Genomic DNA, 72,089 nt, shown 5'->3' on the forward strand with positions numbered 1-72,089 from the left:
TCTTCTTCTTCTTCTTCTTCTTCTTCTTCTTCTTCTTCTTCTTCTTCTTCTCCTCCTCCTCTTCCTTCTTCCTTTTCCTCTTCTTGTTCTGTTGTTTTATTTTGTGCTTTATGAGATAGGGCCTCATGTAGCCAATGCTGGCCTCCTTGAAGTTGCTAAGTGGTCAATGTTAATCTTAAAGTCCTGATCCTATTGCCTCCAACCCCCAAGTGCTACCATGCCTGTTTTTTTAACCTTCCTCTCTTTTTCCCTCCCTCCCTCCCTCCCTCCCTCCCTTCTTTTCTTTCCTTTCTTTCTTTCTTTCTTTCTTTCTTTCTTTCTTTCTTTCTTTCTTTCTTTCTTTCTTTCCTTTCTTTCATTGGAGCTCCAACCCAAAGCATCAGTCATCTACTACTGGGCATCCATGTTATTTTTCTAATATAATAATATCTATTTTTTTGTATGATACAGGGTTTTTCTATGTTGTACGGGTTGGTTGTATCCTGCCTCAGCTTCTTGAGTGCTATGGTTATAGGTGTTGGCCATGGCATCCAAATGCCTCATCTCTCTACCATCGTCTCAGGAGTGTGTGCATCATTATTTCTTGGGCTGCCTCTTTCTTTTCAACTTTAAGAACAAGACACAGCAATTCTTGGTAGCATTTTCTATGCATTCAAAATACAAAGAAAACTTTCCTCTGAGATTTCTTTGTCCAACCTCAGAGGACAGACTGTTTAACACTCCTTTTAATGCTTTGTCTTTTGGGGGAACCTCTACCAGGAAACTGCCAATCAACTCATGGAATTTCCAGTCATCCGGGAACAGCTGAACCACTACCGGACTATGGCTGAAAACATTCAAAGTGAACTTGCAGCAACTTTGGTCAAATTTGAATGTGCTCAGTCTGAGGTGAGACACGGTACACATCTCATCGCCCAGAAGTGCATCCTTTAGCCTTTCACAGAGTGAGACGGGTGGCTGAGGGTTAGAGACAGGATAGTAAGCAAGGGATTGTGCCTACTGACAAAGTTTAGACTTACTTTCTCATGTCCTTAGCACCTCCGACTCCATGCTGGCTTTTAGATTTCGGTGAAGTCTGTATAACCTGGAGACACCCGAGGATGATGGGTTAAAGCTGCATGGGCCTTGGGAGACTTGAAGTCTCCTTCAGAATGTCTTCCCTTAATATGGATTGCTTGTACTTCAAAGCTCATAGAAGGAATTCTGAATTCTCTTCATGTGAGAGCTCTGATGGTCTGGGCAAATTCCAAGAACGGCTAGTGTAGTGGCGTTTCAGAGCCTCTCTGGACTCGTTCTGCTCCCGAGGCAGTGGCTGGGGGGGGGGGTCTAGCCTGTGCCATAACTAACAGGGTCACTGAGGGCACCAGGGACCAGAGGAGAGATGAACTTGTACCATGTGTGTGATGCTGCATGCACGCACACTCCCAGTTCCAAAGAACCACATGTGTGTGAAGATGGTCCCACACAAGAGACCAGACATTCTCCGTCAGCAGGATGCAAACACCTTCCAACATTTTGATGCTTCAGAACCCACAGAGGTCCAACAGTTCCCTTTGCGTAATTTCTCTTTGTTGCTGTATTTCCCCCAGGAATCTGAATATTATTATTATTTTTTATTGATATTTATTGAGCTCTATATTTTTTTCTGCTCTCCTCCCTGCCTCTCTCCTCCCCCCTTCAATCCTCCCCTAAGGCCCCCATGATCCCAATTTACTCAGGAGAGCTTGTCTTTTTCTACTTTCTACTTCCCATGTAGATTATATCTATGTAAGTCTCTCTATTATTATTATTATTATTATTTTTTACCACCTACAATTGTTGGTCTAGAAGGCAAACGGGAGAAGTGCAGTGATATCCCGGACATCTGAATTTACTTGAGAAACAGTTGCGGCCGTGAAATCACAGGGTGACTTGGAGGTTCCCCAAATCATTGTATATCAGCACTATATGCAGCAATGATGACAGAGAAAATGGGATCCCACTTTGAAATATTTTATTGCTTTCTGTAATATCCACCACAAATGTTTCCTGAGTAGCATGAAATCGGCCTAAAACATTGCTCAGGTTTTTTTTTTTTTTGGTCTGTGTGCTGGGTATTCAAAGTCTCTCACACTCTATACCATTACTCTTCCATGAGGCTATCATACCAGCCTTCAACTGATTTTTGAAAAAGATAAGACCATGACTATTAGTCAGGAATTTATTCAGTCATAATTTCCAATTTGGTAACGCAGATCCAAATTCAAGAAAGAGGAAATGAAATTGGACTGGTCACGAATAAAAGATGAAAGTTTCAATTACCATTTTGGCTCCTTCAGTGGCACATTGTTAAACCCCTTTGGCCTCTTCCCCCCACTTTCTCTTTATGTTTAGCTTCGAGAGCTCCGCTCCAAGATGCTTTCCAAAGAAGTTTGCTGTCAAGAGCTGAAGGCTGAAATGGAGAGCCACAAAGAAAACAGTGCGAGGAAATCATCTCTCCTCGTCTCCCTGAGAGGCAGGGTGCAGGAGCTCCAAGAGGAATCGGCAGCACTCTCCACTTCTAGAATCAGAACCGAGATGTCTGCACACACCACGATGAAGGAGAACCAGGAACTCATGAAGAAAGTCCTAGAACTGGATGAAAGATTACAGTAAGGAAGTTAGAAGTGACTCCCCGTTTGCTAGTGGCCAGACTGGCTTTAGATCTCAGCCTAAGTCTTGAGTGGACTTTGAATGTTATGCATTATTTTTCCTTGAAACTCAAACTGAAAAAAAAAAAATCAGTCCTCAAATATCTTTGTAGTCTTGGAAACTTTGCTCGAGTTTATATGTTGTCAAGTATTTCAGCAAACACAGCTTGCCTTATGCGTGTTTGAACCGGTTAATAAGAACCGCAAATGCTTATCACATGAATAGCTGCAAGATTTTCTTTAAATAGAGCTTAACTCTAGAGTGGCAGGGAGCCCACAGCAATGTATTTAGCAGATAGCTAAAAAATGCAAGGAAGCCAGACTGCTCTAGACAGCCCTCATTTGATTTGATTGGCATTTTATGCAAGGAACTCATGAAACTCAGGTTTTTCACTCTTGGTTCAGCCAACAGGTCACTATTAAAATGAAATTGGGAACTGCTTGCTCCTAAAATATATTTTAAGATTCTATGTATGATTTTATTTTATTTTTTTAAAGACAAGAGTCTTTCCATGTAATCCTGGCTATTCTGGAATGGTAGACCAGGCTAGCCTCGAACTCAGAGATCTGCCTACCTTTACTTCCCAAGTGTTGGGATTATGTTCTTATGTTTTGGGGACTTTGTGTTGCTATGTAGTCTTGAACTGAAGATTGTTCTGCCTCTGTCCCCGGAATGCTAGGGTTACACTCACGGCATACCATGATCAGTTTTAAACATCATTATTAATGAAGTAGTTGATAATATTTTTATGTATTCCATCTTAAAAGATGAACCGGTGCCTCTAGCCTCTGCCCCTTCCACCTATAACAAAACTTCTTTTTTGTTTGTTTGCTTGATTTTAAGACAGGCTCTCCCTGAATAGCCTGGCTGTTGAGTTCACAATCCTCCTTCCTTTTCCTCCTAAGAGCTTAGATTACAGGAGTTCTTAAAGTATTTTTTGTGAACCCAGGATTTAGTACATAGGTATATTCATTAATTATCTACTAGATAAATGCATAAAATAAATGTCATACTTATTGTAAAACCACCCTTTCAATATAAAAATATCTCAAGAAGAAATTAAAATTACTTAAAACTTTTCTTTATAGAAAATTTTACTAACATTTTAAATAGACTTTCAGATGATTTTGCCCCAATTGCACTATGTAATATAGTACTTTTACTGACTAACACATTATTGATGTTTTAAGAAGTCATTTAGTTTATCACCTTAATGGCCTTTTATATTCCATTTCTAAAGTAGCTTAATTGGGAGCTGGAGAGATGGCTCAGCAGGGAAGAACACTTCCAGCTCTTTCAGGGGTGCAGGTTTGGCAGCTCACAAGCATCTGCTTATACCTCCAGTTCTAGAAGATCCAGCTCCCTCTTTAGGTCTTGATGACTACCAGGCAGGCACACGTGTTGTCCACACACATACAAGTAGGCCAACACGCACGCACATAAAATATAAATAAACAAGTCTTAAAAAGATTAGCTTGCTCAAAACTGGTTCCCTGGCTCTTTCCTATAAATACTTAGTTTCATTAAAAAGTTTCCTACTAAACAATCTGAACAGTGTAGTAGCATTTTAACTGTATTTTATAAATAAAGGCTGCCTGAAGATCTGAGAGTAAAACAGTCCCACCGGTCAGCCTTACAGACCAGATATGGTAACACACACTTTTAATCTCTGTAGTCATAAGGACACACACCTTTATTCCCAGCAGACACAACGATACACACTTTTAATCTTGGTACCCATAATGTCACACATCTTTAATCCAGTAGCCACACTACTTGCTATAGAAACTGGGCAGTGTATGCCTTTAAAGATGGTGGTGCACATCTTTAATCCCAGCCCTAGAGAGGAATATAAGATGGGGGAAGACAGCTCTCAGATGCAGCCTCCTTGTGAGATTCCAGGAGGCAGGATCGCTATTTTGACTGAGGTCAAGATAAGAGCCAGTGGCAGGCTGTTTTGCTTTCTGGATCTTCAGGTTGAACCCCAATTTCTGACCCTGAGTTTTTGTTAATTGTGCTTCAGAACAGGACATCGGCAGATACTCACATTTTTACAGTTATGTGATTATTTCCTTAGGGTAGATTCTTGGAACTTTATTGGATCAGTTGGGAAGCCAATAGCTACGGACATAGTTTCGGGGCCTTTGCAGCAGTGCTATGATGTTGAAATCTTGTGGATAACATGTGGCAGATCTATCAGCGCTATGGCAGGCACTGTGCTTTTCATGCTTTTCGTGCATGCAGAAACTACGGATAGATCAACACTAGTCATTTATTAATGCACTTTAAATATGATATGCTTTTGAGTATGTGCAATTACATGCTTTGTTAATCTTTGAATAGAGTCAAAATTTTTGCGGTAAACACTTAATGTGGGAAAAAGAAAGCAATAATCATGATTATTGTCTAGAATACTGAAAAATGATATCAAATTACTGAGATGATTCTAATTTGCCTTAAGAGTATGTCTGTTTCTTGGTGATCTCTCTCTCTCTGAGCATTTAAAGCATTGGGAACACATTGCTATTTCGACAAACCTTTCGGACACCAAGTATCTGACATTTCCTTGGCTTGTCAATTTCCATATGTTCCTAATATGCTAAAGATTCTCTCTGTGTGGCTGTTAATATTGCTTTTTTTTGCTGGTGCTTGAATATTTTTTCTCCACAGGTAGAGTATCTCCTGCTTCAGATACATGTATGTATGTATGTGTGTATGTATGTATGTATGTATGTATGTTTGTATGTGTATGTATGTATATGTGTCTATCATCTATACTTGACCATGAACATTATAGATCACCCCATAATGTCTAAAAAGAAAATGAAACGCGGTCTTCTAGCATCCGTACAGTGCCGTTCTCCTCCCTTGGAGGCCCTAGCAGAGGCTTCAGGTTTGTGGTTTGTGGACTGTGACCACACACATGGCAGAGGGTCCATGTGTGACTAGTGCTTGCCTTCATGTCTGCAGTTCAGTTGCAAACAGGAGGCAAAGACTCTTCCCCTCCTCTTACGAGGTCCAGACACCGAGACGATCGTTATCTCTGCAGACTGTAGATGTGCTGAAGTCGCTTCGGCATTTCTCATTTCCTGGCAGCGCTTAGCTTCCCATCAGTTGCACTGGGACGCTTTGACGGATTGAAAGTGGTGGTTATTCCCCATGGAGAACTTTAGTTCTGACTTGGTTTGATGAATGTTATCTGCTATAATGTTAAACCTTGATTTATTTGTTATTTTCTTGATAGAAAGTGTTTAAAGGAAAATGAGGAGTCTAAGAAACAAGGCTCAGAGGCTCTCCAGAGACATGAGGAATTTCGGACTGAACTTTGTGACTGCCTGAGTCTAGACAAGAAGCATGACGAAGTATCCGATGAAGATTTAATCTTAAAGGTATTTGTATGCAAGTTAAAGGCGCTATACACACAGCGTCATGTAAATAGAGTTTCCTGTGCCTCAGTCACTCTCAAACAGTCACTTAGAGGTTTACTATTACAAATATTTAATACTTAATTACAAATGCTGGCCAGTAGCTCAGGCTTATTACTAACTCTTACATTTTAAGTTAACCCATATTCTTTATTTATGCCCTGCCACGTGGTGCAAGAGCAGTCCACACTTTTAACCACTGAGCCATCTCTCTACCCTGTATGATATTTTCAATAGAAGTTTTCTTAGGATCTGTAGGCCTCATTAAACCCAAAGCAAGGAGGTCCTATGTTTTAAAACAGAGTGCCTCAGTTGGAGCTGTTGGGCAGGAAATCTTGTACCTACTAAGTATTTCTATGAGAGGCAGAGGAAAAGCCATACTATCAAAGCCATTCTTTTACTTTCCCATGCCTGCATAAACACATGGTAAAAACAAGGAGCAATTTTTAAAAAAAGATTTTAGTTTTAATCATGTGTATGTGTGTATACAGTCAACTTTGTCTATCTGGGAGGAGACCTCAGGTCAAAGGAGGGAACTACTTCAGATATCAAGAGGTGGATAGGGAGAGTGAGGGCTGCTTTCCAGGCACTAGAAAGGGTTTGGTCAGCAAGAGACATAACGCCAACAAAATTGCAAGAATATGAGGCACTGTCTTGAGCTGCGTTCTTTACAACTCCAAAACCTGGACAATGAAGCGCTCCTCACGGCTGAATGTGTTTGAGATGGCGTGTCTCAGGAGGATTATAGGCATCACATGAAGAGATAGGCTCCGCCACAATGACATTAAGAAACATCCCCACCTGTAGAAGGAAGTAAACTACAGGCTATGACAATGGGGCCGAAGATACTTTAGCTATGTTGAGAACGAGTGATGGCAGATGCCTGAAGATAGCACTGCTTGGAGGAGTACACAGGATATGGCGAAGAGGAAGACCCCCCCCCCCCCCCCAAACACTGGATAGACAGCATAAAGGAAGACTGTAGAAGCTTGGGTATGACACAAGCATCTAGGACTGCCCAGAATAGGAACAACTGGAGAGCCGTCATAAATGGGCTGTCCATACATGCTAAAGCATTGCCAGGCCATAAATGAAATAGTGATGATGATGATGATGATGATGATGATGAATTGTGTATGGTGTGTGTGGTGTGTGCACATACCCGTGGAGACCAGAAGAAGGTGTCAGGTGCCCTGCAGCTGAAGTTGTAGGTTGTTGTGAGCTGCTTGATTTGGGTTCTTGGAACTGAACTTGGGTCCTCTGGAAGACTGGTATATATTTTTAGCTACTGATCCATTTCTTCAATATCTCCCATATTTAGACAGGGGCTCACTATGTCTCTCTGGTTGGCCTGGACCTCTCTGTGTAAGCAAGACGGCCCTTGAACTCCAAGAGAAGATCTATCCTCCTCTGCCTCCTGTGTTCAGGGATTTAAGACGTGTGTCACGGTGCCTAGCCAGGAAGCATTCTTAATAATTTCTTTGATATTCGCACACTCATTTCACCAATGTTTAATGAACCAGTATTACATGCTGGGCACTGTTCTGGGGATGTGCCAGTGAACGGCATGAGACTAATTCTATTGTGAGGAAACACCCAGCTTTCATTGTTATGGGGTTGCCAGAGGTGTGGGAAGCTGGCTTAGGCAGACTGGGGCGCCACCCCAGAGGCAGGGACGTAGCCGGATGCTGGGAACTGAGCACGGGAATGTGAGAAAGTGTTTAAGAGCGAGGAACTGAATCGAATTGTGAAATGGCACCCGGCCCAGGGGCTGAGAGATGTGCCCCTTCCATAGGTGGTCAAAACACGAACGCTGACCATGCCATCTGGGGGTTCAAGTCCTCTCATAGGCATTGTCATGGCCCTACAGAGTGGGCTTCTCTATCACCTAGCAGGGCTTACAAATGCTTTCAGTGAACAGTTTTCAATATACAGGCTGGAAAGCAAAATCCCTGTGAACGCTAACCCCCATGGCAACCATTTTTAGCATGCTCCATAGGATGCTTAGGATTACTTAGAATAATATTCGTAAACACAGCTGCTCTGTTTTCTCTGGAATGCACCCCCCCACCAATGCCAGCATCTCGCACACAGTAGTTGCAAATGGATGTGGGCTGAGGACAGCTTTCTGCGCCAGTGACCTTTGCCATCCTTTTAGGCTGTCCTCTCCCCTCCTGCACACCGCATTCGGTGCTCACCGCCCGGCATCCTTGCCTGTGGCCGCCTTTGAGTCATTTTAACTTGACCACCGGGTCTGCGAATAGTGGCCTTTGGAGGCTGCCTCTGAAACTGTGACTGTTTGTACCTGTTGTTTTTATTGTTTTGTTTTTATTGTTTATTGTTTGTAACCTCATTAGGCTATAGATTGTGAGCTCCTGGGAGAAGGCGGCTGGGATAGTCTGTCGTTTCCTTGCTAGCAGAGCTGTAATTTCTTTCTCTCCAGCTTAGAGAGCTGAGCAAGGAGAAGACATTCCTGAAAGGACGAATCGCGACTCTTGAAGAGGCTATAAATGTCCACGAGATGGAGACAAAAGCTAACAGAGAGACCATCATGAGGCTGGCGGCGGAAGTCAGCAGGGAGCAGGAAAGAGCGGCCTCCTGGGCCACGGAGAAAGACAAGCTGAATCAGGTACAGGGAGCTGGAGGTGCCTCTGTGCTATGCTCACAGAGCAGAAATGGGGGAGCAGACGTCCCCGAGTGCCCGGAAATTATGGGCTACTCTTTCGAAGGGCTGCTCTCAGTAGGAGGGGTGGGGGCATCATGGGGTAAGTGATCCAAGTAGAACTTTTGATATTTGAGAGATACTTTTTATACATACTAGTTATGTATTTCTAATTGCAAAAAGGAAATACAAAATGCTTTACGGGATTTGGAGGCAGGATGGCTTACCTTGATTAGATAATAATGATGTTTTTCATATTCAAGTCTTAGATTTTGAACAATAGGTAATAAGTTTAAAAGATGCAAAATTTTAATTGTACAAAAGCTATTAAATGACAATCCCTCCCTCCCCTCCTTCTTCTTAGGCACCCAGTTCTCCTCCAGGGAAGCCTCTTAATGTGCCTTTTTTATTTAACTGTGTGTGTGACTGCATATGCACAGGTGGAGGTCAGAGGTTGATGACGGGGTTAGCAAGGGGTTGTCCTTCTGCACTCGCTCCACCTTATTTTTTGAAAGGGTTTCTTTCTGAACCAGGAGTTCACCAATTGGCCAGACTGGGTGGCCAGAAGGCTCTCAGAGCCCTGTCTTCACCTTTGGGATTATAGTGGGTGTTCTCTCTCTGTTTCCCTCTTCCTTCTTCTCCCTCTTTCTCTCTCATCCCCTCCTCTCCCCTCCACACTAGACTTTTTGCATAGATGTTGGGAATCCAAATGTAAATTCTCTTGTTTATGCAGAAACAATCTGAGCAATCCTAGCTTTTTTAAAAAAAACACATTAAAAATATATCCTACTGGAACTATTCATATTCATATATACATGAATATGCTTTCTGTGTATTATATAGGTATGTTTACTTTTAAATAAAAAGACCATACTCTATACACTGTTCTCAGCAAGGCCATTATGAAGAAGTGCATCAGTTGTGCTGTGATAGAATGCTCTAACAAAGACAGTTTTGGGGAGAAAGGCTTCATTTGTCTTACCAGTCCAGAAGAGATATGACCACGATGGTAGAGAAAGCTTGGCAGCAGGAAGGAGGGGGTGCCTGATGGTCAGGAAGAAGACTGATCATAGTTCATCCACACACAGGAAGCAGAAAGAGAGGAAACAAGAAGTAGGGTCAGCTATAAAACCTCAAGTCTCACCTCCAGTGACTTCCTCCAGGAGGGTTCTACCTCCTGCAGGTTCCAGAACCTCCTGATAAACAGCACCACCAACTGGGGACCAAGTGTTCAAACACATGAACCCATGAGGGGCATTTCTCATTTAAACCACAATAATCCCATATAATTTTTCATGTATCATCTGTCATATAGAACAAAATCCTAGAAGACTTGATGGATCCAAGTATATGGATACAGTAATTTTGAGAGATACCAACCAAAGGGAATGGCTCTTAATTATATTTTTCTTTCTTCCTTTCTCTCTCTCTTTTTTTTACACAATGAATAGCCTGATCTTTTCCAACTAGCCAGAGCTTGTTTGAGCATGAGCGTAAACACCATATGTTTGAGGCTGTATAACCTTTTAAATATGTTTAAAGTTGTATGATGAAGAAACTCGCTATTGGATTAATAATAACCATTCACTTTCAAAAGCTAAAGTGAGCCCTTGCCCTCAGCTAGGGAAAGTGCTGTGGCCCTTGTCCCGGACTGGGACTTTCTGATTAGGTAGTGATTAGTGTCCTAGAGAGGCTCCATGAGGAAGGAAGGCTCAGTGGTCTCCAGGCTAAGAATGACGTGGACTTGGTGAATGAAGGAGGCGTCTTCCTTCCACCGTCCTTACCTTCAACGACGTCAGTGGGTCTGACAGGGGCCCACACTAACGATGGTGATGGCTAATTATTTCCAGTTCTCTTCATGAGAAAATCCTCTTACTGATGGCTTTCATCCACCAGTACTGCAGCACTGGGGCAAAGCAAAGACTGTCATTGTCATCAGCTTTTTGTCTTGAACAGTTTGTGCTGCTAGAAGAAACTGCTCCAGGCTTGGCTGGGGGTCCAGTGTAGTGAGAACATGTGAGTCTAGATGGGCAAGACCTCGGGTTGGATTTCCAGGGCCACAAAAATAGAGGAAAATGAAACTTACAAAAATCCTGAGTGTATGGCTTAAACAAAAGTAAGTTGGAAATGCAAGGTCAGGTGCTGACATGGCTGAGGTCTGCTGAGGTCTTCTATGTTTATAAATGTAGGATTTTTTTTTCTGTGCCTCATATGGCAGGGAAAGAGGGAAGAGGGAGAAAAAGAGGGAGAAGAGGAGAAGGGAGGGAGAGAGAAGTATAGATAGATGGGTAGATAGATAAGACAGATAGATAGATGATAGATAGATAGATAGATAGATTGATTGATAGATAGATAGATAGATAGATGGGTAGATAGATAAGACAGATAGATAGATGATAGATAGATAGATAGATAGATAGATAGATAGATAGATGGGTAGATAGATATCAGTCTAGAATTTGCTATGTGGCTCCAGGTTGGCCTTAATTGCATAGCTATCCTTATGCCTTAGCTTTCTAAAAGCTGGGATTATAGGCATATGCTACTATACCTGGCTCTCATCTCTTTAGTGGGATGATACATTTTTTTCCCTTCTGCAGTTACCTGAGATATCTGTGGGATAACAGTTACAACATTATTTCCTGATTTATTTTGTTTGTAGTACTGAGAATTGAATTGAGGGCCTCATGTACATTAGACAACTGGTCTACCACGAAGCTGTATTCCTATCTTTATTTGTCAGGATGCTAACACCCATCAATCTTGTCTTGATTAAATGTCCCCTCAGAGGTGGCAAAGTGATAATTTATACATTTATAAGTCTTCCTATATCAGCTGCTAGCTTTCTCTTTTTCTCCCTTCCTGCTTCCTTCCCTTCTTCTCTCCCTCTCTCTCTTGCTCTCTTGTTTTCTTAAGTAATCCATAACTCAGAACTAAGCTATGAATGCATGAATGTTGAGCTGTTATAATTTTATAAAAATCTTCCTTTTCATTTTTATACATTAATTTTTATTGTTTTGTTGTCTCACAGTCATTTTTTCTTAATATTCCATGAGTTTGTGTACCTGAAGCTCCTTCAAGATGGCCTTCATGCTCCTGTACCATGTTCAACATGTCCTTACTTTCAGGACGAAGGCACTATCCTAGGCTTGTTTGAAATTTTCAGGGTGCCAGAACTGAGGTTCTCCTTGTCAAGGAACAGTGCTTAGAGACTACTGTGGGACAGTGGTCTTGTACCCTGTAAAGATTTGTCACTTGTATTGGTTTAATAAAATGATGATTGGCCAGTAGCCAGGCAGGAAGTATAGGTGGGCAACCAGAACAGGAGAATTCTGGGAAGAAGAAAGGCTCATTCTACAGTCATCATCCAGACACAGAGGAAGCAAGATAAGAATGCCTCACTGATAAAAGGTACCAAGCCATGTGGCTAACGCAGACAAGAATTATGGGTTAATGTTAGATGTAAGAATTAATCAATAAGAAGCCTGACCTAATAGGCCTACCAGTTTATAATTAATGTAAGCCTCTGTGTGTTTCTTTGGGACTGAATGGCTGCAGGACCAGGTGGGACAGAAACCTCTATCAATAAGAGACCGACCATACTTTATCCTACAGTGGAGCAGATGCGTGCTTACTTCCTATACATTTACCATATCACAGAGGCAGTGCTAATTGCTCACTGGGATTGTGTGATTTCTTCAAGTACCTGTAATTATCCCGTGGCAAGGCTGGGACCATTGAGTGCTCTGCCTCAATCAGTCATGCCCTTTGCATGACAGCCACAGCATCACCCTGTACGTAAGTGTGTTGTCAGGGATTATTTAGTAGCAGAAGCACGATAATAAACAGCCACACCGTCCAATTTTCTTAGTATTAGTTCTTAAGAAGAGTCTCGGACATTAGCAGGAAAGGAGTGAGAAAGCGTGTCATAATACTCCTGAAACAGGAAACCAGAACCCGATTCTTATGTAAGTGTCTTTACTTGGGATTGACTCTGGAAACTTGTGCACTTTGGCTCCAGGTTCTCGCCAACCTCATAAAAATGGCAAAAATAAAAATATGGGCAATAAAAACATGAGGTCTTTAATGAAGTGCTCATTCATAGAACTATTACTCTGATGATTTACTATCAAGAAATACTGTCCAGTGCTTTTCCTGACGCATTAACGGCCTCAGAAAGTCTCCAGACTGCTTTCCAGAGCTCTGGTTTTGAGGTAGGAAACATTTTTATTAGGCAAGTCCAGATGTATGGGAGAGGCTGGAGTAGCCACACAGCTGGGGTGTCGTGTCTACAAAATTTGGCTTTGTCGCTTTGCTTAAAGACTATATTAAGAGCCAAGTGTGATGGTGCATAGTTTTAACCTCAGCATTCAGGAGGCAGAGGCAGGAGGATCTGTGAGTTAGGGACCAGACTGGTCTACATAGTACGATCCTGTTTCTAAGGGAAAAAAAAATCCAGGTGATTGATCATGTGTGGTAAATACATCATTTGGAAATTGTTAGCAGTTATTCTGTGTGTTTGGGTGCTGGGAACGGAAGGGAAGACACTATGCCTGTTAAGCACATGTGCCCCTCAGCTGTACCACAGATGTTGTGGTGTGTTTTGAAATCTGTCAAAGCTTACTACTTTTATGCGTGTTATCTTTAAAAAAAAATCCAACTTCGTTAAAAGTAGTCACTTTACTCACACACGTCATACACACTTTTCTTAGAACCTGGAAGTTAAATAAATGCCCTGCACTACAAATAGCCTCTTTCATATATTCTCGAGTAGAATGAAGAAACTAGGGACTGGGACTGTTTTTGGACCCAGGCATGCCTAGGTTTGAAACGATGACCCACCTGTATTATTTTTCTCATTGTGCTAGATTAAGTAGTGTGGAGAGCAGAGCCTGACATGGTGGGCGAGGAGTTAAGCAGCAGGCTACACTAGCTGTATTCATTGTCTGCGTATCAGGATTTTAACTCCTCTATTAGACAAGCCTCAGGGGACACCTGAGATTGTGTAGCCTGTAGGCAATTTTATGAGAGACTATGTTGATTAGGTTAATTGAGATTGGAAAGCACACTCTAGAAATGGGTGGCACCATTCCCTAGGCTTGGGTCCTGGACTAGAAGAAGGAGTGAGCTAGCTGAGTACGCTGTGCTTGCTATGGGACCAGCTGCTTGAAGCTTCCACTGCGTTGACTTCCTCAACATGGTGGACCACACTCTTAAACTGTGAGTGGAAAAAAAATAAACCTCTCCTTTCTTGAGCTGCTTTTGTCAGGATTGTTTGTTTGTTTTTTTCCAAACAGCGGTTCTTTACGTAGCTCTGGCTGTCCTTTAACTCACTCTGTAGACCAGGTTGGCCTTGAACTCACAGAGATCCACCTGCCTCCTGAGTGGTGGGATTAAAAGTGTGTGCCACAGCTGCCCCGCTATTGCTGGGACTTTGGTTCTAGCTCCAGAATCACTTGCCTATGAAGTCCCTCCCAGGCATGCAACTTTTCCTTTGAATCTCTGGTTTCTTTTAAAATTATCTGTGAAATGGGAAACATGCTTAAGGCTGCATCTTACATTTATTTTTAGTATTAGGTTATAGTTAATATTCCCTTGACATCTGTGGGGGCTCCAATCCAGGATGCCCGTGGACGGCAAAAATGTCATTCCATAAAACATTATAGTTTAGTATGCATATTGTCTCATAGATTTTAGGTGATCTCTAAATTACTTCTAATACTTAATATAAGCAAAATGGCACACGAACTATGGTTTAGCAAGAATTTGTGCGGGAAAGGTCTGCACTTCATTTCCTTCCTGTTTATTTTCGGCCTGTTGTTGGCCGGCTCCATGCGTGTGGAAGCCACAGCTACAGAGAGCACACGGTAAGATTCATGCAGTACTCAGGGTGACTCCAGTACATGATTTATTTTTACTTCTCTTTCTTCATTACTCACTTTTATCTAGAGATTAAAGTAAATATGAGAGTGTTTGAAGAGAAGAGGCAGGCGGAATGGTTCCTGGAAGTGAGAAATGGTCAGACCAAGATCACTGAGGAAGCTAAAGCTATCTGATACCACACGCCATGTTGGAAGAGACTTTCAAGTAATTTTCTATCTAGACCCCAGCTCTCGTAGGAAATATGAATTATTGTTAGTTACTTATTTTGAGATAAGGTCTCACTATGTAGCTAGTTGGGGGCTATGTAGACCAGGCTAGGCTCAAACTCACGGAGATCAACTTACCTCTGCCTCCCAGGCACTGGGGTTAAAGGCGAGTGCCATGCCTGGCATATTTTATTCTTCTAATTCATTAGCTAATTTTGGTAGTTCTGGGCCTTGACCCCAGGGCCTTGTATATTCTAGGCAAGAGCTTTAAAGACTTTAACATTTAATCTTTAACATTTCCCATACGACCTGGTGTCTGGCTCTTCCTCAAGCTTCCCCAGAGCTGGAAAGTCTCTGATGTTCCTGCAGTTCCGGGTGGGGCAGCTCCCCAATAAAAGAGGTTGAGACCAGACAGAGTTTCTCCAATTTATGCACTAATCCTGGTAGTGTTTTATTTCACAGCGTAAACTGAAATAGCTTTTCTTCCCCCTCCCCTCCCTTCCTCTCCCCTCCCTTCCACTCCCTTCCCTTATCCTTCCTTTCCTTTCTTGCTGCTTTGCAGCTCCACAGATTGAGACTATGGCTCATTCATGCAAGGCATGTGACCCTCAGACATACTTTCTTTACTTCGAAAAGAAATTCTTGGAGACCAGATCTTGTTAAATTGCCCAGAGTGGATATAAGTGCATTCCATAGCCCAGGCAAGCCTTGACCCTTCTCAGCCTCCCAAGTAGCTAGGATCTCAGGCCTGTGCTACCAGGCCTAGTTGAAATCCCTTTTATTTATGGCCACATGGTAAATGTTTTGAAGCCATTTCTAGGTCTCTTCCTTTGGCTAGGCAGCCCAAAGGTTTCCCCAATGCTCTTTGCTTGGACCCTTTTAGTGTTGTCTAAGAGGTTGAGGAGTTCTCTCCAGATGAGGAATTAGCATGAAAACAGACAGGAACCAGCTGTTCCTGGGGCTCCAGAGTACAACCAACAGCGGAGCCAAGAAATGATGTATGGAGCAGCGATTGTACTCCCTGCTGCGAAATAGGAAGAATTCAGCCCTCTTACTTTTTCTGCCCCCTCTTTTGACTTCTTAGATTTTATTATATAATTGTATTGACATGGCCATGGTTTACATTAGCTTTTATTATATGAGTGTATCGACATTGTCATGGTTTGCATTCTGACTTTTTATTAAAAGTTATTAGATGGTTTATCTTTAGGGTCATTCTAAAAATTTAAAATTAGAATAGCATTTAAAGATTACCTGATACAATGTTATTTATTTATTTATTTATTTATTTAGTTTATTGTGGCTCTAATCTTAGCCATGCTACAACCAGTGTTATCCTGCTGGAAAGGTCCAGCAGGAACTGTCCGTGGTCCTCCAGGCTCAGGCCGACCAGCCCAGGGCAGTGTTTGCAGTTCTATAGTGCAGCCCAGGAACGTGGTGGCTTCTGGGGCAGAGAAATCCACGGTCAGCCAGTGCTGAGCTTGCTAATAATTTGCTAATAATAATAATTTGCTAAGACTTCCAAACTTCAGCTACTGCTGCCCTTTTCAGTATACACAAAGCCATTGGGACAGCTCGGATTGGGGAAGGTCCACTCACCTGCAGGGAAACGTGGTTCTGCAGCTTCTGCTTCACTGAGCATCTGTTAGAGTAAACCAAACGATCCTCCTGGACTACACTTATGTACTTCGGAGGGGTTGATGGCATGTGGCCACATGCTCTTCTATAATCCTAGCTCTCAAGAGAGAAGAGAGACAGCAGGATCAAGTTAAAGTTAAAGGCTAGCCTGGTCTACATTGTAAGTTCTAGACCAGCTGGAGCTACAAAGAAAGATTTTGTCTCAAGACAAAAACAAGAAAAACAAAGACACAAGAGTAAGCCCTTCTTACAGAGATTTGTTGAAACCAGGATTGTCAGTGTGCATCCTCGTGCCTGGCGTCCTATAGATTTTTTAAGGTGATTTCTTCATGTTCAAGATATTTAATTTTAATTTGTACTCAAATAAAAGAAGTAACGCTGCTTTAAAAAAAAAATCTGTGGTTAGTGCTGTGTCAGCAGACAGTTCTCCTCATTGTTCTGTAAGGTATAGTGTCACTAGGTGATACATAACCGTAATCTAATTGAATAGTTTTGAATATTTGTCATTTCCATACTTAATAATTTAGCTTATACTTTTGTTTTAGGGAATAGAATTGTAGTTTTAAAAGATGTTTGCATATTACATTTTGTTATGGATTATATGAAAAAAATTATACCCAAATTGTCCCTGTTTACACAAGTGTGCCTGCGTGGGGGGAATTGCAGGATTTATTTATTAATCTTAACTGTAGTTGGCAGAATTAAACAACTGACTTTTTAAATTGATATAATTAGTTTAGAATTGGGGAATTAAGGTTCAGTCAGAAGTTCCCACTCGACAAGAACTAATTGTATTTTCAAAAACTAATTTGATCTCAGGCATTATAGAAGTCCATATTGTAGTTAGCAAGTTCATGATAGGAATCAACTGTGCCTGTATGTCATACATGAATGTGTATGTGTGTACCAGTTTTTTTCTTTTGAACCACCAACCAGCTCCCAAATCATGACAAGGAGACTAATTAGTTATGAATGCTTGACCTTAGTTTATGGTTGCTTCTTGCTAGCTTTTTTTCTTTTACTTAAATGAACCTGTTTCTTTTTCTACCTTTAGTCTTGGACTCTTTACCTTTCATTCTTTAGGTCCTGCTCTGTGCCTGCTGGCTGACAGCTGCCTGACTGGTCTAGGCAGCTCCCTCTCTTTCTCCCTCAATCTTTTTCATCCTTCTTTTCTAGATTCTTCCTCTTACTTATTTTCTCTACCCACCAGCCCTGTTCAGCTTTTTAATTAGGCCAATCAGGTGCCTTAGGCAGGCAAGGTGAACCAGCAACACATCTTTTCGTTATTAACAAAGGCAGCAGAAGCAAATGTAACCCATCTTTATACAGTTAAAGTAATATTCCATAGCATAAACTAATGTAACACATCTTTATACAGTTAAAGTAATATTCCATAGCATAAACTAACATAACACATCTTTGCCTAGTCAAAATAATATTCCACAACATATGTGTCTATGTGTGTATATGTCTTGCATGAATGTGTATGTGCTTGTGTGTGCATGTATGCCATGCATGAATATGTATGTGTTTGTGTGTATATGTCTCGCATGAATGTGTATGTGTTTCTGTGTGCATGTATGCCATGCATGAATATGTATGTGTTTGTGTATATATATATATATATATATATATATATATATATATATTTCATGGATGTGTATGTATTTGTGTGTCCATGTATATCATGCATGATTGTATATGTGTTTGTGTGCCTGTGGAGGCTGGTGATTGATGGAGACTCCCTCTTCTGCTCAGTACCTTATTTTTGAGACAGAACTTCTCTGTGAACATGCAGCTCACTGATGAGGTCACACTGGTTGCCCTGCCAACTCTGACGATCTATATATTTTTTCCCCATCCAGCAGACTTCTTGGCTTTTTCATGTGGGGTCTGGGAATTCAAACTCAAGGTTCTTGTGCTTTTGAGACTGGCACTTTACCCACTGAGCCCTCTCTACACAAGCTATTGAAAGACTTTTTTTCCTTCAGATAGATTTTTGCCTTTCATTGAACACTTTCTGTTATTTGTACATGATTTTGTTAAATGTAATGGTGAAGTCATTATTATTCATTTGCTGACTTTAGCCTACTGAGCTTAAAGATTTTATTATATATTATTATTATTATTATTATTGTTATTACAGTCTTAATATTTTTTGAGATAGGATCCCTGCATGTAGTTCTGTCCTGGAACTTCTAATGTAGGCCAGGCTTGCCTTGAACTTACAGAGATCCACATGCTTCTGCTTCCCAAATGCTTGGATTAAAAGCATGTAGTACCACATCCAGTAAGATCTGTTAATTATTACAAAATGTCTTAAGCATTGCCTTCCGCCTAGGGCCTGCCCTTATTTTCAGATGTATCCTCAGTGGAGGTCACTTGTGAGCTTTCTGGGAAAGAAGCTGTTATTTTCTTCTCTCATGTCAGTGTGGCCTGACAGCTGCCACCAGGTCATACCTAGCTATGTTCATGTCACCTCATGTCTCATGCTTCAGGGCATCCTTGAGGTAGCCATGCAACCAGACTCCAGTCCGGCAACTTGCTTCTGGGGACTGGGAAGGTAATTGCATTTGCAGTCCCGAGGACATCTATTGTAGAATAGTGTGGCCCAATCCCAGAGTGATTAACTAGAGCGCCCGCTGGGGAGCGGCTGTCCCCAAGGTCAACTGCTGGCTCCCGCTCCTTTATTTCATAGGGAAACAGCGTAGAGTGCACGGGGACAGATATTTCCAGAAAAAAATACAACCAAGCTACTCTTGTAATTTTAATCAGACATCATGATGGGTGCTTGGATTTACAAAGAGGCAGGGCTTTGGTTTTGGGCAGTGGTTCTCAACCTTACTGATGCTGGAACCCTGTAGTATAGTTTCTCCTGTTGTGGTGACCCTCCCCAACCATAAAATTATTTTGTTGCTACTTCATAACTGTAATTTTGCTACTGTTGCGAACTGTAGCATAAATATCTGATATGCAGGATATCGGATAAGCAACCACTAAAGGCGTCGGGTAACCCACAGGTTGAGAACCACTGTTTTAGGGTATTACTAAGTTGGTAGTAGATAGTAGGTTAGAAACATTTTTAAAAACTGAAGTATTTTAATTAAGTTTGGTGCTCTTTTGGTGTTAGATGATATTTTGATTAATCTACTTCAAAATGTAAGTCCACCATACTCGAGCATCTGAGGTCAGAAGAGGGTGTTGGATCCCCTGGAACTGGAGTTTTAGATGGTTCTGAGATACTGTGTGGGTGCTGGGAATCAAACTGGGGTCCCCTGGAAGGGCAGCTAGTGCTTTTAACCACTGGGCTATCTCTGCAGCCCAAACAACTTTATTTAATAACTTCATGAAGACATGGAGAGACCTTGGAACTAGAACTGTAATGCACACGTAACCCTAAGTCCTTGGAGCCACAGGTACGCGAGGTAAGTGAAGACCTCATCAAATGCAAATATACCCTTTACTGTTTGCATTCTGTAATCTTTCAGGACTTGCTCAGCGCCTTGGATGCCAAAACAGCCCTAGAGAGGGAAGCTAAGCTCTTCCAAGAAAGGCTGCTTGCTGTGCAGCGAGCCTGGGAGGCGTCAAAGCAAGAGCTGAACCAGCTGAGGAAAAGCTGCCAGCAGCTGGACCTGAGCTTGAAGGCCAGCAGGGATGCAGCCGCAGGCTCGCAAAGCCAGATCTCCTCCTTCAGGGAGAAACTCGCAAAGGTCCTTGGCAGCGGATTGGATATGGCTGGGTCCGCGGAGGATGCCATATTGGAGAGGATTCGAGAGCTGCGCGTCCAGGAAGAGAGCAAGAAAAGGGTGAGTAGGCCATGGCCCCTTACAACTTCCTCAGCAGTCACTCAGCAGCCATGTCTTAGAATTAGTTAATTTACAATGGAGCACGTTTGCGCCACGTTTAGATGTACATAGGATGACCTGAGTCACTGATGGAGTTGGCGCTGTTCACGTGGAGCCCTGTTTCTCCTGCGTTTAGCCATGGGGCATGAGCTCTGGCAAGACCCTGAGATCATGGCTTCTGAGATGTTCAATGACTTTTTCTGTTTCTTTTTTTCTTCCTTCTCCATTCACACTGCCTCCATGTGCCTCTGTGTGGTGTGTATGTGTCTGTCTGTGTGTGGTCTGTATGTACCTAGTTGTATGTGCCTGTGTGTGGTGTGTGTGTATCTGTTTGCATGTGTCTCTGTGTTGGCCGAGACTGCTCATTTGTTTCCTGACTGCTCAGACACAAATAGTCACACAGAAATTCTATTAAATATAACACTGTTTGGCCAAGATTCAGCTATGTTTCTAGCCAACTCTTATATCTTGAACTAACCCATTTCTATTAATCTATGTATCAGCACAAAGCTGTGGCTTATTGCTGTACAAGGGAGCGGTTATTGCTGCTTTTTGTCCTGCCTGGCTCCCGGCTGCCCGGCTAGCTTTACCCGAAATAATTACACGGAAACCGTATTCATTTAAACACTGCCTGGCCCATTAGTTCTAATCTCTTATTGGCTGACTCTCACATATTGATCTAACCCATTTCTAATATCTGTATTGCCACTTGACTGTGGCTTACCAGCATGACTCTAACCAGCGTCCATCTCGGAGAGGAGAGCCATGACGTCTGCCTGACTCTGCTTTCTTTCTCCTAGCATTCTGTTAGGTCTACTCCACCTATCTAAATTCTGCCTTATCAAAAAGCCAAGGCAGTTTCTTTATTTGACCAATGAAAGCAACACATAGAAAGAAGATCCTCCTACACCAGCTTATTGGTAAAAATCCAGCATCTGTCTCCTTCGGCAGCTACATGGCATCTCCCTGACTCTGCCTATTCTCTCTCTATATCTCTGTTCAGATTTCCTGCCTGGCTTTAGTCTGCTAAAAAAACTGAAACAGCTTTATTCATTAACCAATGATAATGAAACATATTCATAGTATACAGAGGGGGATCCCACATCACCTCTCTTTTTCTGTCTAATTAAAAGCAAATTTTTAACTTTAACATAGTAAAATTACATATAACAACAGGTTCAAGCAAGAATTACTGTTACAATATTTGGTCTATTTGTATATGGCAAAACCAAAGAAAATATGCTATCATCTATTTTACTTTTGTGAGTCTAAAGTTTCATATCTAATTTATCTCTTATTATAACCAAGGGAAACTATAGCTGTCTGTCTTCAACTCTTCAAAGACCCCAGAAGGATATAATATTGCCTAAGTAAACAGGAAGTGCATTGCAAGCAACTTCTAAAACTCTAGAAACGACAGAGACATCTTGCTGCCTGGACAGTCATCTGAAGTTCTTCTGTACCATCTTCAGCCTATAGGCCCATAGTACCCAGCAGACTTTTCCATGAAGGAGGAAATTTGAAGATCTGTTCTGTCTTGTAATGGCAAAGTTCATCAGCTACTTTCTTCTATGTCCTGCAGAATGTCTGGCAGACTCTTTTATGAAGCAGGAACCCTGAAAGACTATCTCACCTTTAAGCGAGTTCAGCAGTCATTTTTCTGTGGGTCCTGCATGCAGTTCATACAGCATACCATTAAGCACTCCAGGCAAGAGCAGTTTCTTGTTGGAATGGCTAACAAACTCCATAAGGAGCCTCTTTGATGCCCATCATCCTCTTGAAGTAATCAGTACTGCCAGAAGCAGACATATCTGATTATTGAGATAAGCCCAAGTTCTTAAAACCTTTTAAATGCCATAATCTGTAGGTCTTTGGAATGCTGAAGATTATCTATCTAACTGAAATATGTCTCTGTACATCTAGAAAACCTAACTACCATGACTAAAGGTTTGATTATTATAGATGACTATCTATTAACCTGTATTTTAAAATTATATGTTACATTTTAAAATGAGCTCTATAAACATAATACCTTAAACAAGAGTAGAAATATACATAGTGTAGCAAATTGACCTTAAATTTGTATCAATAGTTTAAAGTCTATACCAATGCAAGGTATTCCTTTCTATATCATCTCCCCCCACCTTCTTAGAAAGTTTATGAATTTGTACATAGTTTTCTCCAAACTACTTCCTTATTGTGTGAAATATTTTTAGGGGTTCATGAAGACCTTTCAGGGGCTCTAGTTCCATCAAACCACATCAGTCTGGAAGGAATCCATAGGTTCTCATCTTCTGTGGAAAAAGAAGAACAACCTCTTTTTCAAAGCAACATATCCTTAGATCCAAATCTTTAAGTCAAGATACCTTTATGTTGGTTTAGCTTAGCCACCTGTACAATGAAATTTTTCTCTGTAGTTAGCTTATTCGCAGTCAAAAAGTTCAAAGAAAACACAATAATATACATAATCCTGACTCTGTATATTCCATCTTGAGGTGGCTTATTTTTCTTTACTCCTTTAATCTATGACTATCTGTACTCTTTTATATTACTTTTACTCTTTTATAAAGACTTTGTTTTATTTTTTAAAAAACATTTACTTCTTTCTCTGTCTATATTATTTTTTCTCTCTCTCACAAGCCTGTATATATTTATCCAACACTGTGACCCATTCAGAGGTAGTTTTATTTATTTTTATCTGAATCTGTCTTTATTGCATATTTGTAATCATTTTCTTACCAGGAACACTTTTTAAAATCCTAAGCAGCATGGCTAGGACTAAGGCTGCTTTGCCTTTTGGCCCTGCTCAGTTCAACATGACAGAGGTCCATTCAATACCAGCTCTGTAAGCCATGCTCATTGCTCCAGCTCCAGGGACATAGCAGGTTTATGTCATCATTAAGCAATTTGTAATGCACTGCTCACAGACCCCATTTAGGTGTAGGACCTTCTGAAAGAAACAGAGTTTGTTCTGCCAGCATGAACTAGGAAGCCAGATCTTAAAGAAGCCACACAATTTTTCTGCTGCTAACACTGAGTCAGGATGACTTCTCTTAAAGGAGCTGTGCTTCTACTTGCCATCAGCAAACAGAGTCTATCTGAAAAAAATGAGGCTACCAATAAGCTGTGCTTAACTCTGGTTCTTTTGTATCTAGAATTCCTTTCTAAGCTCTCTCAGTTTTTATGTGGCTGTATTTGTCCTATGTTGGCATGCCATTTGTTGTGGAGACTGCTCATTCATTTCCCAGCTTCTCAGAACCAAATAATCACAACTATTAATTACAACAGTGTTTGGTCAATGATACAGTTATATTTTTAGCTAGCTCTTACATCTTGAATTAACCCATTTCTATTAATCTATGTATTGGCACAAGGTTGTGGCTTACTGTTAAGGATCTGGCATCTGTCTCCTTTGGCAGCTACATGGCATCTCTCTGACTCTGCCTACTCTCTCTATAAATCTCTGTTTGGATTTCCCTCCTAGCTTCACTCCCTAAGCCATTGGCTGTTATTCATTAACCAATGGTAATAAAACATATTCATAGCATACAGAAGGGAATTCAATATCATCTGTGTGTGGTATGTATGTATTATTTGCATGTGTCTGTGTGTGGTATATATATGTTTGAATGTGTCTGTGTGTGGTGTATATATATATCTTTTTGCACGTGTCTATGTATGGTGTGATTGTATCTGTTTGCATGTGTCTGTGTGCAGTGTGTTTGTATCTGATTGCTTGTTTCTGGGACCATGCAGGTGCTTGGACTATGGAGGTTGGAGGTACATATCAGGAGTCTTCCTTTGGGACAGGCTCTCTAGTCAACCCCAGAGTTCAGTGGTATGGTCAGCCTCATTAGACAGCTTGCCCTAGAAAGTCCTGTCTCTGCCTTTCAAGGCTAGAATTACAGGCAAGCCACCCGACCCACAGTCATTGACATTGACTCTTGGTTCTGGAGTCCCGCATTTGGCCCTCTTGCTTACATGGTGAGCACTTTAACCATAGGGCTATCTCCTCAGCCCCAGAGGTTTATTTATTTATTTTTCAGTACTGAAGATGGAACCCAGACTCTCACACTTGGAAGGCAGCTCTATCAGTGGCCTGCCATCCCGGCTTTTTAGATTCTACTTTCTCATCTTATTAGCAACGAGTACAAAGTTCACAGTCTTTGTTCAAAGCTGTAAAACTCTTTGAGTTCATCAAATCTTGTTATTTTGGGGGAGTGAGTGGTGTTTTTGAGGTACAGTTTCATTATATAACCCAGCTGGCTTCCAACCCACAGGAACCCCCCCCCCCCCACTTCCTTTATAAGGTCTCCCGGGGGCAAAAATTGCAGGCCTGTTCCACTGCACTCGCCAGTGTGTTTTCAAATTTAGGGTATTCACGGGCTTGTAAACTAAATATATAACAAAGCCATATATCAACCATGGACAGTTCTCCACAATGGGTGTAGACTGTACCCTATTGCCAGCCACACTCATAGTGCTCCAGGGGAACTTGTGAGCCACTCCAATGGGGGTGAGTGGAGATTAAATAGCCCGAGTCATTGAGGGTTTGCTGTCCCACAGAGTCAGGTCAGGCCAAGTCTTGCTAGGAAATAAGTTACCAGTATTTGCCTCCTAAGATTATTGTTACTAGTGGCAGTCAATGGAACAGTTGTTATATGTTATTAACATGCTGTTTGGAAAAATCAAAACAACAAATGTTAACAGTTACTGCTGCGTCTCCTCCCCTCCGTTCTTCCTTCTGTACCCTGTGCTGAGGCCCAGGAGAGCCATTGAGGGGACCTAGTCAGTAACTAGTCAAAGGGGTCATTCAGGTTCCAGTAGATCTGTGCTTCTTTCTGTCAGCAGTTGTCATCTACAAATCTGCTTAGCGGTGACTTCAGCTCAGACTTGGGATTGTCAACTCCAAAGGATGGTCTGTGCTCTGGTTCATGAGGCTTGAAGGGAAATGGCATCACGCTCGTGCATAGCCTCCCACTATAGCTAGCTCTTAAACTTACTTCACAGGAGACACGTGTGCTTTTCCACCGTCTTTCCATGTTGCTCACTCACAGGCCGGCCGGCGCTGTGTCTTTTGTGTTTCTCTGTCTCCTCTCCTCCTTCTGCTGTCCTGAGTGCCTATGGCTTTATCATCTCCTGCTTTATATCTGACCCTGCTCCTCCTTCATAAGATCCTGCATCTAGGGGAGTTCATGCAATATTATTCTTTCCACCTTCGACTTATTTCACTTTGCAGTGTCCCCTACGTCCATCCATGTTACAGTTAAAAAAAAAAAAGAGTAATAGAGGAGCTGCTATGTGCACTAACCTGTTCCAAGATATTTACTAAATATGGATCTTGGAAGGTTTTTTTTATAGACCTTAAATATACACAATAAATTTTATTTTTAATTCTTTTAAATTTTTGAGTGAATGTGGGGTGTGAATGTGTGTGTCTGTGTGTCTGTGTGCATGTGTCTGTGTGTCTCTGTGTGTATATATGGAGGCTAGAAGTCAACCTTGGGTCAATATTGTTCCTCAGGTACCATTCTTTTTTTTTTTTTTTTTCATTGAAACAGAGTTTTTCACTGGCCTGGCCTGAAAACCACTAGTATGTTTTGCCTGACCAGGAGCCTTGGGGATCTGCTTGTCTCCACCTTACCAGGCCCTGGTTTTGTTATGTAGGTTCTGCTGACTGAATTCAGGTCCTGGTCCTTTCAATGGAAGTGATTTACTGGCTAAGCCCTCTTGCCAGCCCCACAAACGACCTTTGTTTTTTAAAAAGTTAGTTTAGGAAGGCACTTGTAAATTTAAAAATCAACCAATAAATAAGCTTGCTCTACAAGTAATTCTCATGGCCTTCTTAGCCCAGTGCACAGCGTTTTTATAGTTGAACGGCACCCTGTAGCGTATACGTATCACTGAGGGTAAGAGCACCTTTTCCTGTGACTCAGTTTATAAACTGGAAGTCAACTGAGGCACAAAATCATTTCTAGAACTGGGAGGAACTTCAGGAAGATGTCTTGAGCGGTAATACATATGCATTGGTGGCTAATGTTCTCCCACACATTTTATTGCTTTTCATTGTGTTTATCTCTGCTTCCCCTTCCTATTTTAATTCCGTGAAACATGGCCTACAGTTGCCAGCATGATGTGTATGTTTATTTTCTGAAGCAAAGTGGTGTAAATTGGTTAAGCTGGCTATGCTCCCCCCACTCCCCATACAAATGAGAATGATTCAGTCTTTTTAGTGTCTTTCTCGACCTCCCCTACCCTGTGATTTTTCTCAATAGCTGCGCTTCCCATTTCAAAGCCCCAAATCAAGCATGTGGCTGGTATCTTGCGTGACTCATCTTCAAGTAAAATTGGGAGAAAATGGATTTTGCACATTGTCTTAGAAATGTTTTCGAAGAATGGACGCTTTACAGATCGCCGACTCTGTTTGTGGAGGGCTGCTTCTCGCTGCCAGCTGCCATGGCCACAGGCAGCCAGCTGTGGAGTCCCCCATGTGAAGGCCCTGCAGGCTTGGCCCGGCACACTGCCCACTTCCTGTGCCTTCTTACATTGCTTTTCTTGTTTACTCTGTGGCTAGCCATTCTCCCTCTTCTAGAATTGAATTCTCAGTGGAACTGAGGTCACCGCCCCCACTTCTTCACTAAGTCATTTCTGCTTCTCCCTTGAATGTCTGCTCCTGGCAAAATTTAATTTTCTCTTTAAAAAGCTAAGAGCAGGGATTCTTAACTGTGGAACTGTTGATATTTAGACTGCAGAGTCTTTTTTTTTTTTGAGGGTCTTATGAAGCCAGACTAGTCTTGAACTCATGATCTTTTTGTCTCTGCTTCCTGGGTGTGCACCATCACACCTAGCTCTGTATAGGATAATGTATATGTAAATGCATTTGTGTATATATATGTGCGTATGTATGTGCTGTGTATTTGTATTTGTATATATAGGTGTATGTGTATATATATGCATGTGTATATATGTGTGAGTGTATATTTGTGTCTATGTGTGTATATGTATGTGTGTGTGGCAGGTGGTGGTAGTGTCCTGTGTATTGTAGGGTGTTAGCAGTGTCTATGTGTGTATATGTATGTGTGTGTGGCAGGTGGTGGTAGTGTCCTGTGTATTGTAGGGTGTTAGCAGTGTCCTAACCTCTGCCTGTTAGAGCCCAGAGCAACCCTCAGTTCCAATGTGAGACAACCATTGTGTCTCCAGACATAATCAAATGTTTTCCTGACAAGGACAAAGTCATCCCTGTTTGAAACCTTCTGCCTCAGAGGAAAGCCCTGCTGCTGAGTCCCCAGGAACCCAAAAGAACCTTCTGAATGTTATTTAGCCTAGAATTTCAGGAAATATAATAGATGACGAGGAACAAAAAGACATGCAACATTTTTGGATTTTACATTTTGTGGCAAAGTTTTCTACCGTTTGAGGTATTTCCTAATTTACTAATCTGGATGAGGATTGATTATGTGTAGAGATGAGGCGACCTGATCAATTTTCTCCCCATTTCCTGAATTACATACAGAGTCACACAAGCTCATCCACCTTGGTGTAGATATTCTTTCTGCTGGCGTTGCTTACTGCCTCAACTGAAAGTCTCACAGTCTGGAGGCTGTGCGGGTGCTGTGGACATATAGCTTGATGCTCCTGAAGACCCGAGGGAAGTTCCACAGCCCTAGTCCTCCAAATCTCACAGCACCCCTCCCCCCGTCATTTTCCTGCCACTCACTGGAGCAGACATTTCCTGAGATGCACTGGCAGACTTCCACTGCCCTGCCACTGTCAAAATGGCTCTTTAAGGTCACGCCTGGGTGTGATGGAGTCTGAACAGCCAGAGGCTTAGTGCCTCCATCCTTCCTAGTTGTAATTGGTCCCTGCTCTGCACTAACAAAGCACCGCTAACTGGGTGGCATCAGCACAGCTTCCTAGCTCACAGTTCTGGTAGTCAGAATTCTGCCGTCAAGGTATAGTTAGGGCTGTTTCCTGTTTTTGTACATCTCACCTGGCTTCTGATGGTTCAAGGCCCTCCCTGGCTGGTGCATGGGTTTGCCCCACATTTTTTTTTGCAGTATTTTCCTTTTATAAACATCTGATTCTGCATCCAAGTTTCTTTTATAAACTTTTATAAAGACACTGGACAAACTAACTAGATCTCATCCCAACAACCCAATGGTAACACTATATGCAAAGAGCTTATTTCTAAATAAGCTCCATTCTGAGGTCCTTAATAACATCAGCTTACCTTTTCTGCGAATACCAAGTTAACCCGTAACAAAAGTTGGCCTGGACAAAGAGGGAGGGATCAGTGTTAGATAGAGGACATTGTTGGCCCCATGCACTGACGTGGAGGAAGGGGAATGCGGCTGATGTTAAGCTTTGGTGTTAAGCTGCCTGATAACATACTTTATATACTTCCAAATGGAAGATATTATTTGAATAAGTGAAAAAAGTTGTTTATGTCCAAAAGGTCCCCGACCTTAGGTGCCCCAAGAGGCTTTTTCTGGTCACAGAGCTTTGGTGTTGTTTGGTAGAGTCTCAGAGCAAAGGGCCTCTCTGTGTAGATCAACAAATCTCCTTGGGAGGTGAGCTAGCTCTAAGCACATTATGGCTTTACTTACCAAGTCTCTCTTGTTTCTTTTTGGAGGGTAGCCTGCTGAAGTACCTCTTTAACTAACCAAGTTTAGGCATGGGTTTTTTTTTTTTTTTTTTTTGTGATGCTCCCATTCTATAGCCCCTACAACCTTCAGGACATTCAGACAACGCTAAGGAAGAATGGAAGAAAGAAAAGTCTGTTGGTTCTTTAGACTTCTTGGTGTAAAACGCAGCAGGCTTAATGTTTGGGTGGGAACACCCGGGGACTGGTATACAGTGTTCTCAAGAATGGAGTCAGATGGCGCTGTTAGGTTATGTGAGTAAGTTTATGTACATTTAGTTCTGAAAACATTAACAACAATAACACCTGTGTGTTCTGACAGCTAGCAAAGCTTCTGAGCCTCAGCTTTGTGATGGGGTGGACCGGGAAGGACCACAGCTCTTTGTGATGGGGTGGACCGGGAAGGACCACAGCTCTTTGTGATGGGGTGGACCGGGAAGGACCACAGCTCTTTGTGATGGGGGTGGACCAGGAAAGGCCACAGCTCTTTGTGATGGGGTGGACCGGGAAGGGCCACAGCTCTTTGTGATGGGGTGGACCGGGAAGGGCCACAGCTCTTTGTGATGGGGTAGACCGGGAAGGGCCACAGCTCTTTGTGATAGGGTAGACTGGGAAGGACCACAGCTCTTTGCTCTACTCTGAACCCCAGACTCTATGTAACATGAATACGGTGTGTACAGTTTAGCCATCCACTTGTTAGTAGTCTGCAAAGTGGCCTGCATTGGGTTTTCAAGGCTCTTTGGAGCATCCTTGGGTCTACACAGGTGGTGTATAGGCAGGGTTCTCTTGGCTTTGACTCAAATACTTTTGACCCTCATTTGTCTCCTAGATTTCTAGTTGACAAAAGACTATAGCTAAAAAAAAATAGTTTGGGCAATATAACATATGACGATGTCTTTTTTTCTTTTATTATTTTGAGACAGGATCTCATGTAGCTCAGGTTAGCCTTAGACTTAGACTTGCTTTGTAGCCGAGGATGACAGCATCAACACCACCACCCCCCCACGCCACCTGCTCAGTGCTAGGATTATAAGCAGGGCCACCACATCTGGCTAGCAGAGGGAAATTTCTGAAGGTTTAAAACCTCTTTAAGAACATCAGGTTGGTTGACCTCATATATTGGAGGGGGAATAATGATGGCACATAGTGACGGCCACATGGTGCTGAACTCCTATCATGTCCACGGACGATAGTTCTTAGAGCTGACAAGATGAATTGAGGCTTCTCAGAATCTTCTGCTCTGTAATAATATTAAATATCTCCTTGGTGGGGGAGGAGATAATCCCTCAAATATGGTTCTGAGTGTCTTACCATCCAATACTGATGTGTGAAATACCCTCTGAAGTGTAGGATGAACTGTATTGTAGGCATGGTACTCTGAGGGCCAGCAGTCATAGAATGAGATTTTAGTTTGTCCGTCTAGCCTTCTCCAGATGTCTCTCACTTCAGCCCACTCTGGGACATGGAGTTGACTAGCGTCTGTCGTCTATTGAGCTGGATCCACTACCTGTTTGCTGTCTGGTATCAGCAAATCAAAGACAGCTTCAGCCATCAGAAGAAACATCTTTTCTTGTATAGGAATGCTTGGGCTGGGAGTGGGGACATGGAGGCATGGTATCATGTAGACCAGGCTGGCCCGGAACTCCTGACAATCTTGCTTCCATCTTCCAGTGCTGAGAACTTGTTTGTTTTTAATGGTGAATTGTTTCAGAGATTGAACCCAACCTCATAAAGGCTAGGCGCATACTGCTGAGCTCTGTGATGGCTTCTTTTCAAAATCTTTACAAAGTTTATTTATTTTATTATTTAAATGTATGAGTGTTTTGCTGCATGTATGTATATGTACCTTGGCAGTCAGAAGAGGTCATTGTATACCCTGGGAGTGCAGTTTCAGACAATAGTGAGCCACCATATTGGTTCTGGGAATTGAACCCTGGTCCTCTACAAGAGCAGCAAGTGCTCTTAATGACTGAGCCATCGGTCAAGTTTCTCATGATGAATTCGTAATGCAGATCTTGAAATGCTAATCATTTTGAATTACAGAAAATAACAGAGAATGCTGCTCGAAGTCTTCCTAGGTAAAAACAAGGACAGAAAGTTATATACACGGCACAACCTGGGCTATGTCCTTACAATACAAAACAGATACATAAAATAAATAAACAAATTAGCTGAATAAATAATTGTTTGGAGGATCATGGGAGATTCTTTTCCTTAATGACTATTTTGCAGTATACATACAGGTATATATTGAATTGTATTATATTACTTAGAGATGGATGGAAACTCAAGTAAATGTAGACTTTCTTTTCTAATTTATGCTTATTGGTTCTTCACCGATAAGGGTAAGTCAGATCAAATCTTAGGTATAATAGTGTTTAAAGAAAAATGATGGCAGCTTCAGTGTCCCGCATTAAGCGAGTTTATATAAACGACTAAGAAAAAAAGCAAAGCCTGAGTTCTGTTCTTGATTTAAACTCTAAAACAGCTGAGACAACGGAGACGACCAGCGCTGTGGGCCAGCACTGAAGTTCTGTGTAAACATCTACTACTCTTTGCTCTTCCGCCTCCCCAAACAAAACATATTTATTCACCGGCGTTTTAGCCCAATTTTATTGAGCTCAGCATTTTCCAAAAAAAAAACTGAATTTAGTAAAGTCAAGGTGGGTGGTCTGGAAGTGTACTTTAAGTCTGAGATTAAACTTTTGCTCTTTGTTTTTGGGGACAGGATGATCAAGACAAAGGCGAGGCCATGATGGGGACACCCACTGAAAACAGTTTACCTGAGCTAATGGGAGCTACTAACTCCAATCAGACAGGGAAGGAAATAGCATAGGTCCAAACTAGTCCCTCTCAATGTGGGTGACAGTTGTATGGCTGGGTCAGACTGAGGGGCCACTGGCAGTGGCACCAGGATTTATCCCTACTGCTTGTACTGGCTTTTTTGGAACCCATTCTCTTTGGATAGATACCTTGCTCAGCCTAGATGTAGTAGGGAGGGCCTTGGACCTTCCCCAAAGCAATGTACCTTACCCTCTCTGAGGAGTGGATGGGGGTGGAGTGGGTGGGGGTAGATGAAGGGAATGGGAGGAGGGGAGGGAGTGGGAACTGGGATTGGTATGTAAAAATTTTAATAATAATTTTTCTAAAAAAGGACAAAGGTGAGGGATTCCTGGGAAGGATATAAGTACTGGGAGAATTTCTGGTGTCACCAGATTAAAAAGAATTTGACCTTTCAGATGCTAAAATGATAATTTGTATATAATTGCACCACTGAAGTCTAGGGCATATATAACCATATTCAGTCAAAGGCTAAATAAAGGAAAAAGTCTGTCTGCATCGGAATTCTCAGGGCACCTTCAGGCTGTGTCTCATGACAAATTCACCACACAGTCTTTAATCACTTAAGTGTGGTAAGAGAATCTCTGGGGAAATGGCATCTTTGTGGCTCTTGAAATTACTTTTTATCTGAGTCTTTTTCCTTCCATCTTAGCTTCGAAATCTCTAAATTAATAACAAATTTTGAGGTGAGAAAGTATTATCTGTAAATATGTGTTGACTAAACTTGTTGAAGGAATTATAGAAAAATTATAGAAAAATGAAAAACATCCACCATTATCGGTTCATTTCAAACAGGAAAGCAGCTACAGATGACCTACTTTATTTAAATTGAACTTTTACAAGGAATCTGCAAGTGGGTGTCACAGTGGTTATGCTTTTTGGTCCGAGTGGCGGATCTGAACACTTTGTTGCATCCAAACATGGCTTAGCCTTCTTCTCTGTCTTTGTTTCCAGATGGTCTCCCAGCTTGAAGTCCAGATATCAGAGCTTGTTGCACAGTTGGGAAACGAAACTGAGCTTCACCGGAAAGCCCTACAGAGAGCCCAGGAGGCAGAAAGCAAGGTAGAGGCACTTCAGGGTCAGCTGCATCACCTGGAGGGAGAGCTGCTTTCTGGAGATGTCTTGAGAGACAACTTGAATCTTGAGAAACAAAAGGTAATAATGGGATGGCATATCCGTGGTGCGGGCATCTGCCGTGGGTTAACTCTGTACCTGAGAACATTCTGAACATTGCAGTGTTTAGACTGGTCATGCCTTGAGTTACAAACAAATTTCCAAGGAATAGTAAGCCTCTTTCTATTGTTTAGGGTTCCCTTGATAGTCAGTCCAGTTAAAGTCAGTATATATTTATTGTATGGCCACTCTTTATGAGGTTGGGAGGTTTGGGGTAGCTGAAGTATGGGTGATTTATAGTTTCTATTATTAAAGGCTTAGCACTTAATAGAGGAGGTGGGCATTAAGATGCCCTGCTGTACCCTAGACTATATACATTATAGTTGTCAAGTGTATTAATAAAGTATTGTAGACATTTCTGGGCAATGAGGAGATTTTTAGAAGAGAGGAGATAATTCAATTGATCTTTGAAGGATACATAGGATTATTGTGGGGGAATGGGCAGATGCTGTAGAAACAGCATAAACAGTTAAAACAAAGGCATGAAGTCTTGTAAATGCTATACTCAGAAAATGCAGAGTGGGTAACCATATATGGTGGAATGTGGCATTCTTAGTGGGGCCAATGAAGATCCTTTGGACCTGAAGTTCCTTTTCCTCTATAGAATATAAAGCATCATTAATGGCCGTGAAGCTCAGACCTACCGGTGTTTTTGTCAGTGGTAGGTCGCATGTATGAGGGTGGTCCTATATGACCATGGCTGGGCTGTTTTGTATTGGCAGAGCTGTGCTTACCACACACAAAAACCTGGGTCGTATACTCAGCAGCTCAGAAGTTCAAAATGATAAACTCATGGGTGGTGGGTGATGTGCCTGTCTGTGCTGTCCCCACGATGATCTGATGCTGCAGAACCTGGATCCTTCGTTAAGCAACACGCGCCTGGTGGAGCTGAGATCTCACAAAAGAACCACTCAGAAGGGAGGGAACCAGTAGGGTAGCAGGAGACAAGCGTCCACCCCAGGGACCTGGGCATGGGGAGGGCAGCGTGACTTGGAGGTAGTTTTGCAGAATGGTGAGGAAGTGAGCTCGCTTGCCTCGTGCCGAGTGTGGCTGGAAGGGAAGGGGTGCAGAGTCATGCAAAGCAGGGTCGAAGAAAGGCTTTGTGGGTAATAGTGTGGAGGCGAGAACTTATGAGCTACAAAGGTCCATGAGAGAGAGGGCAGGAACAGAAAAGGAGGCACATAGGATCAAGACTATAGGGACAAAATTTGTCACGAGAGATAGTCTTTGGCTGAGAAAAGTGTATTCTGGAAACTCGCTCTTTATCATTTTTCTGAACTTAAAAGAAATTGAGGATATGCCATGGCTACATTAGGGATCAGAAATGCAGAGACGCCTAAGAGATGTCTGTGGAAGCCAGCGCACACGAGATGGGTGGATTAGAGACTGGTCCACCTGGTGCTCTGACGGAGATGGATGTGGGATGTGTCAGGAACTTGGAGGCAGGAATGACAGCTTGTTTCTTATTCCCATATATGGGGACATGATCCTCCTCTTCCTTTTCTTCTTTCTCCTCCTCTTCCTCTTCATTCTCTTCATCTCCTTCCCCTTTTTCTTCTTCTTCTGGCAAGGATTGAATTTCACTCTGTAGCTCAGGTTGGCCTTGAACTCCATATCCCAAGCTGGCCTGGACTCACTCTTTGGTGCAGGCTGGTCCGGAACTTGTAGCAATTTTCTCGCCTCTATCCTAAGTGCTAGAATTACAAATGTGAACCACCAGGACCCATCTCCATGTAGGTTGATTTCTCTTCCCTTCTTTCCAGACAAGTGTTATCGTTAGTCTTCATTAAAATTCTGCCAAAATAGTTCTCAGTTATGAAAGCAGATTGCATAAGCTAATTATGTCCACAGTGAGTGAGTTTTCCACAGATACAAGTAGTAAAATGGCCATGTAAAACTGAAAGTAGAGTTGCAGAGAGGTTAATTGCTATATAAAATCTAGACTAGTGCAATATAGGGTAGAATGCCTGGTCTCTAACTCACGCTGACCTGTGATTCGAAGGAATAAAATACATGGAATCCCATTTTTCCCCCTACAAAGCTGAACATTTTTAAGCCAGTTGGGCATGCCTGTATTACTAGGGTGCTGAGGCACAGGACAGTGAGACTGAGATAGCCTGGGCTACATAGTAAGTTCAAAGCCAGCCTAGGGTACATGGTGATAGCCTACCTTAAAATTTAAAAAAAACAAAATAAAAACAACAAAACAAAAAACAAAATATAGGAAAAAGGAATAAAACAACTTGCCATCAACCACAATCTTAAAAAGAGAAAGATTTATTTTAGTTTTAATTATGTGTATCTGTGTGGGTCTGAGTGTAGGTTTGTGCACATGAGTGTAGGTGCCCAAGGAGGCCAGAAGAGGGCATTAGATCCCCTGGAGCTGGAGTTAGAAGCAACGGTGAGTCACTAAAGGGTACTGGGAAACAAACTTGGATACCCTGCAAGGACCGTGCATGCTATCAACTGCTGAGCCGTTCCCCCAGCTCCTTGACTGTAATTATACAGAACAGCTAACGTCCGTGAGAGAGGCGCTTCCTCTGTTGGGCCTTGGTTGGGTCCCATTTGAATCCCTTCTTGCCTGCATGTTCTGGCATGCAGACTAATTGGGCCACACAATCTTTTAAAAAAAATTTTAAATTTTAGATATTAAACCTCTTTGAATGCATAATTGGTAAAGATCTTTTCCTGTTCTGTAGCCTGCCAATTTGTTCAAATGCCCTCGTCCTTTGTCATACAGAAACCTTTGAGTTTCATGAGATCCCATTTACTAATTGTTCTTAGTGCCTCTGTTTTACCCACAAAGTCTTTTCCTGTGCTAAGGAGTTCATTCCAGTTCCTCACTTTCTTTTCTCTCAGATTCTGTGCTTCTGGTGTTACAATGAGGTCTTTTATCTATTTGCAGTTGAGTTTTATGCAGGGTGATAAGTATCAGCCTGCATCCTTCTACATGCAACTATCAGTTTGACCAGCATCAGTAGGTATAGATGCTGTCTTTTATCCGGTGTGTATTTCTGAAGTCTTTGTCAAAAATTAGGTGTTCATAGGTATGTGGTCTTCAACTCAATTCCATTGATCAACATACCTATTTTTATGCCAATACCTCGTGGTTTTTGTGCCTACAGCTCGGTAGTACTACTTGAGATCAGGGATGGTGACAACTTCAACAGTTCTTTTTTCATTCAGGATTGTCATTCAGGATTGTCATTCAGGATTGTTTCAGCTATCCTGGTTTCTTTGTGTTTCCATATCGAAAACTGTCCTTTCCAGTTCTGCGAGGAATTGTGTTAGAATTCCGATGGGGATTGCATTGAATCTGTAGATTGCTTTCAGTAGGATGGCCATTTTTCATATATTAATCCTACCAATCTATGCGGGTAAGTCTGCTTCCTCCACTTAAAATACAAGCAATAGCAGCTAGGTCACGTTCAAGCACATAGCAGAGATGAAAGAAGATCCCAAAGGGAAAGCACGGGAGCAGGAGGAACTGGTGGCATGAGAATGTGGATATGAAGCTGTCTGTGCGGTCAAAGCGTGCTGAATGATGCTACAGTGATAGTTATTGTAGGTTATAATGACGATAATTAATTTGTATTTATCTGTATGCTACTTAACAAAATGGGAAAATCTACGCTTGCAGATAATTCCATCCTGATGACTAAAATATAGATAGGTCAGGCCTTGAGCTGACCCACTTGGATGGCTGGAAATGATACTCTTTTCAGCATCTAATTGTCTGGAAGTGCCAGATGCTGAGAAGGTACCGCCATGAGAAGGCATTGTCGGAGACAGAAGCCCAGTCCCGCAGTTAGCACAGAGCAAGTTCACTGACGGATTGATCCACTCACCTAACACACACTCAGCATTCTGTCCGAATACACTCAGAGAAACAACAACAGCAAATGAAGGAAGACCTTTAAGCATTGTGCAAGTTTAGTTGGTTAAACTGTGAACCGTGTGGGCTGGAGAGATTCTAGGGTTAAGAGCTCTTGCTGCTCTCATACAGGCCCCAGGCAGCAGCCACCCAAGTGGTAACTCACAGATGCATGTCTGTAACTCCAGTCTAGCGGATCCGATGCACTCTTTTACCCGCCTAAGGCACGGCCTGCGTGTGGTGCACATCATTCGTACATGAGGGCAGAAATAAATAAAAATAAGTTATTATAAGAATGCAAACTATGGCATCTTCCATACAGTTATGCTTTAGAGTGTTGGTTACCTAATCATGTTATATTAAACACTTTAAAGAGCATTTTCTAATGCCCCCTCCCCATGTGTATGCATGCACATGTGTGTGTATGAGTGTGTGAGTGTGTATGAGTGTGTGTGTGAGTGTGTATATGAGTGTGTGTGAGTGTGTGTATGAGTATGTGAGTGTGTGGGTATGAGTGTGTATGAGTATGTATGAGTGTAAGCATGTGTATGAGTGTGTATGAGTGTGTAAGTGTGTGTGTGTGAGTAGGCCAAAGGTTGAAAACTCACATCTTCCTCAGTTGCACTTCACCTTATTTAGTGAGCTACGGTCTCTCACTGAACATGAAGCTTACTAATTTGGCTACACTGGCTGCCCAATGAACCCCAAGGCCTCCTCTTGTCTCTGCTCACTTCATGTTGGATTTACAGGCATATTCAGGGCCTGACTTTATAAAAAATATATGTTTTGCAGTTCAAACTCCTGTCACCGTGGTTGGACTGCAATCCCTTTATCAACTGAGGCATCTTTCCAGTCCCATTAAAGCTTTTTAACTACCCCCCCCCAACTATTGTTCAACTTTAGTGTATATGTGGAGAACTTTGGTTTTGGGGTGGTCACTGAGTGCTGGGACAGCTTGGGAGGGCCAAGGTTGCAGGGGCTTTATGTCAAGGCACACAGTAAGATCCCAGGGTGGAATTAGGAACATAGCCCATTTGTTGTATGGCAGGACTTAGAGGTGTGTTTGATATTAAGCTGACATCAAGGTTCCTAGCCAGGACAGTGCAGAGAGTTTGCACAGGAAGATGGCAGAGAATTGGTAAGGTGGTTCAAACATTCATTAGAATTTCGGCTCTGGGAAGATATAAAGAGACCCGCTTGTGTGAGAGAGGACTCTGTGAGCCCGCACCCTAACCCACACCTCCCATGTTCATTCTTGTTTCTGGGTCTAGTATCTGAAGTTTCTGGATCAGCTTTCAGAGAAAATGAAATTGGGCCAGATAGTTGCTGACCTTGGCTTTGACATGCGTCTGGATGTAGTTTTAGCTCGCGCAGAGCAGCTAGTCCGCCTTGAAAGTAATGCTGTCATTGAAAACAAGACCATTGCTCACAACTTACGGAGAAAGGTAGGCAAAGTTGCGCTTCATAGTACTGAGAAAAGAAACTTCTGGAAAGCCTAAGTGTTAAAGTGACTTTATTACACTGTGATCAGCAGTGTGTTTAGAAAGCATATTATTAAAAAATATGTATTTAGAAGTCGAGTTTTAATTCAAAGTTTTGAAAACCTAATTCATGGGTCTATTATCTGGCTCTCGTGAGCCTTGGAATTGCCCATTCTCATGGTGGTCTTTATATCCATGACTCAAAACAGCAACTAGAACCATTTGTCTGTGTTCCATGCTGAAGGTTGGAGGGGAGAAGAGGGAAGCCAAAGACTCAAGTGATGGCTTGTAAAGAAGATTCTGGAAGATGCTAACTGAACTTATGTTTATACCACAGCCAAACCTGGCTGCAAGAAAGACTTGCAGACAGAGCCCCCAAATCTCCCAGTTTCTTCCCCTTTGAGCAAGGAGGGAAGCTGGGGGCACCGAGCGGTTCTGTGTGTGCCAGCTCTATTGAGCTAGACAGTACAGAGAGAAGGGCTCGCGTTTCTCCAATTGAAGGCAGAGTTGGGAATGGTTTACAGCAAGTGAGAGAACGGACGAGTGAAAGGGAGAAAGCATAATTATCAGCTGTATAATTATCAGCACCAGAGAAGGAAGAAAGGACGCGCAGATGTGTCCTTGTACTACTTTTCAGGATAAATGTTTCGTGTAGCGGCTATACAGTGAGTCACATCTGGATCCTTGGATTCTGCCAGACTGTGAAATCTTGGAATAATCACATACCTCTCTGTTTCTTCATATTAAGACAGGAATGACATACACCTCACAGGAGCGTTAATTTTAATAAGAGAAATTTTGAATTCCTGTCTCATGGAATAAATTTGGTTCTCAGCATCTGCCCCAGTTCACCCTAGTTCTGGGGAAATATATATATATCCTGATAACCATCATCAGGGATGTCAAATGTACCAAAATTCTTTCTTCACTTCTCCTTGGAGAATTGATTTCCTGGCTTAATGCCCAATGCTATTCTTTCTTAAGAATTATACCATCATTGAAATTACTGGTGTATTGAGTTTATCAGTGGACTTTTGCATCAGGGTGCAATTTGACCCGACGAAGCTCAAGAAAGGGAATTGGGGGCAGCCCAGATGGTTCGCTGGGTGGAAGTGCTTGCTACCAAACAATCTGAGTTTGATCCCTCAGATAGGAAGAGAGGATGGATTCCCACAGGGTTCTCTATAGCCTCCACACCCTGCACACACGGTGTGGTATGCCTGTGCTCTCCTACCATACACACGATAAATAAAAATGTGCTAAAAAATTGGATAGGCCCACACCTTTGAAGCATAGTCAATGCTTATTGGATTCCGTGGGAATGAAATAGGAGTGATGATGGTGATGGTGATGATGGTGATGATGATGATGATGATGATGATGATGGTGATGATGGTGATGATGGTGATGATGGTGATGATGAAATAGTGACAGACAGCTTGAGGCTGAGAAAGGTGGCGTTGGGTCATGGCGGGGAGCAGGATAGACGTCAAGTGAGGTGGTTGGGCTGAGGTTTCAATAAGATCAAAATGCATTGTACACATATATGAAATTTTCAAAGAATAAATAAAGCCATTATTCAGCATGTTAAAAGGGATTTGATTAGAGAAATATCTGGCAGGATTGTTAAAGGGTGGTCCAGGTGTGGACACAGCTGTCCCTGATAAGAAATGCAAAGTAGTTTAAGTTCTTCCACCTCTTATCACTTAGGGGATCATGAGGGCTCACATGGCAGTCTTCAGCCCTGGGCATCGTGGGGGGAGGGGTGGGGGGGCGGATAGGGCATCGGTATTCAACAGTTCTTGCCTCCTCCTCCCGGGGTTTGTGACTAGTGACAGAACTGCCTGGATTTACTATCTGCCCAGTGAAGTGACAGGCAGAGCCCAGGAGACTCTCTCCTCTGGTAGTCATTTTCTACCACCCACTCTAATTGCCTTCATCAATCTGATTGCCAACAGGCAGTGATGTTCAAGAGCTTCCTCCTAGCCTGGGTGGAGGAGCTCATAGCCTAACACAAAGAGTTCAAAGAAGCGAAATCTTCATGAAGTCTGTTTCTGAGATTTGGAAGTTTGTAAACAATTTCCTTAAATGTCTCCTGGGCACATCTTCTGTGAGAATGTATCAACCCTCCTTGTAGGAGCTACTCAGCCTGGTGCTGAGGGGCTCAGATCATCTCGGGAAGTTTTCAGTCTGATGCCGGACCTCTTGTTCCAGTAAACGCTAGTGCAGCAATAGTGGCCACTGAGCGGTGGAGAGGATTTTGTCTGTCTTATTACATCCTACTTATTCTGCTCTTGATAAGCCTATTTTATTAGTCTTAGAAGTAATTTTACATTTTTATTATGAGGCACAGAATATTGGACGAAGCAGCTGTGGAGAAGCTGACTTTTGTCATATTTTCTGGGGCTCCTTTGTCCCCTTCTTTGTAGCTACAGAATTAATTCTTGGAAAAAATATGAATAAAAAAATTCAATCAGGGAAAGGAACCCAGTGACCTTTTTTTTGATGTTTTGCAAATGAGTCTCATTGACGTGCAGATAAAAATCGACATTATCTGAGTAATTCATTTGTATTTACTGAGTGTTCAATTATTTTGTCAAAAAAAAAATCCGTTTGTATCAAACCAGCTAAAGACTCAGAAAGAAAGACTGGAGAGCAAAGAAGTGCATATGAACCTCCTTCGACAGAAAATTGCCCAGCTGCAGCAGGAGAAGCAGGCACGCACAGCCTTGGCTGAGGAGAGGGATGAGGCCCAGCTCTCCCTCAGGAAACTGGAGAAGAAGGTGGAGAGGCTGCAGAGGGAGCTGAGCGCGTGCCAGGAATACAACACTGAGCTCAAAGCCAAATTGGCTGACACCAATGAACTCAAGGCAAGTGTGTGGCTCCTTTCTCTGTCCCTTTCTGTCAATGCACCTCAAAGTATACGCTAAGGAATGACATCTTTGAATCAGGCATGGCGGTGCATGGCTCCAATACCAGCACTTGAAAGGTAGAAGCAGGTAGACCAGAACTCCAAAGTCTCTCTTGGTTATATAGAGAATTGAAGGCCAGCTTGGGTTATGGAAGACCTCAAATAAAAGGGGTCAAAAAGGTGGGGCTGGTGATATGGGTTCAGTGTGTAATCTCCTCCTGTAAGTGGTCTGATAAATGTATGTATGGGATTCCTGGGGAAATTCTCGTTTCGTTGGGGTCTGCTATTTTAACTGAAAGACGGAGAGACAAGTGTCTATGTAGAGTGCCTGCCTTTCCAGTAGGCCAGCTACAGAAGTCTTGGTGAGAGAAGAGTTTGTTTTGGGGGAGATGAGGAAATAGAGGCTCTCTTTACTGAGGGTCAGAATATTGTCTTAGGGTTGCTATTGCTGTGTTGAGACACCATGACCTGGGGAGGGAAGGATTTATTTAGCTTACATTTCTATCACAGCCCATCGTTAAAGGAAGTCAGGGCAGAAACCTGGAGGCAGGAACTGATGCAGAGGCCATGGAGATGTGCTGCTTATTGGCTTGCTCCTCATGGTTTGCTCAGTCCGTTTTCTTGTGGCACCCAGGGCTGCCAGCCCAGGGATGGTCCCACCCACAGTGAGCTGGACCCTTCTCCACCAATCACTAATTAAGAAAATGTCCCACAGGCTCGCCTACAGTCTGATTATGAAAGTGTTTTCTTAATTGCGGTTTCATCCTCTCTGATGACTTTAGCTTGTCTCAAGTTGACATAAAACTAGCTGGTACAAAACTATATTGTAGAAAAGGCTCATAGACAGGGGCGATGGACTTGTCCTGTTGTACGTCATATCTGACAAAGTTCAGTTCTGGAATTTTGCTTAGCAATTTCCCTCTTGTTCAGAGGAGGTTTATTATTTATTTATTTATTTATTTATTTATTTATTTATTTGGCTTATACGTAGGACTTCATTTGATTGGAAGACATCTACCCATATTAGCCAGAACAATCTGTCCTGAAATATTTTGAGTCTCAATTTTAACTGTAGCATCTTGCTGGGCGGTGGTGGCTCACACCTTTAATCCCAGCACTCGGGAAGCAGAGGCACGAGGATCTCTGTGAGTTCAAGGCCAGCCTGGTCTAGAGAGAGAGAGTTCTAGGACAGCCCGGACTGTTACATAGAGGAAACCCTGTCTTGAAAAAAGACAAAAAAATAATTGTGACATCTTAGAGGCTGAGGCAGGAGGATTATGCATTTGAGGACATCATTGACTGTATAGTGGGAGTCTGTGTAGGCAAAGCAAAGTGAAACAGAAACAAAAAGTATCTACCTATTTTTACTCAAACATCGTCCAGGAAATATCTAGAACACTATCTTACCAAATATCCGGACGTCATGACCCAGTCAAATAATATTAACCATTGTAATTCTGTTTGATGGGTGACTAGTAATCCATTGCGTGGATGTACCACCTTCTGTTCGTCTCTTAACTGGACACCCGAGATCTTTCCACGTGGGGCTGTTACAAATGAAGCTGCTATGCACGTTGTGTTCCAGTTCTCATGTGCATCCCCATGTCCGTGGCACACTGAGGCCGAAGACCTGGACTCCAGGTTATCTGGATATCTCCTTGAAAGATCCATGCATTAGGTTCTTTTGAGCTCTAGACCAAGAAACAGCAAAACCCTTTCCAGACCAAATGTTAAATTTTAAACCGATGAAAATTATCTTGGCGTGAAAACCTAAGTATTATGGAAATGTTTTCGAAAGAGAACGATTTTTGCGTAGCTCTCCCTTCTTGTGTTAAATTTAGAATAATTTTATGATATCGCTTACTTAAGACTACATAAATTGGTCAATTGCATTACATTTTTACCACTATGAAACCAAAACCAATTTAGAAATCAAAGGATAAAGACTCAAACTAAGACATTAATGATATTAATTCAGTATAACTGGTGATGCTATTCAACTAAAATCACCATTAACAAGAATGTGTAGTGCCGCCTGCAACTTTTGAGTTTGCTCTGACTTTGGGTTCTCCCTGTATGATGGAGTGGGTTCTACCACGTGCTTCATTTTACTAGGGCGATCCCCCTATACACATGGTGATATAGTTTGACCTTAAGTTTGCAGGAATGTATATATGACTTATGTATGTATTTGTATTATTCTTTTCTTATTAACCTGGGGTTATTAAAATAGTGTTACAGTTTGGCACAAATACCACTCTATAAGCAAATGCAGGCACTGAAATCTTGTGGAACAATTCTAGGGATGTGGAAGAGGTTATGTGTAACCTCTCTATAACCAGATGCTTCACACCCTGCCTTACATGTTTGGACCTCAGGAAATTCCTCAGCACTCACTCTCTCTCTCTCTCTCTCTCTCTGTGTGTGTGTGTGTGTGTGTGTGTGTGTAAGGGAGTGGGCATGCCACATTCAGAAGGCCCTCTCAGTGGCCATCAGAAGCCTGGCTTATTCTGATTTCATATGGAGCATTCTAGCCAATGCCTTTATTGTCTTTCCTCCCCAGTTCCAGGGAGTTGCTGGGGCTCTGGCCTCATGCCGGTCGCTAGCCAGGAGGAAGGCGTGAAAGCCCATCTGCTGGCTATTCTCTGGGAAGGATATAACAGCTCTATGTCTCCATTGGCCAGAACTTAGCCTCCTGACCTTGGTTAAATGAGGTCAGTCTGAGGAATAGGTCTTAATTCTGGTCAGAGAGAAAGAACAGACCAGCTGTCTGGTGGAGAGCCTTAGCTGCGGCCTCTAGCATGTGGCCAAACCCTTGTAAGAGCCCTGACTCAAAATCAGGTCCCAAACCCAGGGGCGAGCCATTGGTGTCTCCTTTGTGGTCTCCCAGAAAGCATCAGAGCAGACTACAACCATCAGCCATAGGCAAAGCTTTCTTCTCTTTCTGACTTTCTCCATATATCCCCCATATGGAAGCTACTCCCCATGTTCCTTCCCTAGGGACATGGTTCCTACCCTGCCAGTGTAGCCCTTACTATACTGTCTCCTCTTCCTGGAGACAGCTGTTTGACAGTGCCTCCCCCCCCCCCCCCCCCGTCTCCTGGATTGCTTTTCTCACTGTGCACAGTAAACAGGGCCTGCGAAGGTAGACTGTTTGCTTTTTGAATTGAGGGTAACTTTGCTGCCAGCTCCCCAAGTGTGGGCTGCTAGGGAAGGGGAGGGAGGAGAGACGGCACAGCGGGATATCTCCCTCCCTCACAGAGCTGTGTCTCTGTGGACACAGCATCTATTTTGGCCACCAGGACACCTTAGAACAGCGGCTCTCAACCTGTGGGTCATGATCCCCAAGGGGTCAAATGCTAAGAAGATAGGAAAACACAGATATTTACACTCTGATTTATAACAGTAGCAAAATTACAGTTAGAATTAGCAATGAAAGTAACTTCATGGTTGGAGGATCAGCACAACATGAGGGACTGTATTAAGGGGCCACAGCATTAGGAAGGTTGAGAACCACTGATACAGAACATCACAGCCCCAATTCATGGAGGGACTTATGCTCTCTGCTTGATGCCCATCAGAGGTTTGCAGTGCCTTTACAGCTGCACTAGGGGACTTAGAGCCTAGGGTCAGCCAACACCTAGGAATTCAGATTTAATCACCTTTCCTGCCCGGGCTTCTGACACTTACGTAGAAGAGAGAATTGCCCACCAGATTACACAGTTCCTTCCTGGGAAGCAGACAGCACACGGTGTTTACCACGATTGGCACCCTGGGAACCTTTCCCTTCCTAGCTGGACTCCTGATGATACATCCATCTTTTTTATGACCGGTTCTGTCCTGCTGGAGGAAAATTAGAGGCCAGTTGCTTGCTGAACTCTGGGCTGCTCTGAGAGGATCCCTCAGGGGGATTAAGAAACCAACTTAGTCCCACCCCACTCCCAGGAATCTGTTGGTTTGATTTTAGAGTCTCCGTCATACTTGCTGGCTCCCAGCTCTGTCCTGGTTGACCTGACTTGGCGTTCCCTTCCTTAGAACCCCAGCAGTCCTCAGTGTAAGGAGAGGTGGTGTCCCCAGTGAATGTGTGTGGCTGACAAGGACACAGCCGTCTCAAAGACCCTAATGCCTCAGCCCGTGGGAGTGGTAAGGCCTTCCCTGGTGGGGCTCAGAGAGACGGGAAAGTCTCTCTGTGGTCTGAGTGTGAATGTTGACAGAGGGTGTGGAAAATGTCCTCTGTAGCTTTCTCCCCTGGAGGTTCTCCTTAGAGACCGCTCCTCCTGAGATTAGGAACACAGGCCTCCCTGTTCAGTGGTACATGAGAACCCGGCTCCTTGTTTATCTGTATGTAATAACCCGCCTCCGGGTTCAGCTGGATGCAGTAACCATAAACACGCCAAGCGTCTGGGTGCTGTGGCTTCTCCATTGGAGAGTCCTGACCTAGATGCACACTCCTGTGTCGGTCATTTCTTCACGCCCTGGCTACCCCAACAGGGGTTCTGGGACCTGAGCTAGGCAAGGGCATGGCAGCTCTCGGCTGTGCAAAGCCTCTGATTGTTCAGAGTCCTCTCCTCTTCCTTCTCATTAGGACTGTCTACAGTCACTTCTGGTCTCTAAGCTGTGACCTGTCACCTTTGGTAGACATTTCACCATGTTTTCTCAGTACGAACAGAAAGCTGAATGGATCCATTCCAGTAATGCAAGGCTTCATACTCAAAATCCCAACCCCAGCCGCTTTGTGGTTGAGCATAGCTTTTCTCTGGAATGATGATGTGGCGTGAATGTTAAGAATCTCTGTTTAAATGGGTAATGCTTTCTTTCTTTCATTTGTTTGTTTGCTTTGTTTTTATTTGTTTTTTTTTTTTCAAGGCAGGGTTTCTCTGTGTAGCCTTGACTGTTCTGGAACTCACTCTGTAGGCTGGCCACAAACTCAGATATCCACTTGCCTCTGCCTCTCGAGTGCTGGGATTAAAGGCTTGTGTCACCACCACTGGAAGGGTAATACACACCCCCACCCCCACCCCCACATATATATATATTGGTTTTTTTGAGACAAGGTTTCTCTGTAGCTTTGGAGCCTGTCCTGGAACTAGTTCTGGCCTTGAACTCAGAAAGATCCGCCTGCCTCTGCCTCCTGGGATTAAAGGCGTGTACCACCACCACCCTGCAGTTTGGTAGGTTTTAATGCATGTAATTTACACAACTGGAAAAATGTTTGATAGTCTATACAATGTGTTATTGAAGTAGTATGTTTAGGTTCTTTATAAATAAATATATATTTATTCCATTTTTGGTGGGATCTTTGATCAATATAATTCCTTCCTGTCCTTTGGCATTGAAACTGATTTGGGGTGTGTGTGCAGGTGTGCACATGTGTGTATGTTTGAGTATCTGGTGACATGAGATATTGGGCCTAGATCCTCATGCATGTTAACCAAGTGCTCTAGCACTGAGATATATTCAAAGCTCTTTTAAACCCTTTTTGTCATGGGACAGGGTCTTGCTAAATTGTCTACGCTGGCCTTAAACTCAATCCGTAGACCAGACAGGCCTCAAAGTTGGCAATTCTCCTGCCTCAGTTTCTCAAATGAATGGCGTTACAGATCTATATCTCTAGGACCAGTAAAAAATTTCAAATATATAGAACAAGTGCCAAGGATAGTATAATGGATATTCTTTTACCCTTCATATAAATTGGTAATATTTGCTTAATTGCTATATTTTTTGCAAAAGAGAATGAGAGAGATTTAATTTCTGAATCATGGGAAGGAATGTTACATACATCTTGACATATCACCCCTTAATACTTCCCCAAGTATTAAGACATTCTCACTACAATGGACTCAGCACACTCAGGAATCATCATTGAGACACTATTTGGGCACACTAGATTGGGCAGGAAATCTCCCAATGACAACGTGGGATCCCTGTGTGGTCACCAAAGTCAAGCCCTGCGACCTGTGCATTCCCCATCTTAAGTATATGCTCTGCCATTTCACTCACCCCTTTCACTATGCTGCCCCCGCCCCCCGGAGTAGTTGGCATTTTATTTCCTGTATATTCCAAGAGCCACAGAAGGAGTTTCTCTGCCCTCTGGGCTGCAAGTTCACAGCTGCTGTCAGAGTCCCACGAGAGTTTGTATCACCCACAGAGCCAGTGCAGTGGCTATGAAGTCAACCATGTCTGCCATTCAGCTACAAGTGAGGCAGTTTTTAAACAACAGAAATATAGCTCTCAGATTTCTAGAGGCTGGGACGCCCAAGGGCAAGGTTTATCTTGTTTCCTGGTTCATATAAGACTCCTCTTAGCTATGTCCTCATACGGTGTAAGGGGCAGAAAGTGCCACTTGTTTTCCAGAGCATACAGTGCCTGGTTTGGTGTGGGAGGGTCTCTGTTTTGTGTTGATTTCATTGGTTAATAAAGAAACCACCTTGGCCATTTGATAGGCCAGCCCTTAGGTGGGTGGAGTAGACAGAACAGAATGCTGGGAGGAAGAGGGAAGTGAGGCAATCGCCATGCCTCTCCTCTCTGGGTAAGACGCCATGGATCCAGCCACCAGGTCAGACATGCTGAATCTTTCCCGGTAAGCCACCACCTTGTGGTGCTACACACATTAATAGAAATAGGTTAATCAAGATGTGAGAGTTAGCCAATAAGAGGCTGAAACTAATGGGCCAGGCAGTATTTAAATGAATACAATTTGTGTGTTGTTATTTTGGAGCATAAGCTAGCCAGGCGGCTGGGAGCTGGGCAGCAGGAACACAGCCCGCTGCTCCTCACTACACTGGTTTCTGTTTGTTATAAGAGTATCTCAGTCACTGTTCTGCTGTGTCAAGAGGCACCATGACCAAGGCAATGCTTATAAAAGGAAGCATTTAATTGGGGGCTGGCTTATAGTTTCAGAGATTTAGTCCATTATCATCATGGTGGGGAACATGGTGCCATGCAGACAGGTGTTAGAACTGTTTCTGAGACCTTTACATCCTGATCTGGAGGGAAGGAGGGAGGGAGGGAGGGAGGGAGGGAGGGGGAGAGAGAGAGAGAGAGAGAGAGAGAGAGAGAGAGAGAGAGAGAGAGAGAGAGAGAGAATGAACGAACCTGGGTTTGGATTGGGCTTTTGAAACCTCAAAGCCTACCCTCAGTGACACACTTCTTTCAATAAGGCCACACCTCCTAATCCTTCCAATTCTATCAAAGAGTTCTACTTCCTGGTGACTGAGCATTCAGATATATGAGCCTAGGGGGCCTTCCTTATTCAGACTACCACAGGTATTTATTCCCCCTGAAATGTACCTTATCACTTCTTAGAGTCCCCACTTCTTCATAATATGTGCTTTGGGGTTAGTTAGGAAATTTAGAGGGCACAGGCATTCAAACCACAGCAAAAGCAATCTGGCTTTTTAAGAAGCTGTGACACTGGCTTTTAGTTTGTGATTTTATCAGCAGGCATTGGATGTGGACTTCTTTTAGACTAGCAGCATAGGGGATGTTTGTCTTGCTAGACATTCAAGGGCATCTCACATAGTCACATTTCCTCCAAATCATGTCTTGCAATAGTTTCTAACCCTCTTCTTGTTTTCTTATGAGATTCTGTGAAACTTAGACCAGGTTACCCCATGCCAGCCATCAGCCACTTACTGACAGTGAAGAGGAACCGGAAGGCCAGCACCAGGTGAAGATGCTAGCTTCCACGCATATTATTGTCCCTCTCTTTCCTTTCTGACCTGTGGCTCAGTTCAGTCTTTCTCTATGAGTCACCTCTTCACCCGAGTGTCAGGGTTTTTGTCCCTGTGACCGATTGCCTGAAGCAATCAACACGAAGATGGGGAGACGTATTTCAGCTCACAGTTTAGAGGTTTAGCTCATAGCTTCTTAGTTCTGTGCGTGTCTGTAGAGCATCGTGCTGCTGGGAGCTCGCAGAGGAGCCTGCAAAGGAGGGATTTCTCTACCTTGTGGTGGATACTGAGGGGACTGGGAAGAGGGGTCTGGGGAAGAAGTTGAACACTGAAAAGCATGTGACCAATTTCCTGTATCACTTAAAGCCTTCTGGAACCTTCCAGAGGAGGGCCACCATCTTAGAATATGCATTTCTATGTTTTCTATCAGTATGTTTACAAACAGTATTTAACTTCAGAATATGTTTAGCATACACGAAGAAACTCTGCACCCGTAAGTTGTAACTCCCCGTTCTCCTTTCCCGCTAGTCTCAGACCTTCTCTGTCTTCCTTCTCCCTCTGGCTCTTCCTGATGAAGAGAATTGTATGGTTCTTGGTACTGGCTTCATTCTCCTGTCACGATGCCTTTGGGGTTCATCCGTGCTATAGCGTGTCGTGGTACTCCATTCTTGTTTGCTGCTCTGTGACACATCTCAATGTCTGCCTCTGCTACCTTTTTCCTGTCCATCAGCTGATGGGCATTTGGGTGGTCCCCACTTTTGGTGCTTATGAACAATGCCTCTACGAGCTTGTATACAACTTTTTGAGTGGGCATATGGTTTTACTTCTGTCTGGCTTATAACTAGGAGTGAAATTGGTGGATCACATAGTTGGCATTTTCAAAACTACCTTCCCTATTACTTATACCATCTTATATTTCATCTAGCAGTATATGAGTGTTCTAAAATCCACTAGTTCCTTGCTAACTTTTGTAATTGTCATCTTAATTTTAGCCAAGTTAGTGGACATTGTCTTGTAGCTTATTTGTACTTATTCATTTGGATTTTTTTTTATTTTTATTTTTTGAAGTAAGCTCTTATATAGTCTAGACTGATCTAAACTCACTGTGTGGGCAAGGCTGGCCCTGAACGCCTGATCTTACTGCCTCCACTTCTCAAGCGCTGGAATTGAAAGTGTATACCACTGTCTTAGTTTCCTGTCTGTTGCAGTGATGAAGTACTCCAACTAAAAGCAGCTTAGAGCACAAAGGGTTATTTTTATCTTCCATTTCCAGGTTGCAATTCATCTTTGCAAGAGCCCCACTTCTCTGTTCAATCTGTGAGGACAATGCTGAGCTTCGGAGATGATGAGGTTTTTCCAGTACACAGCACAGACCACCTGATCCCAGCTTTTTCCTCATGGCTGTCTGTCCGTCTGTCTTTTCTACATTCCCTCACTGCCCCCGTTGGGTCTGTCCTTGGAGCTGTGCTTGACCTAGTGCTTGGCTTCCTTGAATTCTTTAGTAAGGAGCCACAAACTCACAGTGCAAACACCTCCCGTTCCAGGAGCCTCAGTCAGGGCTTTAAGGCCCTGGGGCGAGTCTTGAGTAGGGGACTATCACTGCCCTCTGTCTGCACAGGATTCGGTGACATCCTTTGCCTCATGTTCATTGATGGTGTCTGGAGACTCTGCTGAATAACTGCGGATGGAAACTTCCCTTACAGCCACGAGGGAGGCTTGCTGACAGACTCCCCCATGACACCATTAGAAGAGCGGGCATTTGGCCACTGCTATGGTTTATCTGCGAGGCACAGGGACCCACTGGTTAGCATAGAAAGTCTGGCTTGCTCACAGGTTTTATTTTAGCGATCTCACTCCAGAACCATGCTGTCTGCAGTTTTATTGGGTTGATTTCCCAAATAAGGGTACTCTGCTTTATCGTTTAGTAAGCTGCAGGGACTGAGGTCACACTTGTCCAGTTTATGCTGTTCTGCAAGGTCTCTGTAGTTGCTTGGGATGAAGTCCATTCTTTATTCATAAAAAAAGTTAAGCGAGTTCCATTGACTTCCGAGTTATGTTTGTATCCAGATCTCCTAAAGAAGAACGAGGGAAATGATCCTGATTCTCTTGATTCCTTAGATTAAAACTTTGGAACAGACCAAAGCCATCGAAGACTTAACTAAATCCCGAGATGATCTGGAGAAGCTGAAGGAGAAAGCAGAGAAAAATCTCATGTCGGTCAAGTCCGAGCTGGATGCTACAGAGGAGGAGGCGAAAGAGCACAGGGAAAGGGCCAGGGCCATGATAGAGGTGGCTGTCATTGAACTGGAGAGGCTGAAGAAGTCTCTGGAAGAAACTGAGAGGAGAGAACAGCAGGTAGATAAAAATCAGCTGGTGGGATCCTCTCCAGGCCATGACAGGATGCTGTAAGAGCAACAGAAGTCACACACTTAGCGATATGGATGGCTTTGGGAATGGGTGTGCCATCCTGTCCAGGGCCACGCTCAGCTCCCATGTGACAATCTAATTTCAGTATATATGCTGCCGGGAAGAGCATTATTCATACATTTCTCCCAACACAATTTGTAAAGATTTCTATATCATTTCAACAGATCCACCCACTCGGCAGTGTCTGTTTTGGCAGGCCCATAATCATCATGAGTTTCTTGGCCTAGAAAGGCAATTCCTACTTGCATGACATAGACCATAAGAAAGAAAAAGAAACGAATGTGCTTATCAAAGCAACCGAAAGCCAGTGCGAAGCCAGCTTCTGGTGGCTGGGAGATGTTTTAAATTGTGTTTGATAATTGCCTCTGGAGATTCCGCAGCGCACATGGGTTAGTGTTAAGCAGGGCTAGGAAGTCAGAGAGAAGCATTGTTTTCCACAGAGAGCAGTTGCAGGGAAACAGCCTCCGGTCTCAGACAGTGGCACCCAGACTTCATGGTTGACCAAGTGCAGATGTAGGCCATAAAAAAGTCCACATCAGCTGGCTGGCTACGAGGAGGAGCATTTTATCTCCTGAGCACATCAGGTCAGACATAAAGAACTCTGTCCCGGGCAGTCTGACCCTTACTGCCTTTGACGAGCATGTCACTTTCTGAAGCTGAAAAGGGCAGAGAATGGACTCTGTTCCTAGGGTTTTTTTTTTTTTCTTCCTTTCTCTCCGCTCTGATTTGGCTCCTGTGTCAGGCAGAGCTGGGAAGAGCCTGACTACACGAGCAAGTATTCTCAGGAGGGAAACATCTCAGGAATTGTGAGTTTTGGCCACGTTCAAAAGGGTGGGAAAGCTGGAGAGAAACTTTTGCATTGGAGAGGCGAGGCTGGTGCCTCGTTCTATTTAGGTGCCTCAACAAAGCATGGGAAGCAAGCAGCTCATATGCAGGGCAGTTATTTCTCTTAGGTCTAAGGCTGGAGAGTCATGGTCAGGGCACCAGCAGAGTGGGTACCAGGTTTATAAATGGTGTCTTCACGAACCCTCAAATGGGAAAAGTTCTCTGGGGCTTCATGGATAAGGGCACCAATTCTCTCTTGGAAACTTCACCACGGTGATCTTATCTAAGTTAACTAACTCACAAGGCTCCACCTTCCGGTACCATTCCACTGAGGATTATGCTTTAATATACACTTAGTGGGTGGGGTGTGCAAATAAAGGAAGCTTTCGTCTCCCATGCTGGACCATCCTCAGGAAGGAAGTTGGGGATAAATGTTTGGATGGTGTTCTGATGACACTCCATCAGCACGTTGGATCTCATCCTTTCTGAAATGGAGGATATTTAGTGAGGGCCTGTCTCAATGACACCCCTCTTTTGCCTGTCTTAGTGTAGGGCCACAGAAGCCGCCCCAGAAGGATGTGAAGAGAGGTGATGCCCACTCTAACCATTGCCAGTGGACCCTAGTAATCCGAGATCAGCCAGTGTTAGAACCACACGTCGAGACAGCAGTCTTTGCGAGGTAGTTTAAGAAGGACTGAGAAGCCCCGCGGTGTTCACCAGCTCATTCTTTCTCTTTGAATTTCATAAGTTCATTGCCCAGTTAACATCCCAGTGCAGAAATACTTGTCATCCACCCACAGGCTCACGCCAACATCGGTATAGCGCTATGTATGCCGTTATCGGTTCACTCGTCCCGGATGTCAGAGTAGACGCAGGGATGGTTGTTTCCAGAGGTTCTTGACTCAGCAGCAGATACACACATGACCATTTGACTCACAGGGGCTTATGAACTTGCTGAAGTCTGGGGAGCCCGCAGGGATTTTAGAAGCCATTTAGCAGGCAAGCCTGCTTATTCATCATTTAGGCCAGAGGATAATTGGCCTACCTCATGCAACCTGGGTTTTCCTCTTTTGCTGCTGTTGTTGCATTTGGCCTGGCAACGGGGATGTGTTTTCCCTTCCCAGCTAATGTCTCTCTGCTTGATGTTTGCAGCTGGTGGACTTCAGGGAGGAGGTTTCCCAGACGCTGGGCTTAAACTTGACCTCTCTCGCACTCCCCGACTATGAGATCATCAAATGTCTGGAAAGACTGGTCCATTCACACCGTCATCACTTTGTTACCTGTGCCTGCCTCACAGACACGACGGCCGAGCATGACTGCTGCTCGCATTGCCACTTAGCCCTTCGACACTGATCTCCTGCCTGAGAGACGGGGCGTACATCTCAAGTTGTGGAATAAAAAGCTTCCTCAATATTTTTGAAATTTGGCCAGTGTGCGACAATTATATACTCTGATGACATAGTGAGAATATATCATGGGTTGAAAGTGGTCTCCAAAGGTGCTGTCCCTAGGGCCAGAGAGATGGCTCAGCAGGTGAAGGCAGTTGCTACCAAGCCTGACAACCTGAGTTCAATCCCTGGAACCCACACGGTAGAAGGAGGCAGTTGGCTCCTGCAAGTTGTGCTCTGCCCCATACATATGCTCTGTTATATAAGTGAACACACATGCACACACACACACATACACACACATGCACACATACATACACACACATGCACACACCAGCACACACACAAAAGCACAAAAGTTAAAATGTCCCAGTCCTAGATTAATATTCAGCACTAAAACCACCTGTTACTCCATTAGCTAGTTAATCAAGACCCACAGGAATACCCTAGATTCTTGCCTAGATTGGGGCATACCAGCAGAGTTTGGAAGGGTTGACCTTCTGACCTAGAACATCACTAATGGCTTTACCTCTTAAGGTAACCCTTTGCAGAAGTCTTCTGAGAAATATCCTTTAAAATTATTTTATTTTTAGTTCTGTGTTTGCGTGTGTAGGTGTGTGTGTGTGTGTGCGCGTGCGCAGGTGCCAGCAGAGACCATAAGAAGGAGTTGAATCCCTTGGTACCGGATAACAGGCAGTTGTAAAGCACTTGGTGTGGGTGCTAGGAACTGAACTCAGGTTTTCTACAAGAATAGCACGTACTGTTAATAACTGAGCCACCTCTCAGCCCCATAAACTTTATTTATCCTTATATCTATAACTATCTAGTCTAAATACATACAATTTGACACACAATAATTGTACCTGTTTATAGATTTCTGGGTGACGTTCCGATCCATGCATACAGTGTATGGCCATGAGATCAGGGTACCACAGTGAAGTCTTAATGTACTTACTTACATGCTTTTCAGGGCCAAGACAGTTGTACTAACCTAGGGCTCTACATGGTTAGTATGGGAATCAGGACGTACAAGGCAGAGGCTGTGTCTCGTACACTCTGCACTCTCAGGTTCTGCCCAGTTTTGAGGCTGATAGGAATGGCTGGCACGAAGGAAGGAAGGAAGGAAGGAAGGAAGGAAGGAAGGAAGGAAGGAAGGAAGGGAGAGAGGAAGGAAGGAAGACAGGCCACCCTACAGTCAGGAGGAGATGTCTAAAAGCAGCAGCTAATCACTCATAACTCACCTAGGTCTGAGGGCTGACAAGAAGAATGGTTGCTTTTATTGCTGCTCCCAGGCTATGAATGGTGGTTTTGAGAGTTTGAACAGGGCTGCACTTTTCAGTTTCTCTTTCCTTGGGGTAGAGTTTCTCACTGACCCAGGAGACAGTCCGGCAGTCACCCAGGTCCGCCATTCACCATCTGCCAGCCTCCTGTCTCTCCAGGAAGAGTTATAACCACCTGCCCAGTCCCACCCAGACTCTGGCAGATCCATCTGGGATCCGAACTCAGGTCCCCATGCTTGCACAGCACGCTTACCCATGGAGCTGTCTCTCCAGTGTCATCTTGTATCTTTATCTGTGTCAGTAGAGTAAGCAAACAGAAACTCCTAGAGACATATACAGCTAAACGTTAAGTCTGAGCCGTGAGCAAGGCATAAACTGATTCCAGACAATCAGGGATAATGGAGACCTATCGACCAGTTGCAAAGCTAGGAATGAGATTGGATACTGGTTTGAATGGGAAGAAAACATAAACATATTCTTGCAACATCCATGTAAATGGCTCCTCCAATACATTTTTAAAGTTACACTGCTTCCCTCAGGCATGGTGGTGTATACATGTGATCTCAGCCACTAGGAGGCTGAGCAAAGAAGTTTGACATTAAGTTTGATGCCATTCTGGACCACAGAGAGAGTCTCAGACCAGCCTGGACTATAGAATGAAACCCTATCTCAAACCAAGCTAACAAGCAGCCAACTGGCTGAGTATCCAACTATCCAACCCTCCTGCAACTCCAAACAAAACAAATGACCATATTAGGTTGGCTTTAGCTCAAGCAGTCACCTCCTCGTGCCAGACTTTTATCTGCCTAAAGTGATAAATGTGTTATTTTCCCTTTGATTGGTCACTGGTTACATGTCAGGGGTCATAGACGACACTAGAAATAACCCATATTGGCTGCCACTGTACTTTGTCATGTGAAACTGCATTTCATATATCCAAATGTTATGGACTGTGTAAATAACAAATTCTTGATACATTTTAAATAATTCAATATATTTGAATATACACCATAGAGGCATTCAGTGGAAAGTATATGTGGGATAAGCATAAATAAATTCTGGGCCTGCAGATAGTTCATGGACACAGTAACTGTTATTTGGACAAGCTGAATATGTGTTACTAAAGGCATTTCCTTCACGTTAAAATGCCCATTGTTTGCTTGCCTTCCCTGTGTGCATTTATTCCAGAGTTGGCTTCCCATTTTCATGCTGTTTTGTTTCTCTATAATATCCATGTATATTTTATATTACCCAATAAAATGCATTAGATTAATGTGATTTTTAGATAAGGTCTTAAAATATTTAATACTAACTCGTCTAACAAGTACACTCACGGGGAATTGCTATTGAGGTTATTGTTCTGGTCACTGAGACATCTAAATGTTTTCAGAAAATATCTCACAAAAAACTGTTAGCTTGGATCCATCTAAATTTCCAGTCTACTCTCCTAGCCTTCTGAGGAACAGTGGCCAGTGATCTAGATCAGGTGGCGATGGGCTGAGGGGCTGTTGAGGACATCCATGATGCTGATGCTGTGAACACAGCATGCGGAAGAAGCTTCTAAGTTCTATTGGGGTAACATTTTTATGGTGACTAACCTTTCACCTGGAAGGCCTCTTCTAGTTTGTATAGTAGGGTTTAACCTTATGACGGGGCAATAATGTCCATACTCGATACCAGAGACTAGCAAATAGAAAGCCCAGTGTTACAAATGGGTTACCTCTTCAGAAGTGGGGTCTGATGGACCCCAGAATATTACAGGCTATCACCAATACTTTTGGTTACTCTCCAGAACTTGATGGTAAGATCCTATTGATGAAGACACCACATACTTGAGTCATAGGATATGGAGACATCAAGGTGGTACTCAACTTGATCCTTCATCCCTACTGACTAGCATTCGTAATACTGGAAGATGCTATGCACACCACCAGAGGAGAAAAGTAATCTGTTATCTTATTCAACTGTGAACCCTGTGAGCCACAATAATGGCCAGTCTGGCAAGACACGCCCACTGGTGCGATAGTGACAAGAAAGTCATGGAAGCAACCAAGCACTTTCTGATTGGATTTCCTCTTGGCAAGATTTATTTCTTAAAAAAAAAATCACTGTATCACCCCTTTTTTTGGTCTAAAATAAAAAGGTTATAAGTAATTTAAGAAAAACTATATATAATCAATATAACTATATATATATATATATATATATATATATATATACACACAATATATATATACAGGCAATAAGTACGTGAACAATTTCCAATCCATTTGCATTTGACAAATTCAGAGAAAATACATGCCTCTGTGCAAGATGAAAACTATGTGGCACTGATATCAGGGACTATGGCCTGAGTCCTAGGGTAGGAGCTACTACTATTGCCTGGTAAATGAACATGATTTATTATTATAGACTAGCGTGTCTCTCAACTGTTAACAGGAAGGCTTCTTTTTGCAGTAGATGGAGATTGAGAGAGAGACCCCGAAATGATTCAATGCAGAGAGCAAGAGACTGTGGATTGCTCAGGCCTTAATGGTGCATCAGTACCACACCCCCTTCGCTCAAGGCTCAGGGATCATTGATAGATCATAGATAGATTCTCAGAGCTAGAATCAGTTAATGACTACAAGGAAATAGTGTTTTCCAGACATAACAGGGCAATTGCACATACCAGTTCACAAAAGCCGAGAGAGCATGCACAAAATCCTGCACAAGCCCAAACTAGACAGAATCCCCGCATAGAAAAGGGAGTAAAGGTGTAATGTCTGACCCCTCACTAAGGAGCTGTTGACAACTGATACCCATTGAAAGAGGAGAATCCGCTTTCTTGGAGTGTGGGCCCCAGTAGGCTGACCACATTCCAGTGGAAGGCCAGATATTCATGACTATATATTCACATGGCCCGCACTGGTCAGAACATTAAAATCTGTACCCTTCTTCCCTTAGCCCAGCCCTTCACCCATCCTCTTGAATAGCCGTTCTTTACCTCTGGGTTTCCCTGGTCCTCCATGCCTTGTCAATCTCCACTCCGACTGCAGCCAGCCTACATCTTACGATTCATTTTGTCAGTCATTCTCTCTCTAACATTGTTGACTTCTTATTCCCTTGTTCTTCCGTCCTCCACTTTGAGTTAATCCCAGCTACCAGTGTTTCTGCTGATTTATCTGCCCCACTGAATGTGGCTGGAGAAAATCACATAAAAGCGTAGCTAAGTGGCATCCCAAATCCACAGACAGCCCTTGATCTCTGCAGAGCCCTCAGTGCTAACTGGTCACCCTACACTGTTTTCACAGTGGGATCTCACTGCCATTTTCTGAAACAACTATTGAAAATATTCTCTTTCTCACCGCCTTTATCCCATCTCTCCCTTCTTCATTCTCGGGGGATAATATCCTCTGATTTCACTCAGAAAATGGAAGCCATTACAGGAACCACCCTGGCTACCACATCCTAGTAACACTTTCTGTGTGTACACGGACACACATCTTCTTCCCTCTTTAGCTTAGTTCCACTGCCTACCAGGGCACTCACGTCCTTAGCCACCCATCCCCACCCGCTGATTGATTCTATTGCAAATGATTCCATCCTCACCTCTGTTCATAGCTTATTCCCATCATATTTAAACATATCCAGCTTTCTCCCCTCTTAAAACACATTGCCCTTTTCCCTCGGGGCCCTTTCTCCCTTCTCTTTGTATATTTAAGCCCCTTGAAGGTAACATTTATATTTTGCCTTTCCAGCTTCAACTCACCTCATCCCATCATGACCCTGCCAACTGACGCTCCACCCATCCAGCATGGGCATCACGGCTGCCAATTTTTTTTTTGCTTCTAAAATGCGCAACTCACTTGAACTTTGTAAAACATTTCCCACCGTCTGCCTTCTCCTTTGTAGAAGGAAGGGCGAGCTGCGTCCCGCCACCCAGCTAGCTTTACCCAAAATAATTACACGGAAACTATATTCTTTTAAATACTGCCTGGCCCATTAATTTCAGCCTCTTACTCACATCTTGATTAACCCATATTTAGTAATCCGTGTAGCACCACGAGGTGATTGCTTACCAGGAGAGATCTTAACCTGCGTCCATCTCTGAGAGGAGAGGCAGGGCGACTGCATATGGCGACTGCCTGAAGCGTCTCCCCAACTCTGCTTTCTTTCTCCCACAATTCTGTTCTGTCTACTCTGCCTACCTAATTTTCTGTCTCTTAAAGGGCCAAGGCAGTTTCTTTATTAATTAACCAATGAAAGTAACATAGACAAATAACTCTCCTCCATCATTTCCCTGGGTGGCGGGACACAGCCCGCCATTTCCATCTACAGATTGGCGCTCCAACGTGATGGACTAAATCCACTTAAAAACCTGAGAGGGCTTTAAATAAAGGAGAGACAGACTTTAACACAGCTTTTTGCTGTTTGCTGGCATGCCACAGAGAAATTTCTCTGACTCAGCCGCTGTAACAGGAAAAAACCTGTGCGGTTTTAAAAATGCAGCTTCCTGCGCTGTGCCACCAGCGTGAACTCTGGCTTTAAAGCATTTCAATGGCTTTTATGGGACTGGATATTTGTGTTTCTGCTTGGGATCGGAAGGAGAGTGCGCTGAGACCGGGCCAATGGCTCAGAGCTCCCCGCCTGCACCTGGGAAGATGACAGAATCAGGCTTAGGCAGGTGGAAGAGCATGGCGGATTCCTGCCGCCATACAGAGAGATGTTTTCAGACTGCTGAAAACATCTGACTGTTGTCAGATTTGGCTGTAACTTGGATGAAAAGAGTTTCTGTGCTGCATGCTCAGTGTCAGAGTTAAAGTGCTGAGTGTGGCTCCAATGTGGACTGCTGTGTGCCTGGAACTGTGTGCAGCTCAGGGGCACCAAATGACTGAGGCAGGAGCGGCTCTGGCTCTGCTCCACCATGCTGAACTGTGCTGATCTCAGGCAGGATCTATTGTAATTACCATGATAACAGCGCAGTTAAGGTTTAGACTAGGCAGGACACAGGCGGTACCATATTACCTCTACATGGCGCAACTTAAGTTTTAAAGAAGTGCTTAACATTTTAAGAAATGCTCCTGGATAGTAAAAAATTACAGATTCACAATAGGACAGATTCAGACATAAAAGACGTTTAAATGGGTCACAATGTTGGATGAATGTACATAGGCTTGAGAGAGAGAAGAAAAAATATAGAGAATAAAGTTAATGCCTTTAAAAAAAAGGGTAAAGAGACAGAATAAAGTAAACTGATAGAGTAAATATAAGCCATGTAAACATGGAAAATTCACAGAGAGTCTGGATTCTTTGTATTATTGTGTTTTCTTTAAAGTTTTTGACTGTAAAGGAGCTAAGTACAGAGAGACATTTCATCGTATGGGCTGCTAAGCTGATGAACCTGCATATATGTTCTAAAGGTATCTTGACTTCAGAATTTGGATCTAAGGATATCATACTCTGGAAAAGAGTTTCTTCTTTTGTTTTCACAGAGGATGACACCCTGTGGATTGCTTTTATCCCAATATGGTATGATAGACCATGCCCTCCTGAAAGGTTGCTGAGAACATCCTCAAAAAATTACTTCACTCAACTGCCGACTGAGATGAACCTAGCAGACAGGTTATACCATGAAAGACCTAAATAACAGCGTCCCATTCAGCAGGAAGCAGTTTGGAGAGAAATAACTGTGCCCACATTCCCAAATATTGTTTATAAATGTTCTTTTACATTTAAAGGGGGATATGATATAGATATGAATAATTTGCATTGGTATAGATTTTAAGGTCAATTTTGTTATATGTTATGTATTTCTGATCTTGATTAAGCTATTTTGATTGTGTAGTTCATTTTAAAAACTGTAATGTATAATTAGGAAATATAGGCTGTTACTGGATAATCATCGATAATAGTAAAGCTTATAGTTATGTTAGTTAGATTTTCTAGATATATAGAGATATATTTCAGTTAGATAGACATTCTTCATATCTTTCAAAGACTGCAGAATATGGCATTTAATGTTTTATTTTTTTATTTTTTTTATTTTTTTTATTTTTTTTTTCTCATGGTTTATTTTTTTTTATATTTAAAAATTTCCATCTCCTTCCCTCCTCCTCCCCCCTCCCTCCCCTCCTTCTCCCCTTTCTCTCCCCTCCTTCTCCCCCTTCCCTCCCCTCCCCTCCACCCATACCTCCCCTCCCTCCCTCTCAAGGCCAAGGAGCCATCAGGGTTCCCCACTCTATGCTAAGACCAAGGTCCTCCCAACTCCCCCCAGGTCCAGGAAGGTGATCGACCAAGCTGAGAAGGCTCCCACAGAGCCCGTCCATGAAGAACAATCAGAGCCCAGAGCCATTGTCCTTTGCTTCTCAGTCAGCCCCCGCTGTTGGCCACACTCAGAGAGACGGGTTTGGTCGCATGATCCATCAGTCCCATTCCAACTGGAGTTGGTGATCTCCCATTAGTTCTGTCCCACCGTCTCCATGAGTGAACGCACCCCTCTCGTTCCTGACTTTCTCCCTCATGTTCTCGCTCCTTCAGCTCCTCATCGGGACCTTGGGAGCTCAGTCCAGTGCTCCAATGTGGGGCTCAGTCACCTTCCCCATCTGTCGCCAGCTGGAGGTTCCCTCACGGTCCTGACTTTCTTTCTCATGTTCTCTCTCCTTCTGCTCCTCATCAGGACCTTGGGAGCTCAGTCCGGTGCTCCAAGGTGGGGCTCTGTCATTTTCTTCATCTATCGTCAGGTGGAGGTTCTATGGTGATATGCAAGAAATTCATCAGTATGGCTATAGGAACTGGCCTTTTCAGGCTCCCTCTCCTCAGCTGCCCAAGGAACTAACTGGGGGCGTCTCCCTGGAAACCTGGGAACCCCTCTAGGGTCAAGTCTCTTGACAACCCTCAGGTAGCTCCTTAAATTCAGATATATGCTTCACTGCTCTCATATCCACCCTTCCTATATCCCAAGCACCCCATTCCTCCGAGCTCCCCCCGCTCTCCCCTTCACATTTTTCTCTCCCCATCTTCCCTTGGCCCAGTCTTGCCCAACCCTCAAGTTCCCAATTTTGCCTGGCGATCGTGTCTACTTCCAATATCCAGGAGGATTACTATATCTTTTTTGGGAGTTCACCTTCTTATTATCTTCTCAAGGATCCCAAACTTATAGGCTCGATGTCCTATAATCATGGCTAGAAACCGAATATGAGTGAGTACATCCCATGTTCATCTTTATGGGTCTGGGTTACCTCACTCAGAATAGTGTTTTCTATTTCCATCCATTTGCCTGCAAAATTCAAGATGTCATTGTTTTTTACCGCTGAGTAGTATTCTAGCATGTATATATTCCACAGTTTCTTCATCCATTCTTCCACTGAAGGGCATCTAGGCTGTCTCCAGGATCTGGCTATTACAAATAATGCTGCTATGAACATAGATGAGCATATGCTTTTGTTGTATGATTGGGCATCTCTTGGGTAGATTCCCAAGAGTGGAATTGCTGGGTCCTGGGGTAGGTTGATCCCGAATTTCCTGAGAAACCGCCACACTGCTTTCCAAAGTGGTTGCACAAGTTTGCATTCCCACCAGCAATGGGTGAGTGTGCCCCTTACCCCACAACCTCTCCAGCAAAGGTTATTATTGGTGTTTTGGATTTTAGCCAATCTGACAGGTGTGAGATGATATCTCAAAGTTGTTTTGATTTGCATTTCCCTGATAGCTAGGGAGGTTGAGCATGACCTTAAGTGTCTTTTGGCCATTCGAACTTCTTCTGTTGAGAATTCTCTGTTCAGTTCATCGCCCCATTTTTTAATTGGGTTAATTGGCATTTTACCGTCTAGTCTCTTGAGTTCCTTATATATTTTAGAGATCAGACCTTTGTCAGTTGCAGGGTTGGTGAAGATCTTTTCCCAGTCAGTAGGCTGCCTTTGTGTCTTAGTGACAATGTCCTTTGCTTTACAGAAGCTGCTCAACTTCAGGAGGTCCCATTTATTCAATGTTGCCCTTAAAGTCTGTGCAGCTGGGGTTATGCATAGGAAACGGTTCCCTGTGCCCATTTGTTGTAGAGTACTTCCCACTTTCTCCTCTATCAATCTCAATGTGTTCAAATTAATATTGAGGTCTTTAATCCATTTGGACTTGAGTTTTGTGCATGGTGATAGATATGGATCTACTTTCATTCTTCTACAGGTTGACATCCAGTTATGCCAGCACCATTTGTTGAAGATGCCCTCTTTTTTCCATTGTGTACTTTTGGCTCCTTTATCAAAAATCAGGTGTTCATAGGTTTGTGGTTTAAGATCCGGGTCTTCTATACGATTCCATTGGTCAACTTCTCTGTTCTTATGCCAATACCAAGCCGTTTTCAATACTGTAGCTCTGTAATAGAGTTTGAAGTCAGGGATGGTAATGCCTCCAGAAGTACCTTTATTGTATAAGATTTTTTTGGCTATCCTGGGTTTCTTGTTTTTCCATATAAAGTTGATTATTGTCTTCTCAATCTCTGTGAAGAATTTTAATGGGACCTTGATTGGGATTGCATTGAATCTATAGATTGCTTTTGGTAGAATTGCCATTTTTACTATGTTGATCCTCCCAATCCACGAGCAGGGGAGATCCTTCCATTTTCTGGTATCCTCTTCAATTTCTTTCTTCAAAGACTTAAAGTTCTTGTCATATAAATCCTTCACTTCCTTGGTTAGCGATACTCCCAGATATCTTATGCTATTTGTGGCTATTGTGAAAGGTGATACTTCTCTGATTTCCCTCTCTGCTTCCTTATCCTTTGTGTATAGGAGGGCGACTGATTTTTTGGAGTTGATCTTGTATCCTGCCACGTTACTGAAGGAGTTTATCAGCTGTAGGAGTTCTTTGGTGGAGTTTTTGGGGTCGCTTATGTATACTATCATATCATCTGCAAATAATGAAAGTTTAACTTCTTCCTTTCCAAATTGGATCCCCTTGATTCCCTTATGTTGTCTTATTGCTATTGCTAGAACTTCAAGCACTATATTGAAGAGATAAGGAGAGAGTGGACAGCCTTGTCGTGTTCCTGAATTTAGTGGGATAGCCTTGAGTTTCTCTCCGTTTAATTTGATGTTAGCTGTCGGTTTGCTGTAAATAGCTTTTATTATATTTAGGAATGACCCTTGTATCCCTAATCTCTCCAAGACCTTTATCATAAAAGGGTGCTGAATTTTGTCAAATGCTTTTTCAGCATCTAATGAGATGACCATATGGTTTTTTTCCTTCAGTTTGTTTATATGATGGATTACATTAATAGATTTTCGTATGTTGAACCAGCCCTGCATCTCTGGGATGAAGCCTACTTGATCGTAATGGATAATTTTTCTAATGTGTTCTTGGATTCGGTTTGCCAGTATTTTATTGAGAATTTTTGCGTCCATGTTCATGAGTGAGATTGGCCTGTAATTCTCTTTCTTGGTTGAGTCTTTGTGTGGTTTAGGTATCAGGGTAACTGTAGCTTCATAGAAGGAATTTGGCAGTGACTCTTGTGTTTCTATATTATGAAATACCTTAAGGAGTATAGGTATTAGGTCTTCTTGGAAGTTCTGGTAGAATTCCGCATTGAAACCATCTGGTCCTGGGCTCTTTTTGGTAGGGAGGTTTCTGATAACAGTTTCTAATTCTTCGCGACTAACAGGACGATTTAGAGCATTTACCTGGTCCTGGTTTAACTTTGGTATATGGTATTTATCTAAAAAACTGTCCATTTCTTTTACATTTTCCAATTTTGTGGCATACAGGCTTTTGTAGTAAGATCTAATGATTTTCTGAATTTCCTCTGTGTCTGTGGTTATGTCCCCCTTTTCATTTCTGATCTTGTTAATTTGCGTGTTCTCCCTCTGCCGTTTGCTTAGATTGGCTAAGGGTTTGTCAATCTTGTTGATTTTCTCCAAGAACCAGCTTCTTGTTTCATTGATTCTTTGGATTGTTTTCTGTGTTTCTATTTTGTTGATTTCTGCCCTCAGTTTGATTATTTCCAGTCTTCTACTTCTCCTAGGTGAGTCTGCTTCTTTTTTTTCCAGAGCTTTCAGGTGTGCTGTTAAGTCACCAATGAGTGCTTTCTCCGTTTTCTTTAAGTGGGCACTTAGTGCTATGAACTTTCCTCTTAGCACTGCTTTCATTGTGTCCCATAGGTTTGAGTATGTTGTGTCTTTGTTTTCATTAAATTCAAGAAAGACTTTAATTTCTTTCTTTATTTCTTCCTTGACCCAGGTGTGTGTCAGTAGTTGACTGTTCAGTTTCCATGAGTTTGTGGGCCTTCTGGGGGTAGCATTGTTGTTGAATTCTAATTTTAATCCATGGTGATCCGATAAGACACAGGTGGTTACTAATATTTTTTTGTAACTGTGGAAGTTTGCTTTGTTACCAAGTATATGGTCAATTTTCGAAAAGGTTCCATGAGCCGCAGAGAAGAAGGTATATTCTTTCCTATTTGGGTGGAATGTTCTATAGATGTCTGTTAAGTCCATTTGGTTCATTACCTCCATTAAGTCTTTCAATTCTCTGTTAGGTTTCTGTCTGATTGACCTGTCCATTGGTGAGAGAGGAGTGTTGAAGTCTCCAACTATTAGTGTGTGTGGTTTGATGGCTGCCTTGAGTTCTAGAAGTGTTTCTTTTACATAAGTGGGAGCTTTTATATTAGGGGCATAGATATTCAGGATTGAGACTTCATTCTGAAGGATTTTTCCTGTTATGAGTATAAAGTGTCCCTTTCCATCTCTTCTGATTGATTTTAGTTTGAAGTCAACTTTGTTGGAAATTAGTATGGCCACACCCGCTTGTTTCTTAGGGCCATTTGCTTGATAAACCTTTTCCCAACCCTTTACTCTGAGTAGGTGCCTGTCTTTGTGGTTGAGGTGTGTTTCTTGTAAACAGCAAAATGTTGGATTCTGTTTTCGTATCCAGTCTCTTAGCCTGTGCCTTTTTATAGGTGAATTGAGTCCATTGATATTAAGTGATATTAATGACCAGTGGTTGTTAACTTCAGTCATTTTTAGTAGTAGAGTTTGTGTGTTTCCCTTCTTCTAGTTGTGCTGGTGAAGGGTCGCTAGATGCCTGAGTTATTGTCGGCGTTGTTGGACTCCTTGGTTTGTGATTTTCCTTCTATTACTTTCTGCAAGGCTGGGTTTGTGGCTGCGTATTGTTTAAATCTGTTTTTGTCCTGGAATATCTTGTTTTCTCCATCAATGGTGAATGCAAGCTTTGCTGGGTATAATAGTCTAGGCTTGCATCCATGTTCCCTAAGTGTCTGTAGCACATCTATCCAAGCTCTTCTGGCTTTCATGGTTTCCATTGAGAAATCAGGTGTAATTCTGATAGGTTTCCCTTTATATGTTACTTGACCTTTTTCCTTTGCAGCTCTTAATATCTGTTCTTTATTCTGTATGTTTTGTGTTTTGATTATTATATGGCGTGGGGATGCTTTCTTTTGATCCAGTCTATTTGGTGTTCTGTAGGCTTCTTGTACCTTCATAGGAACATCCTTCTTTAGGTTGGGGAAGTTTTCTTCTATAATTTTGTTGAATATGTTTTCTGGGCCTTTGAGTTGTAATTCTTCTCCTTCTTCTACCCCAATTATTCTTAGGTTTGGTCTTTTCATGGTGTCCCAGATTTCCTGAATGTTTTGTGTTAAGAATTTGTTAGATTTGTTTAGTTCTTTAATCTGTGAGTTTATTTCTTCTATAGTATCTTCAGAGTCCGAGATTCTTTCTTCCATCTCTTGTATTCGGTTGGAAATACTTGTCTCTGAAGTTTCTGTTCGTTTACTCAGAGTTTCCATTTCCAGTCGTCCCTCAGATTGTGTTTTCTTCAATACCTCCATTTCATTTATCAGGTCTTGTACTGTTTCCCTTACCTGTTTGATTGCTTTTTCTTGTTTTTCTTGTTTTTCTTGGGTATCTTTGAGAGATTTATTTATTTCGTCTACCTTTTTGTTTGTCATCTCCATTTCTTTATGGCAGTTTTTTACCTCCTGTTTAAGGTCCTCTATTATTTTTATAAAGTACTGTTTAATGTCGGTTTCTTCTATATCTTCTGGGGTAGGGTGTTCAATTCTTGTTGTTTCGGGATGTCTGGCTTGTGGTGATGTCATGTTGCCTTTCATGTTGTTGGAGGAGCTCCTGCATTGGCGCCTGCCCATCTCTTCCCCAAAGAACGATGGATCCTCCTGCAGACTTTCAGGTCCCCTTGCAGGCCAAGCAGCTCTCAGACAAAGGCCTACCTTGCTCCGGGCAGTCAAATGAAGGAGGGGACCTCCCACCGGCCTGGGTGCACTCAATTCCAGGTCCCCAGAGCCCAAACAGGCTGAGCTGTGGGATTTTGTGGCCCCAAAGACCCAAAGAACGATGGATCCTCCTGCAGATTTTCAGGTCCCCTTGCAGGCCAAGCAGCTCTCGGACAAAGGCCTACCTTGCTCCGGGCAGTCAAATGAAGGAGGGGACCTCCCACCGGCCTGGGTGCACTCAATTCCAGGTCCCCAGAGCCCAAACAGGCTGAGCTGTGGGATTTTGTGGCCCCAAAGACGGGAGGATGAGGCAGGGGGAGGGGGGGAGGATTCTGGGTGCAAGCTGGGAAGGGACAGGGAGAGAGAGGCAGTATCCGGGGAGAATAACCCCTGCAGGAAGAGCAGGAAGTGTGCTGGTGGCAGTTGGGGTTGTGGAGAGTCGGTGGTCCCTCTCCGGGCAGCTGCCGCGGTTCGGGCACTCACTCCTCACTCACCCCAAAGAACGATGGATCCTCCTGCAGATTTTCAGGTCCCCTTGCAGGCCAAGCAGCTCTCGGACAAAGGCCTACCTTGCTCCGGGCAGTCAAATGAAGGAGGGGACCTCCCACCGGCCTGGGTGCACTCAATTCCAGGTCCCCAGAGCCCAAACAGGCTGAGCTGTGGGATTTTGTGGCCCCAAAGACGGGAGGATGAGGCAGGGGGAGGGGGGGAGGATTCTGGGTGCGAGCTGGGAAGGGACAGGAAGAGAGAGGCAGTATCCGGGGAGAATAACCCCTGCAGGAAGAGCAGGAAGTGTGCTGGTGGCAGGGGGAGTTGTGGAGAGTCGGTGGTCCCTCACCGGGCAGCTGCCGCGGTTCGGGCACTCACTCCTCACTCACCCCAAAGAACGATGGATCCTCCTGCAGACTTTCAGGTCCCCTTGCAGGCCAAGCAGCTCTCAGACAAAGGCCTACCTTGCTCCGGGCAGTCAAATGAAGGAGGGGACCTCCCACCGGCCTGGGTGCACTCAATTCCAGGTCCCCAGAGCCCAAACAGGCTGAGCTGTGGGATTTTGTGGCCCCAAAGACGGGAGGATGAGGAAGGGGGAGGGGGGGAGGATTCTGGGTGCAAGCTGGGAAGGGACAGGGAGAGAGAGGCAGTATCCGGGGAGAATAACCCCTGCAGGAAGAGCAGGAAGTGTGCTGGTGGCAGTTGGGGTTGTGGAGAGTCGGTGGTCCCTCTCCGGGCAGCTGCCGCGGTTCGGGCACTCACTCCTCACTCACCCCAAAGAACGATGGATCCTCCTGCAGATTTTCAGGTCCCCTTGCAGGCCAAGCAGCTCTCGGACAAAGGCCTACCTTGCTCCGGGCAGTCAAATGAAGGAGGGGACCTCCCACCGGCCTGGGTGCACTCAATTCCAGGTCCCCAGAGCCCAAACAGGCTGAGCTGTGGGATTTTGTGGCCCCAAAGACGGGAGGATGAGGCAGGGGGAGGGGGGGAGGATTCTGGGTGCGAGCTGGGAAGGGACAGGAAGAGAGAGGCAGTATCCGGGGAGAATAACCCCTGCAGGAAGAGCAGGAAGTGTGCTGGTGGCAGGGGGAGTTGTGGAGAGTCGGTGGTCCCTCACCGGGCAGCTGCCGCGGTTCGGGCACTCACTCCTCACTCACCCCAAAGAACGATGGATCCTCCTGCAGACTTTCAGGTCCCCTTGCAGGCCAAGCAGCTCTCAGACAAAGGCCTACCTTGCTCCGGGCAGTCAAATGAAGGAGGGGACCTCCCACCGGCCTGGGTGCACTCAATTCCAGGTCCCCAGAGCCCAAACAGGCTGAGCTGTGGGATTTTGTGGCCCCAAAGACGGGAGGATGAGGAAGGGGGAGGGGGGGAGGATTCTGGGTGCAAGCTGGGAAGGGACAGGGAGAGAGAGGCAGTATCCGGGGAGAATAACCCCTGCAGGAAGAGCAGGAAGTGTGCTGGTGGCAGTTGGGGTTGTGGAGAGTCGGTGGTCCCTCTCCGGGCAGCTGCCGCGGTTCGGGCACTCACTCCTCACTCACCCCAAAGAACGATGGATCCTCCTGCAGATTTTCAGGTCCCCTTGCAGGCCAAGCAGCTCTCGGACAAATGCCTACCTTGCTCCGGGCAGTCAAATGAAGGAGGGGACCTCCCACCGGCCTGGGTGCACTCAATTCCAGGTCCCCAGAGCCCAAACAGGCTGAGCTGTGGGATTTTGTGGCCCCAAAGACGGGAGGATGAGGCAGGGGGAGGGGGGGGAGGATTCTGGGTGCGAGCTGGGAAGGGACAGGAAGAGAGAGGCAGTATCCGGGGAGAATAACCCCTGCAGGAAGAGCAGGAAGTGTGCTGGTGGCAGGGGGAGTTGTGGAGAGTCGGTGGTCCCTCACCGGGCAGCTGCCGCGGTTCGGGCACTCACTCCTCACTCACCCCAAAGAACGATGGATCCTCCTGCAGACTTTCAGGTCCCCTTGCAGGCCAAGCAGCTCTCAGACAAAGGCCTACCTTGCTCCGGGCAGTCAAATGAAGGAGGGGACCTCCCACCGGCCTGGGTGCACTCAATTCCAGGTCCCCAGAGCCCAAACAGGCTGAGCTGTGGGATTTTGTGGCCCCAAAGACGGGAGGATGAGGAAGGGGGAGGGGGGGAGGATTCTGGGTGCAAGCTGGGAAGGGACAGGGAGAGAGAGGCAGTATCCGGGGAGAATAACCCCTGCAGGAAGAGCAGGAAGTGTGCTGGTGGCAGTTGGGGTTGTGGAGAGTCGGTGGTCCCTCTCCGGGCAGCTGCCGCGGTTCGGGCACTCACTCCTCACTCACCCCAAAGAACGATGGATCCTCCTGCAGATTTTCAGGTCCCCTTGCAGGCCAAGCAGCTCTCGGACAAAGGCCTACCTTGCTCCGGGCAGTCAAATGAAGGAGGGGACCTCCCACCGGCCTGGGTGCACTCAATTCCAGGTCCCCAGAGCCCAAACAGGCTGAGCTGTGGGATTTTGTGGCCCCAAAGACGGGAGGATGAGGCAGGGGGAGGGGGGGAGGATTCTGGGTGCGAGCTGGGAAGGGACAGGAAGAGAGAGGCAGTATCCGGGGAGAATAACCCCTGCAGGAAGAGCAGGAAGTGTGCTGGTGGCAGGGGGAGTTGTGGAGAGTCGGTGGTCCCTCACCGGGCAGCTGCCGCGGTTCGGGGCACTCACTCCTCACTCACCCCAAAGAACGATGGATCCTCCTGCAGACTTTCAGGTCCCCTTGCAGGCCAAGCAGCTCTCAGACAAAGGCCTACCTTGCTCCGGGCAGTCAAATGAAGGAGGGGACCTCCCACCGGCCTGGGTGCACTCAATTCCAGGTCCCCAGAGCCCAAACAGGCTGAGCTGTGGGATTTTGTGGCCCCAAAGACGGGAGGATGAGGAAGGGGGAGGGGGGGAGGATTCTGGGTGCAAGCTGGGAAGGGACAGGGAGAGAGAGGCAGTATCCGGGGAGAATAACCCCTGCAGGAAGAGCAGGAAGTGTGCTGGTGGCAGTTGGGGTTGTGGAGAGTCGGTGGTCCCTCTCCGGGCAGCTGCCGCGGTTCGGGCACTCACTCCTCACTCACCCCAAAGAACGATGGATCCTCCTGCAGATTTTCAGGTCCCCTTGCAGGCCAAGCAGCTCTCAGACAAAGGCCTACCTTGCTCCGGGCAGTCAAATGAAGGAGGGGACCTCCCACCGGCCTGGGTGCACTCAATTCCAGGTCCCCAGAGCCCAAACAGGCTGAGCTGTGGGATTTTGTGGCCCCAAAGACGGGAGGATGAGGCAGGGGGAGGGGGGGAGGATTCTGGGTGCAAGCTGGGAAGGGACAGGAAGAGAGAGGCAGTATCCGGGGAGAATAACCCCTGCAGGAAGAGCAGGAAGTGTGCTGGTGGCAGGGGGAGTTGTGGAGAGTCGGTGGTCCCTCACCGGGCAGCTGCCGCGGTTCGGGCACTCACTCCTCACTCACCCCAAAGAACGATGGATCCTCCTGCAGACGTTCAGGTCCCCTTGCAGGCCAAGCAGCTCTCAGACAAAGGCCTACCTTGCTCCGGGCAGTCAAATGAAGGAGGGGACCTCCCACCGGCCTGGGTGCACTCAATTCCAGGTCCCCAGAGCCCAAACAGGCTGAGCTGTGGGATTTTGTGGCCCCAAAGACGGGAGGATGAGGAAGGGGGAGGGGGGGGAGGATTCTGGGTGCAAGCTGGGAAGGGACAGGGAGAGAGAGGCGGTATCCGGGGAGAGTAACCCCTGCAGCGCATTTAATGTTTTAATAACTTAAGGTTTTCATGATGAGACACATCTGCTCCTGGCAGCACTATCTACTTCAAGAGGAAGATGGGCATCAAAGAGACTACTTATGGAGTTTGATAGCCATTTTGGCAAGAAACTGCTCTTGCCTGGACTGTTGCATAAACTGGACACAAAGAACCCGCAGAGAGAGGACTGCTGAACTTGCCTAAGGGTGAGATGGTCTTTTGGGGTTCCTGATTCATGAAAAAGTCTGCGAGACATTCTGCAGGACACAGCAGAAAGTGACTGAACTGTCTTTGGAATTTCCTGCTTCATGGAAATGTCTGTTGGACACTATGGACCTGAAGGCCGAAGATGGATGCCCCAACAGTACAGAGGAACTTTGGGTGACTATCCAGGCAGCGAGTTGTCTCTGTCATTTCTAGAGTTTGAAAGTTACTTATTTCTTGTTTACTTAGGTAGTATTATATCCTTCTGGAGTCTTTGATGGAGTTGAAGAATAAATAGTTATAACTTTCCTTAGTTATGATAAAAGATAAAGTAGATATAAATATTGTAACTGTAATTCTTGTTTGATAACTGTTATGCTATATGTAATTATACTATGTTAAAATGAAAGCCTTTCTTTTTTGTTTAAACAGAAAAAGGGGAAATGATGGAGGGGAGTTATTTGTCTATGTTACCTTCATTGGTTAATTAATAAAGAAACTGCCTTGGCCCTTTAAGAGACAGAAAATTAGGTAGGCAGAGTAGACAGAACAGAATTGTGGGAGAAAGAAAGCAGAGTTGG

At 43.9% G+C, this 72,089-nt stretch overlaps 1 protein-coding gene across 3 annotated transcripts; it reads left to right on the plus strand.

The window, feature by feature from the left end:
- Positions 1-764: 764 nt before the first annotated feature.
- Positions 765-56,121, plus strand: Ccdc170 (coiled-coil domain containing 170). 3 transcript variants are annotated; one of them, XM_038317669.1, is made up of 10 exons: positions 765-888; positions 2,374-2,630; positions 5,915-6,059; positions 8,539-8,724; positions 19,973-20,290; positions 32,778-32,966; positions 38,130-38,303; positions 40,967-41,209; positions 51,042-51,278; positions 53,328-56,121. In XM_038317669.1, exons 1-10 carry the CDS (start codon positions 778-780, stop codon positions 53,526-53,528), a joined length of 2,061 nt encoding a protein of 686 aa, XP_038173597.1. In that variant the 5' UTR covers positions 765-777; the 3' UTR covers positions 53,529-56,121. The 3 variants fall into 3 exon arrangements, with proteins under 3 accessions (XP_038173597.1, XP_038173598.1, XP_038173599.1); XM_038317670.1 differs by lacking the exon at positions 38,130-38,303 and having other exon boundaries at positions 32,766-32,966; XM_038317671.1 differs by lacking the exons at positions 38,130-38,303; positions 40,967-41,209 and having other exon boundaries at positions 32,766-32,966.
- Positions 56,122-72,089: the final 15,968 nt, after the last annotated feature.

This window comes from Arvicola amphibius, unplaced genomic scaffold (assembly GCF_903992535.2).
Source record: "Arvicola amphibius unplaced genomic scaffold, mArvAmp1.2, whole genome shotgun sequence".
Lineage (NCBI taxonomy): Eukaryota > Metazoa > Chordata > Mammalia > Rodentia > Cricetidae > Arvicola > Arvicola amphibius.

Bases quoted from the DNA above. Each gene is read 5' to 3' on its own strand.
- Ccdc170 (XM_038317669.1), top strand. From the start codon at position 778: ATGGAATTTCCAGTCATCCGGGAACAGCTGAACCACTACCGGACTATG. The intron at 889-2,373 runs GTGAGACACGGT...CTTTATGTTTAG, and splicing joins TTGAATGTGCTCAGTCTGAG to CTTCGAGAGCTCCGCTCCAA. The intron at 38,304-40,966 runs GTAGGCAAAGTT...GTATCAAACCAG, and splicing joins CTCACAACTTACGGAGAAAG to CTAAAGACTCAGAAAGAAAG.